Genomic DNA, 72089 nt, shown 5'->3' on the forward strand with positions numbered 1-72089 from the left:
GAGAGAATAGTTGTTCGATACAACATAATAAGATCTTCGGGATGGGCTCCCCACCAGGTGCCGGTAATTGTACGGAGAAAGTTTATTCTTTGTTGACATTTTTTACTCAGATACCTAATATGGGCCCCCCAAGTACATTTGGAGTCGAACCAGACCCCAAGATACTTGAATGACATAGCATGAGTGATCGGTTTACCCAAAAGTTGAAGCTTTGGTTTTGCTGGTCTATGCTTCCTAGAAAAAACCATCATCTCTGTTTTCTCCGTGGAGAATTCGATCCCTAGCCCAATGGCCCAGGTTGAAAAATTGTTCAAAGTATCTTGTAAGGGTCCTTGCAGGTCGGATTCGTTTGATCCTACGACAGACACCACTCCATCATCTGCAAGTTGTCTTAGGCTGCAATTTTGTGTAAGGCAATTGTCGATGTCGCTTACATAGAAGTTGTACAAAAGGGGGCTTAAACATGAGCCCTGGGGGAGGCCCATGTAAGAGACCCGACTTACTGCCGAATCTCCGTGAGAAAAGTTCAAATGTTTCTCACAAAGCAAATTATATAACATATTATTCAATAGAGGCGGCAGACCCCGAGAGTGTAATTTGTCTGACAAAACCTCTATTGAAACAGAATCAAAGGCCCCCTTTATGTCCAAGAATACTGAAGCCATTTGTTTTTTTTCGGCGTAAGCCATTTGAATTTCTGAAGAAAGCAACGCAAGACAATCATTCGTCCCCTTGCCCCTGCGGAACCCATATTGTGTATCTGAGAGTAGGCCATTCGTTTCAACCCATCGATCAAGGCGAAACAAGATCATTTTCTCCAACAATTTCCGTATACAAGACAGCATTGCTATTGGGCGGTACGAATTGAAGTCGGACGCGGGTTTTCCGGGTTTTTGAATAGCTATAACTCGTACTTGTCTCCAATCATCTGGAACAATATTATTCTCCAGAAACCGATTGAATAAATTCAACAAGCGATGTTTCGCCACATCAGGGAGGTTTTTCAGCAAGTTGAACTTAATTCTATCCGATCCCGGAGCAGAATTGTTACATAAAAGCAGAGCAAGAGAGAATTCTACCATCGAAAACTCGGAATCAAGATCGCACCTACCTTGTGGTATATCTCGAACAATTTTTTGCACAGGAGCGGAATCAGGACAAACCTTCCGTGCAAAATTCAAAATCCATCGATGTGAATATTCTTCGCTTTCATTCGTTGAAGAGCGATTTCTCATGTTTCGAGCCACTTTCCATAATTTTTTCATTGACGTTTCTCGTGACAAACCTCCCACGAAATTTCGCCAATAAGCACGTTTTTTCCCTTTGATCAAGTTTTTAAATTGATTTTCAAGGTCCAAATACGTCTGAAAATTTTCAGGGGTTCCACGTTTCCGAAAAGCTTTAAATGCATTCGATTTTTCTACATAAAAGCTTGGAACATATGCTATCCCACCATAGATTGGGAGGCCTTCGACGAATAGTGGAGCCTGGGATGGGTTTCGTTTGAGCGCGAACCGCGCTGTCATAGATCAAACGAGAAAGGAAGTTATACTCCTCCAATGGAGGTAAACCATCTCTGGAATTGATGGCTAGAGCAATCGCGTCCGCATATTTTTTCCAGTCAATGTGTCTTGTGAGGTCATATGCCATGTTTATAGATTCAGAAGAATTCGACCCAATGGTGATGGAAATTTTGATTGGCAAGTGATCACTACCGTTGGGGTCCTGGATTACATTCCACTTGCAATCTAACGATAGTGAATTCGAGCAAAGCGAGAGGTCAAGCGCACTTGGGTTAGCAGGAGGTTTAGCACACGTGTTGTTTCCCCAGTGTTCAAAACGGTCATATTGAAGTTGTTACAAAGGTCATATATCAACAATGAACGATTGTCGTCGTACTGTTCCCCCCAGGCAGTTCCGTGAGAGTTGAAGTCTCCCAAGATTAATCGTGGCTCAGGAAGGAGTGAGCACATGTCAACAAGTTGCTTGCGGCTAACCGCAGCTCTCGGAGGCCAATACAAGCTGACAATACAGAGGTCTTTGCCTCTGATGTTTGCATGACAAGCAACAGCTTCGATCCCTCCAATAGGTGGAAGGTCAATTCGAAAAAATGAGTGGCACTTATTGATCCCCAATAGTACCCCTCCGTATCTGTCATCGCGGTCCAAGCGTATAATATTAAAATCGTGGAAAGAGATATCATCTCGCGAAGAAAGCCAAGTTTCGGACAGAGCAAAAACATCACAATTGAAGTTATGAATTAAAAATTTGAATGTATCCAATTTAGGGATAAGACTACGACTATTCCACTGTAAAACAGTGATATCTCCGACCTCTCTATTTGAATTAGACATCAAGAGAGATAATCATTGCAAGGAGGGGCCATGTTTGCATCAATTGTTGCAAAATTGTCGTTAATACTGGAAGCATTGAAATGACAATGGTTCTGATGGAGTCGGAAACGTTAAAACACTTGAAGATTTGATCCAAAAGGTCAGACAACTTTATAAATCCCGATTGGGAAGTTGAGCTGGACGGAAAAACAGGGACAGTTGGGGTTTTTGATGTCCCCTCGAGTGCTGGGTCGTTCGAAGGTGAACTATTCCCACGGAAGCCAGGAGGAACCTGATTTTGCTTGTCCGCTGCACTCGATTTTTTAGGCAAGCTAACTGGGGGTATCACCGGGGGGACTTGTTCTTGAACTTTGGGAGTGGTCACATTTTTGCGCCGGGGATTCCCTTTGAAAATAAACGGTGTGCCCCCGCTAGCTGTGTCCGCTTCCATTTCATCAACTGGCAACGTGGAAAAGGTATTGTGTGTTGAGATTGGTTGTTGTTGTTGTTGGGCCAGTGGAGAAGCGCCCTTTAAAAATTCTTTTAATTGAAAAAAATAAAAAAAAGGGGTGCCATATGTATACCCACGATAGATACAATACAGTAGCGCGACTTATGAGGAAGGCCTTTCAGCCATCTTGGATTTTGTATGCAAAAATTTTCAATATTTTGCAATATCTTTTTTTTGCTCTTTGTGTGTGGTATTGTTTTGGTGGGAATAAGAGCATTGAAAAGTTGGTTGAAAGGTAAGTCTTTTACGGTTGAAGTTAGGTTTGTAATATACTCTATCTTATATGTTTCAGCTCAAGAGAATAAATCGACTTTGGGTTTCGGTTTTTCGCGCGTTTTGCAGTTAGAGACGTCGGTTAATTATTCGATTGTAAGGTTTCTGGAATTTCAAGTTTTCCTATATCTAATATTCTTTGTTTCTGTGTTCTTGGTTAACACAAACCTAATGCCTGTTTTTGATGGGGCATAAAAAGATGATATAAAAGGATTTCTAGGAACTTCCTGCGATTTGTTTTATCGTCGATATTGTTCAGCTCATATATTATAGAAAAAAACCCGAAGCTGTAACTGTAAAAATAACCATAAGCCACCGATTAATTTATAATTTACAGTTTACAATTCTCCCGCAAGTGCATTTATTTCACAAGTGTGTATATGCGTGACCATTATATTTAGTGAACAACTAAACGAATGTCAAACATTTGTACTTTACTTTTGCACGTATGAATCTAACGACGAGTATATCGACGAATAATATATGAATCCGTTCAATCCGGTGACAAAAGGACTAAAATCAAATAAGAATAGTCCGAAAATGATATTATGCATCATATTTAATAAATATTCCACGCCACTGACATTAATTTATACATTTCATTGAACAATATTCTAAAATAGGAAAAAAAGTCACTTGTCCAAAAAAGTTACTCCTGTACGCGCGTCGGTGTCTCAGACCGAAGGTGGTGAAAAAGTGACATACGTCCCCTTCGTACCAACTTATACGATACGCTAAACGATGATGAACAACGAATGACGAAGCTAGAGAGAATCGCAATGTCGTAGTGTTGATGTTTTCTGAGAAATGAACGAATTATTGATTTCCTGGTCTCTCAGACATATGCGCGAGTATAGGTGTGTTAACCGTCATGGTGTTTCGTCGAAATTCTTCGGATATGCTAAATCATTTACGGTTGAACCATAAAACTGATTCCCTGGTGGTGGAGGAGACTGGGAAGAATAATTTAGGGTCTGCGGGAGTAAAATGCGGACTTAAAGAAGGTGGTCTCAGCTCCCGTTCTAAAATAGTAGTATTCAAATTCAGAGTGCCGAGGAAAATATACCATACTAGTGGTCAATGATTCTATAAATGTACCTCTTTTGAACTAGTAGCTATAAGGACCAAGCAGAAATATTCAAACAAATCAGCTATTTCATTCAACATTCAAAGAACAGGTAATTTTGAACAGAAAAAATTTTATGTTGGTACAATAATTATATTGTGCATCATTCTCATTGTGTACTTTTTTTTCAATCGTCCTCAAAAAATCATGAAATGGTAAATTTATCAATATACTAAAATACCATTTCATTCAAAAACAATTATTCTGCACCATGTTTATTTCAAAATTATATTTAATGTAACTTTTAAAATTATGACATCATACTTTTTTATTACAAATATGTCTGTTTTTTTTTGATTACAAGAAATAAATATTCACTCGGTTAATTGAATACTGAAAAACAATTATTCGAATGAATCGAATATTTTAAAATGACCCCACGATTAATCGACAATTTGCAGTCAAATCCCTTTCCACAGTCCTCTGTATATTTATACCGTTTCCCCTCGCGCACTTATTGACGACACTGTCACACTTTAATCCACACATCTTGATTTATACCCAGGCACCTCGGGTACTCGAATTTGAGTTGTTTCACTTCTATGCTTAAAGCTCTGAGACAAAGCAAGATTTTTGAAATCGGTTTGCGGGGAAATGTCCGCAATAGATCCCTTCATAAGCTGACGTAATATAAAGAAATTCCGAGCATGGGCCAAGAGCTAAGTCCAAAAAAAAACAAAATGGAGTACCGAATTTGTACCGTTCCTCTATGTATGGTTAAAGCTAAAATTATTTATTATGAATTATATTAATTCAGTTTGAATTCCATTTCTTATTAATTTGGTGTGCTTTAGATGTGGTATTGGGCCCAAAGTTTATTCAAATCGAAATCAAATTAATGATTTAATAAATCCGTGACCGGAATAAATCGCCGCAGAAAAAACATGATGGATATACTGCCCATGATTGCATAGGAGACGTAATTGACAACACTATTAGTGTTGGGAAAACGCATTTTTGTTGTTTTTTGACCTACAATCATAACCATGAAACTTCCGATGAAATGATCTGTCCAGTTGAAGGATATTATCGGCAAAAAGAGGGTGATTTTGCGAAATATAACATATTGTTTCCCTTTGGTAAACGCTTGCGTCTATTTATGCGGACAATCAATCGTTTCAATGAACATTTGTCCGCATAGCTAGACGTAATCACCAGGTTGCTCTCTTTGTTAGTATTTACAATTACGATAACAGTCAAAACGTCTCCGTTGGTAGTTTTTAGTTGTTATCGGATAAAATAAAAAAGGTTTGGAAGAAATTTAGTGAAATGTCTGGAAAAGGTGCTCTTGATTTGTTGCGAGTCTATCATAGTACTTTTTTTCTGAAGAATACTCTGGGATATGATAAGAACAGCAGGTTCGTGTTTTTATCAATTAATTTAATTTGTAAAGGCAATCTGCAATGTTGGTAATTTTAGCAACATGATTTACCGATATCACGATCAATCGCATAAAGATTGTGGAGTTCAATGGTTTCTCATATTCATCTATTAGGAAACACTAAGTAATTTGACACTATCGTGACAGACATGTTGGACTCTACAAAGAATGTGATTCAAATGTAGATTTAGATTATAGCACATAATGCTGACAATTGTTGATTTTCGAACGATGTATGAAATCTGTATGAAACTACGTCTGCCATTTTGAAAAAACGTTTCCGAAAAATCACTGTTTGTTATGCGGACAAACAGTGATTTTTCGGAAACGTTTTTTTTTAAAAATGGCTAAAATGTTTTCGAACAAAAATGTTTGTTTGCATGTTGAGCAAACGTATTACATTGTGTAGAATGCGAAACAGCGAAAAAGTCGATTTTGTTCATTTTGTCGTTTACGTCTCCTATACAAACATGGGCGGTATACCGTTCTGAATCATAGTTCGGACGCTTAAGGGGGTAGTACATTATGAACATCATAAAAAGTATGTGATGTTCTCGATTTTTTTCAACGAGTAAATAAATTACTATCATTAATCACAGTTCAGGGCCCAATACCACATCTAAACCACAAATTAATAAGAAATGGAATTCAAACTGAATTAAAATAATTCATAATAAATAATTTTAGCTTTAACCATACATAGAGGAACGGTACAAATTCGGTACTCCATTTTGTTTTTTTTGGACTTAGCTCTTGGCCAATGCTCGGAATTTCTTTATATTACGTCAGCTTATGAAGGGATCTATTGCGGACATTTCCCCGCAAACCGATTTCAAAAATCTTGCTTTGTCTCAGAGCTTTAAGCATAGAAGTGAAACAACTCAAATTCGAGTACCCGAGGTGCCTGGGTATAAATCAAGATGTGTGGATTAAAGTGTGACAGTGTCGTCAATAAGTGCTCCCGTGGCCGAGTGGTTAGCGTCAAACCTAACATGCCGGGGGTTCGGGTTCGATTCCCGTTCTGGTCGGGGAAATTTTTCTTCAAAGAAATTTCCTCTGACTTGCACTGTGGTCACGCGTATTCTAGAGCTTGCCACTCAGAATGCATTCAAGGCGTGTTATTTGGCATAGAAATCTCAACTAAGTACTAATGAAAATGACGCAAGTAATGCTACGTTGAGACGGCGGAGTTCCTCTAGGAACGTTAGTGCCATATCTTCTTCTTATATCACAGTTTTATTAGGTATAGACGAATCTCGCGCCAACTCGACCAGATGTTGGCCTGACCCTCTCAGAACTCAATGAAACTTTCTGGGCGTGAAGACCTTATTAAACAACTTGGCATACTTAGCTTTCCAAAAATTTATCTAGACTAACATTTGGGAAGGGCTAAATATTTTTGATCATTTTTTAAAAACAAAATTTTGCTTACAAAAAAGTGATCTATGGAAGAGTTTAAGGAAAATAATTGAATTTTCAGAAAAAAAATGACAAATATTTTTTGAAATTCTACATGGAAAAATTATATTTTAAAAACTAAAAGTCGATTTTCTCAAATGGTCATCTCAGATTTTGATGTAATGGTAGATAAATTGTAGATAAATATGTGCCCTACAACTCTTCCATACATCGCAATTTGTGCATATTTAAGGCAAACAAGTTTTCCCAACAAAAACTTTTTCAAGAATTTTAGTTTTTAAATTTTCTTTTTTTTTGTACAGCTATAAAAAAAATATCAAAAACAGGTATTAATGGATTGATGGTGACTCTTGGATGCTAAAGAACAGTTTTCAGCGTGTTATTGTGGTCAAATACAACATGTTTCAATTCAGAGAGCAACGACAGCCAATAGCCAAACAATAGCCATCTGCCAAAAATATCTTGATCGGTCGATCAGGTATCGAATAGTTGTTGTAGATTTAGGTATCTATTAAGAGTCACTGTAAGTCACTGTAGATATGATAATAATAAATGTATTGTATGAATAGATACCTAAAGGATGAATAAAATGATTCTGCAGATGTTTGAAAATTATCCGTCTTATCCTAATTTTGTTTAAAGTCAAGATAGCGTATATTCGTATATTCGACAAAGTTTTAGGTCTTGTTAAAATATGAACTTTTGTCGAAGACGTCAACTTTCTATCTTTCATAGTTTTTGGAATATAAGTCATTTTTGTATAAAGTCTCCTGAAAAAAAACAATGTTTTGCTCGTAACATTCTTGTGTGTAAATTCTCACGTTTGACATATTCTTGACATGTTTCTCAAGAGAAAAGTTAGCAGAGCATTTAAAATGCGATAATTTATACATAAAAATGTAACTAATTGAACATTAACATTTTTTTTTCAAAGAAAAACATGAAAAAGTTGTTGTTCGAAAAACTTTTTCCATGTAAATGTGCCCATCGCCCGATGTATGGGAAACTTGTTGGAAATTTTAAGGGCTATTTATATCTATTTTTTTTAGAATTTTTAAAAGCATATGTTTTCGAGAAAAATGAATTTGAATTTTCAAAAAAAAAAAAAAATTTTTTTTAAATGATTGTTTTTTTCAAAAAAATTCTTTGATAATTTCAAATGAAAACCAACATAATTTCCTACATTTCATTCTTTGACTAAAATTTTGTAGGTCTGATAGATTTTTTTTAAATTTTGAGTTTTTTCAATTTCTTTTCGAAAAATCTTAATTTAAAAAATATAAGACCTACAAAATGTTGGTGAGAGAATGAATTGAAGAAATTACTTCATTAAAAAATATCAAACAAATTTTTGGTTTATAAATTTCCTCTTTTGAATTCGTTGAATCATCTTGAAGTAAAGGAAATTGGAATATTAGTTTTGTCTATTTTTCACATCTGTCTTCATTTTAAATTTTGACTTATTTCTCCAACTGCAACGGCAAAATCTCCCAATTCTTCTTCTTTTTCTACTTTTTAACCAAAAGTTATCCTAGAAACTTCTTAGGGAATGCCGTGCCAAACAACTCCATGCAATTCATTTGTTATGAAAATGTGGAGGCGATCTGGCGTAGCGGTAACATCCATACCTCTCACGCTAAAGGTCACGAGTTCAATTCTCACTCCCGACATTCTTCCGAGAAATGGAAGGTAAAAGTGACGAACCAGCCAAATGTGTTGAAAGTCACTATAATACAGAAATAAAAAAAAAAATTGTTATGAAAAAGGACGGAAACAGTGATTTTGTGCTATTCCGAAATATTGGGCCCTATTCCAGAAAACGAGACGAGCAGACGAGCGCTCGTCTCGTTTGTTTTCATATTCCAGAAGCCGAGCTCGACTGGCTCGACGACCGTTTGGCCGCGCTCGTCGATGAATCAGTCGAATCGTCTAGTTTGTTTGATGTGTTTGTTCACCTTGTTGATTGAAAGCATCGGTATTTTTCTGCTCCGCCTTTATCTTCAAAAATTGTTTCACGGCTAAACTAGTATTGCATAAGCAATGTATGTTTTCAACTGCAACCATCAAATTCAATTCAGTAATTGCAAGATTTTACAGATTTTAAAATGGGCCTCTTCCAAACAACACAACCAAATGTAAACATTGACCTCTTATCTTGTCTTGGTCAAAAACTTGTCTTCTCATCTGACATCACTGATCATACCGAGAAAAACTGACTGAAGTCTCTCCAGTCTACCAAATAGAACATTTCAATGAAACTCGTGTACTGCAATGGGATATTTTGTTCGTCTCGACAGTGACTGAAGCCGAGACGAGACGAGGCGAATTGCTCGTCTCGTTTTCTGGAATAGGGCCCATTATTTTACCGAACATAAGACAGCATCATGCCGAAAGATTGAGATTGTACAGAATACAGTTCGGTGCAGTCAATGCACACGTGCAGACCAATTTACATAACTTGGCAATTGATGTTAAGTGATATAGATTGATTTTTGTCCCTTCTGAACATTCAAACTATTTACACAAGTGGCAGATGGGATGTGTAGCTTCTGGACATTCGCGACACTCTCCAGTTACTGTAACCCAGTTTTAGCATCGTTGCAATATATTTTTTTTGCGAAATAACATTTCGACAACTCAGGATGGCGCTCGGAAGATCGTGGCTTCTTGGCTGGTCACCTCTTAAAGGTCAAGTTCGTTGGTTTTATCACATACAAACGAGAGGGGTATACGTGTACAGATTCGAGTGAATTCGAGTGTCCGCGATCGTAGCGTCAGCAGCTGTGCGGTTTTATTACCGCGAAACGCACCGCACTCGGGACGACTAAAGCAGAAGTGCTCAGAGCTCCTCGGCACGACGGGATTAATTGAAGTAATTAATCAGCCATCCAAGCGCTCCTCACAGCAGCATCCGAGAGCTCTGAAGTTTTTTTTGCACAGCTGGGCGCGGATGTTACTCTCGATATTGGGTGGGTAAAAGCTTCAATTTCAACACGAGGGAGGAGAGACAACGAGGTGTGGTGATCTCTCTGTGTCTGTCTCAATGGGTGCTTTCCCGCGTCTTCGTCTGTTCGCTTGATACTGTTCTGCGCGATCATCAACGAACGCGAGTTACACTGTTAATGGAGGTTTTTTTATTACCAAAATACTTCCGTGAAACGGGGATAGGTTCAATTGACAGTGTATTCACTCTCGGCGCGATCGGTCCAACGGCTGCTGTCTGTGGTGCGCGGTCAGTTGACTACCCATATGCGAGCGGATGAAGCTGATTTGAACACGTGCACTTGGTCTTTCTCTCTCTCGCGCCCGGTACTTACATACATGTTGTGTTGCCTCCGGCAATTTGGAACGAGATGATGATGATCGCGCGCAATGGTAGCGGCGGCGGCGACGGCGGAGCAAACGCAGAACGACCATGACGACGATGACGGGAAGAAAAGTGGATTTTATTAAAAGGTTACGCGGATGCGGTTTCTCCGGTTTCCTCTCTGCTCCCTTTAGGCCTTTTCGGACGCATGCTAATATCTCAGCGGAACACAATTATTATAGTTTTTTTCTCAAACAGCTTTTGTTTTATTCATGTATTATGATTATTATTTTATAAGTTATTTATATGGGAACAAATATAATTTGTTCCCATGTCAGTTTGTCTATGTACATAAATAAAGTTTGCGCCTTCTGACTAAAAACTAAAAAACAAACATTATAAGTCATCGTTTTTACAGACGAAAACAACACTTCAGCAAAAAAGATGAAAGTCAATCGAATTACACTGCGTATTCCGCGAGCAAAGAGTCTAGCGTAACTAAATACTAACTTTGTACAACACATCCTTCCCTCCGGAACGCATTTGTCGCTTGTTTTTGACTCCGACTTGAGTTACACCGGGAGGAAGACGTATTTCGATTTATGATTTATTGTTAAAATTAAAATCAGCTTAATGACCGCTAATTAAACTCTTGTTTAAGAAACATATTCTATAGATCACAGAACATTAATATAATTAATATTATCCGATTATACACGACGGCGTGACAGCTGACGACTGGCTAACTCTAACTCCTGGCGACGCGTTACAGGCTAAACCGGATTATGTGTCAAACAGTCGTCTCGTAACTTGGCTGTGCAAATTCCCGGATGTTTTTGTTTTTGTTCAGTTCGTAGCTGAGATCGTCCTGGCTTGCGGACAAGCCAGGCTGCTGCTGCTGTTGGGACAGTAGCTCCCCCCAGAGGGTGTGATGGTTTGATTCACGTTGATTTGTCCTTCGTCTGTAATGGAGAGAAAAAAGAAAAGGGACTGAGATTAGTAGGCTGTTTTCAAAACACGAGAGAAGGGAGCGAAAATAGGGTTGTGTATTGGTTCTCTTGTCAGCTGTCAGAAGTGGATTCGATTGCGACTTGCATAAACGAAAGTAATTGTTTCATTTTTTTGAGCAGTGGCGGTAGGCAAACACGATCATTAAACACCTGGGCAGCTGGGCGGAAAGCAAAACTCCGGCGTTTCAAACCGCAGCGGTCTTTCACTCACTCGCAACTCGTTGGTTGGTCGGTACGAGAGAGTAGAGTTGGTGTAAGAGCTTCAAAACTTTCCAATTTAATTGTGAAAATAAACCAAAACGAATCCAAGACGTTGCGAGGGAGCAGTGGCCCAGGCCCGGTCACCATTGATCAGACATTGATTTGCAACGTTGCTGGCGCGTTGTTGGCATGGTTGGTCATTCCTCCCGCCGCCGGAGTTCTTCAAGTCACGAACTCTAATCAAAGTAGCGTTACTACTGTGGCAGGTCACGACTTTGCTCGACTTAACCCACGGTGGTGAGAAATCGTCGATCGTTGCGCAGCTGGTTGTGTTGACAGTTTCTGAAAACCCACCAAGGTGGAACTGGGAGACGCCATTTGTAATGATCAACTCGGGAGGGAGGATCACATCCATCAGCGCGGGAAGTTCAAATATGTTAATCATTCCCTCGAGTGACTCGAGCGCGATCGTTGGCAGTGAGAGAAAATTTTGCACGTGTTCAGGTCGATCCCGGTCATAAAAAAGTGGGTAGGCGTGGGGAGCTGCGCTGTTTTGATTTCTTTTGTCTCTTCTTCGCTTCGTTCCGTGCGTTCCCCGACGATGAAAGAAAATTTAAGCGCCTTATTAAAATTGCAGATCGTTTCGTCGTGTTTCCGTTGCTTCTCGCTGCTCTGAACCCTGGCGTCGAACGAATTGAGTATCGTTATGACCTACACCCTTCTCCCCACCCGTTCCTTTTTCCCGCCTCCTCGTCGATCCATCCATCGACGGGCTGTTTGTAAGACTAAAAATAGTCATCATTTTCACCGCGCGATAGCTACGCTAGCAGCTAGCGGTTGGTGTGAATATTAATGACAGATCGTTAATTAGCTAGGTGGGGTGCGGTGCGATATGCGACCGACCGGACCGGTTGTCAATGCCGGTAGCGCGCTTGAATTAGGTCAAACACTTGGCGATCGTTCGTTAAACTTTGCGGCGGCGTCGTCTTCGTCGTTAATTAGGAAAATCTTGAGGAGTGTATGGCACGAATTGTCATGATCGCGCGTCGCATGGGGGTGACTGAGGTAACGTAGATAAGCCAACACCAAAAACAAAAAAAAAACACGACATATCTGTCAACATTCGATTCGCTGCAATTGAAAGTGCGCCTGCCTCAGTCGTGACTTTTCCCATCATTCCGCTGACAGCTTACGATCGCGGTTTTTTCACATGAAATCTCGTTCGCGTTTGATTCATGAAAATAAAAATAAAACGGGTATTCTCGGGGCGCGACAAAAGTATCTGGTAATGCTTTTTGAATGCCACAAAACCTTGATGCTGCAGATACCCCAAAACGAGGCAGAGAAGAGCGACGAACGAAAAAAGAGCAAGCACATTACAAAATCTCGGCAATTTATTTAATTTGATCTACTCACACAGCCACATCACAGGGAGGCTGCCCCACTGACAGCTCCACTCCACGCTGGGGAGTGGTGCGGAGTGGTGGTGGTGCGAAAAAGAGCGGCGATCGTTGTTTGTTAGTGCCTTCATTTTAATAACCCGATGCAGGTGTTCATTTTTGTGTTGAAAAATATCGCACACTCGTCGTCGTCATCGTCATCGGACGAGGCCCCGGGGCTGGGGTCGGGGTCGTGGATGGGAACGAAGAACGAAGAGAGGGAACGGCGCCGGATTGTGAGGAATGTAAAGAGGGTGAAAAAAAAGGTTAAAACAATCTTTTTTGTCGCTCTCTCCCTCTCAACAACTCGATCGTTCCTCTCGCCTAGTTGTTTTCTCGTCTCTCTTTCCCATGCCGAACGATCGCGCATTCTTGTTATTGGTCGTTATTAGCACCGCTCATGTGACTGAGGTTTTGGAAATTTCTTCGCGTAGCCAACTTTGACAGCTGAACGGTACTCTCGGTATACAAAGGTGGATGACACTTACCACAATAGAGGTAGGCTCACTGCTACCACTAGAACTGCTAGATCCGTTGGCGGGGTAGACAGGAGAGTTGGTGGCATTGTTGGCGAGAGCATTGTGTGCAGCCAAGATTGTGTTGGGACTTGGTCGCACTCCCAACGGTTGTCGGGGACCCACCGGAGTGGATTCCATCGACGCTTCCACCGAAGATTGGTGACTGGCCAAAGCCTGCACTGGATCGAAGGTATTCACGGCCGGATGCGACTCCAGGGCACTCTGAAGATCACAAATGTAGTCGATCACGTTCTGAATCACTTCCAGCTTCGATATCTTCCGATTTTTGGGCATAAATGGCACAAGATCCTTCAGCTTCGAGAGATACATTTGGATCTCCGCATTTTCACCATCCCGGTGCCGCTGGACGCGGCCATTGGCGATCGCCGGCACTGACGCACCAGTAGCACATACCGCTGTGATGGCTTTCATCTTTTTTGCTCGTTTGACACAAATTTTGACTGATTTTCCTCCGGATGCACTCCGGTCTCAAGTTGAATCCTTAAACTTTTGTTTTCAACTCACAAATCACCGCAAAAAACTATTCACTTCGAGCTTGTTGAGCTTTTTTTGTATTTTCTGAACACACTGATAACAGTTCGACGTCTTTATCGATAGTATCCTTCGAATCGATGCTGCGGTTCACTTTCCAAACACACGAGAGAAAATTATCTTGTTTCCTTCAAACACGAGTAGAAACAGTTGTTAACCACAATGAACCGGGCACCGAAATTAAACACGTGCGACACGCTCAAGCGCTGGTAGAAGAATGATTCGAATTGTGGCTCAGCTCGAAAACGTCAGTTCTCGGCGAGACTCGAGTGCCCCCCGTAGGTAACGCCCACCGACACGAACAGCACCCGAGCGAGTGCCGAGCGCGCACTTCGTGTCATCCCCTCCACTCGCAGAAGGCGCTGCTCGGGTGTGAGTTGCCACGATGCGGAACTTGCATGCAAAAGTGCCTACTTGAATGCGATAGCGACGATGGTTTGTTTGTTTTGATTACGAGTAGTGTCATAAAGTGCAAGTTCGTTGAATCGAATCATGATTGGCCGCTTCCGCAACTCGGTTTTGATGTGCTGTGATTCTGTCATGGTTCTTTTCGCTTCGCAATTGGATTCCTGTTCGATGCTGCTGAAGTTGAATTGAAAATAAGCGTGATGGCTGGATCTATTGATTGGGGGGAAGCCCGTTCGTCAGGTAGTCAATCAACACAATAGATGGCAAGCAACACGCGGAACGCAAAAACAGCTGTAAAAGAGCGTCTTTATTGCCCTCTTCCCTCCGTCCAACAAACCCTAGGACCTTCACAATCCAGCGGTGGTCGCACACCTTTCGGTATTACGGAATTTCCCTCTTATTGTGCTCACACATTCGTGAAAGCAGCTGATGTGATCCGGCTCACTCTCTTATAGGAAACGCATATGCCAACTACGATCGACGATGATGCGGTGAGAACTCCTAGGGTTGCTTTGAATCGGAAGGAAGTCCCCTGGCTGACGTAACTTCCCGAGAAAAGGGGTTCCCTCTTTCTCAAACTTCTAAGCAAGCTGCAAATTTTCCGTTTTTCTACTTGTGCATATGCTCCGGCTGCTGCTGCTGCCGTCTTGAGACGACCCCCGAATTATGCCGCCTAGTGACCCTAGTGCGCGTTTGTTGCGTGTTGCGTATTGCGTCTGCTGCTGCTACTAAAGTTATGCGATGGCAGCCGCGAAGCACCCGGGGAAAATTGAAAGTTAATGAGGGGTAGGTTTCGGAACTCTATTCACACATGATGGGTCGTAGAATGCATGTAACATGTATGTTTTCATCTGCGCCAGCCGCTGCTTTTATCGATCTACAAATGCTGCTGCCACTGGCGCGCTCGATGAGCGCGTTTTTATAGTCAGGCATTTGCACGTGTAGTTTTGGCTGACTCCGAAAGACATCTGCCAAAAAAAAAACGTAACATCATTTACGGCGGAGAAAGAATGTTGGCTTCTTGGCAGGCTTCGCTATGTAGCAGCGGATCTATCGGAGGGTCACCGAGGTCACCAGGGGATGTTTGGATGAAGTTCCCACGAGGTTCCAATAGGAAGCGGGGAGGAAAAGCATTCACAGCTGCGACAGTTGGAGTATGCTAAAATCGGCTAATTAAGGGTCTTTGCTAACTATTGGCGCTGTATTTTGTTAACACGAGGGTTGTACCCGACTTAGGGCCGAAAATATTATGTCTTATATTAAAATACTAATATTAATACAGTGATGGTATAGTACAATTTATATTTGTACGAAATAAATAAAACTTGAATTCAAAACCCACTATTTTCTCTATCGTCAATTTGACTTTATCACTCTTGCAAAAAAAAAAACAATTATGCTTGTTCGCATAATTTGCACAAGTTTGACGAGAGAAGGAAACGATTATTAAATGATATTTCTCTGTTATGATGAGAACTTAACAGCTTCATAGCAGCGGTCGTAGTAGGCGTTTTTGTTTGAAATATTTTGACAGCAATTTGTTTGGAAAACCTGTAGAATTTCTACGGTAAAAAATGATCACGCTGATCCGTTTTGTTTTGAAAAGATTGTGCAGGATGGAAGCCGAGAGAAGAAATTAGACTTTGGCACCCACATCTGGCGTGGTCTGGTACATCGACATCGTCAAAATCTCAACTCTAGCCAAAGTACCATCCGGAGAATCCGTATGCAAGAAGGTTATTGTAATTACCGTGCCTGCGAAGAACCAAGCAGGACGCTGAAGCAACTAAATAATTTCAATTTTGACGTAGGACTACGTCTAACCGGAAGATATAGGGGGTGAAATGGAATTCTAGGCACTGAACAAGTAGGAAAAAATGCAAGATTTGGAACGCTTATAACTCGAGCATTTCTCAATAGATCGCAAAGGTTTTTGCATCAATTGATAGGAAATTTATCTACGCATCTATCATAACGAATAACATTTCATTTTTCTTGAGATAAATAATTGAATAATTGTGAAATATCAAGCATTGTCAAAATGCACTATGTGCCCATTTTTGATTGGTCCATTTTGTGCTCCTCAAATCGTACCGACCAAAACGGGCAACCAGAGCAGCAGCGAAATAGAATGAAGCACGATTGGAAAAGAAAAAGAAAAAAAAGGAACGAAACATTGGTCGCAGTCTCACACATGCGTAATTCTCGAGCCAGCCAGTCAGCTTGAAAATCCCCGCTCCGCTGCCGTAACTATCATTCTCATTCAAACCGTACACCACATCGGTTCGCATCACAACACATCAACAAACCAACACAAACAGCCATGGTTGGATATGGCAAAGGAGGAAAAGTGAAGGGAAAGGCAAAATCCCGCTCGAACCGTGTTGATCTGGAGTTCCGCGCAAGGGTAGCTAGGCCGAGCGCGTTAGTACCAGTGCACCAGTCCACCTAGCCGGCGTTATATAGTTCAACGCTTGGTAGAACGGGAGCAAAAGAGCGACGAGGACCTCCAGGACCGGCATTTATAACCGACTATGAAGAACGGTGGTGGAAGCATCACGGTGTGGGGCTGTTTCTCGTGGGCTGGAGTGGGAAACTTAGCGCAGGTCAACGGTATTATAACTGCCGACGGTTACATCGACATTTTGTGCGAGAACCTGGAAGAATCCATGCTAAAAATGGGACAACACCTTCCAGCAAGATATGAACCAGACGCATACTAGGATGAAAACAGCAGCATTCTTCCGGTCGGACCGGATCAAACCAACGGTGTGGCCACCTCAAAGCACCGACTTAAATCCTCTTTAGAATTTATGGGCGATTTTAAACTACAAGGTGGACAAAACATTACGAACAAGCAAAACTATTTGGCTGAGTTAGAGTAGGTTTGGAACGAGCTGGACCGTCGACACCTCCGGAACATCGTGAAGAGTATGCCAAAGCTTTGTCAATTGGTTATCGAGACTAGAGGGGCTCATATTGACTATTAATTATTGGGTTTTATTTGTTTTTATTATTTTTCTAATAAACCATGAAGTGGATTTCTAGTCATAGCCCATGTCATTTTTTGTTTTTCTGAAAAAAAAACTTGGGTCCATCGCCCAATAGGCTGCGCTTACATGCCACAGTATACCACGAAGACATTCAGTAATGGAAGAGGGAACATTATGGCGTGGGGGTGCTTCTCCTGGTACGGAGTTGACCCTCTGCACTGGATGGATAAGATCATGGATCAGTACCTTGACTCCCAAATCCTAAGGGATGTTATCACAAAATAATTATTAATTGAAAATGATACGTCCGGAATGTTTTAAAAGCCGCTAAAATGGAGAGATAGTTTCATAATATCGCTGTATCATTGGAATAATTCGTTCACTATTGGGCAACTAAAACTAAGAATTATTGAACCGTCGTCGTCAATTGCAGCGTATATGCATCACATTTGAAATAATCTTAGATCCAATCCGACGGAATTCGGGGAGCTTGGTTATACTCGGAGAAATTACCTTGATGATATGAGATTCCTTAACAATCAACAACATAGTCGATTGCTCTCGCAAATTGGGGCTGTTTACATTTTCACCGATTGTTTTCGGCAGCATCAACCGCCAATTTTAGAATTTTGGGTTCTACAGTCTTTTTAAAGGTTAATAGTTTCAACCGAAAAAAGACTGTAGAACCCAAAAATCTAAAATTGACGAATTTCATGCCAGCTCGACTGGCCGTTGGCAGCACCATCTCAAATAGTAGTGAAACGTTGTGGGTGTAAAGACATGGGTCATTTAAGCAACTTTGCATACATACTTGAAATATTCGAAAAATAATTAAACAAATTTTTGGAAAAAGCCAAAATATAAATTTTTACAAAAATTTATAACTTTAAAACTATGATACCTACAAAATTTATGGCAAAGGATGAAATGTAGGAATTTGTTTAAATTTTTACGAAAGAATACCAAAATTTTATTGGAAAAAAATTTCGCTGAAAAAAAAGTTATTTTAAAAATTAAAATTAATTTTTCTCAAAAACGTATTTTTTTAAATTCCCAAAAATATATATATATATATGAATAGCTCTTAAAGTTTTCAACAAGTCGTCCATACATCGGAAGATGGGCACTTTTACAGGGAAAAAGTTTTTCTAACAACAACTTTTTTATATTTTCTTGGAAACAAATACAACTAATCTTAATTTTGTTTAAAGTCAATATAGTGTATTCGACAAAGTTTTAGATCTTGTTAAAATATAAACTTTTGTCGAAGACATCAACTTTCTATCTTTTATAGTTTTTGGAATATATGTAATTTTTGTATGAAGAATTCTGACAAAAAGATAATGTTTTGCTCGTAACATTTTTGTATGTAAATTCTCACGTTTAACATGTTTCCGAATAGAGAAAATTTAGCAGAGCATGTGAATTGCGATAATTTATGCATAAAACTGTTACGAATTAAACATTAATAGTATTTTTTCAAAGAAAAAAATGAAAAAGTTGTTGTTTCAAAAACTTTTTCCATATAAATGTGCCCATCGCCCGATGTATGGAAAACTTGTTGGAAATTCTTAGGACTATTTATATCTATTTTCTCAGAATTTTAAAAGCATATGTTTTCAAGAAAAATGAATTTTAATTTTCAAAAAAAATTTTTCTCAATTAAATTTTTTTCCAAAAAAAATTCTTTGATAATTTTGAATGCAAACCTAAGTAATTTCCTACATTTCGTTTTATACTTTCAAAATTTTGAAAGAAATAGACATAAAAAGCCCTTAAAATTTCCAACAAATTAAAATTTCCAACAACGATAGGCACATTCAGGCACATTCACATGGAAAAAGTTTTTCGAACAACAACTTTTTCATGTTTTTCTTTGAAAAAATGCTAATCATGTTCAATTCATAACATTTTTTTGTATAAGTTATCACATTTTAAATGCTCTGCTAACTTTTCTCTATTTAGAAACATGTCAAGAACATGTCAAACGTAAGAATTTACACCCAAAAATGTTACGAGCCAAACATTATTTTTTTCAGGAGTCTTCATACAAAAATGACATATATTGCAAAAACGATAAAAGGTAGAAAGTTGATGTCTTCAACAAAAGTTTATATTTTAACAAGATCTAAAACTTTGTCGAATACACTATATCGTCGTCTCGACATTAAACAAAATTAAGATGAGTTGTATTTTTTTCAAAGAAAACATGAAATAGTTGTTGTTCAAAAAACTTTTTTCATGTAAAAGTGCCCATCTTCCAATGCGTGGACGACTTGTTGGAAATGTTGGAAATTGTAAGGGCTATTCATATGTATATTTTTGGGAATTTAAAAAAAATACGTTTTTGAGAAAAATGAATTTTAATTTTTGAAACAACTGTTTTGTCAGCAAAATTTTTTTGGTAATTTTTTGTGAAAATTTTAACAATTCCCTACATTTTATCCTTTGACATAAATTTTGTAGGTATCATAGTTTTTAAGTTTTTAAGTTTTAAGTTTAAGTTTTTGTAAAAAAATAAGAAAAGAAAATGGCATTTTCCAAAAAGTAGTTTAATTGTTTTTCGAATATTTCAAGTATGCAAAGTTGCTTAAATGACCCACGTCTTTACACCCACAACGTTTCACTACTATCTGAGATGGTGCTGCCAACTCCTAAGACGAGTTGACATGAAATTCGTCTATTGTGTATTTGTATCCTTAGTAATTCGCGCAGTAAGGAGTAGGGAATCATATTGACATTTACTTGTAAGGTTATCTCAAACTTTACATATTTTTATATTCGATATCTGGGAATCAGTCAATGTTGACGTTTTGCTGATGTGTCTGGTTCAGGTTTATCTATCAGATCCCATGCTGAAATTTATCTTCGTTACACCTTAGAACTGTGGGAAAAATACACTTACTCGACATGAGGTTATCGATCTGAGCTATCATTCTAGACCGAAGATTTGACCATTTCTAATATTTTGTTTGCTTTCCGATTTCTCCTCTGACAATCAAATTTGGTCTTATCGGTAATTGCAAACAAACTTTGTGCCCTTTGTTTGTTCCCCCTGTTTGTGAGCTTGAATACTTGTTGTTTTGACAAATAAGTTTATATTTGGTTTACTTCCCATCCTAAATAATTGTTTGTTATTTTTGAATTTTTGATGAACAGTTTATGATAGCTTTGAACACGATTTGTTTTTGGTGAGTTGGACAGTAACAGACAGTAACAGAATATTACGCGACTATTAAAATGTAAAAAAAAACTAATTTTCAGAAACAGGTATACGTTTATTACTTATTTTTATTTTTATTCGCTCATGAGTATACAAAATATAAATATTTGATCAATCCGAGTGGTTATTTATCTCGGGTTTGTTCTGAAATTTAATACGCCGTCGATGAGAACCAACTCAATTCAAATTTCAGACAAGATTTGCTTGTTTATGAACTATGGAAAAACGTATTTTTCGTGTTAAGTAATCTTTTCAAATAAAGTTTGACTCAAATGTTTAAGGCATGTTAGTAGCATTGTGTGATTCTATAATAAGTTTGCTTTGTATATATTGTAGCTGAACACTAACAAGACAGATTTGAAGAAAGATATAAGGCCTGATTCTCGCATACACTTCGAATACACTTCACGGTGGAAACGGAATGAAACATATCCACGATGACAATGGTACGGTGTCGACATCTGGGTACGAGATTAGTTTCCCACTAAACTTATCATTATAATATTGAATTATCTTCAGATGAAATTTTTATTTGAGATCACATGAAAAAAACAAAATTTTCCACTCACATTGAATACCAGTTTGATGCGAAGAAGTTAATTTTCATTAATGATTTTTTATTTGAAAAGCGCTCATTCTGCCTGAAAACTCATTATTATCTAACTAACTCGTAAAACGTAAAACGTAGTTCAATGGGCGTGCCGTTTATTTCGTTTCCACCGTGAAGTGTATTCGAGAATCAGGCCCATAGTGATTTTTATTCTCAAAACCATGGAACTATCCCAATCAGACCAACACTAGGTTACATGATCACCCGGCCGCCCGGCTGTCCCACAACGAAGCCATTATCAGATTTTTGTTCAACGTAACCAACAATGTGTGGTGACGAAACTGTCGCGCAAGCAACGCCAGCAGCAACTCTCTGGAAAATCCCCACATAAGGGAATCACGACTTTAACCGGCGTAAATGTTTCGAACACTTGTGTCCACAACAGCGATCGTATAACACCCGGGGCCGGGTCTTCTGTGCCAACGCACTTGCACACGTGAGCAACTCCTAGGCGGCGAGAAACCAGATTCACGCACAAGACGCACAAGTGTTCAAAACTAACCGAACAACGAAGCAGGCGATGTAAACAAGAAGAAATGTCATGTTTCGTGTGTGAGCGACGTTTCTGATTTTTGATCGCAGTTTAGGCAGTTTACAGATTCGGCGATTTTTTACTTTTGTTGGAGTAGCATGAATCGCGTATCATAATTAATTCCATATACCAAAAACGGATTAAACGTCAGCCCATTGTCCTTTCACCTTTGCTTACAACACTCCTCCGAAGTTTAACTTCTTGCTGCCGCTGCCGTCGCATCTTTGGGTCCATATCGAATTCTAGGAAAAGAACCCACACGCATGTTTGCGCTGCCCATAGCATACTATACAAAGATAAACCAAACGAAGGAAAAAAATAAGATGCGGAAGGGTCTCTTATTGCATGTTTCTCTTCGAGTTGGATTTTCGTTGAACACTTGTGCCCAGCGAACGAATGTGGGAATCACCGCGAGGTCCGTTTCTCTCGGGCTATGCGACCCAAGTGGATTTGTGCTGTGTGCCTTGTGAAGGTGTGGGAGGTGAAATTTTCTTCCCATCGCCGTTTGATCTTTTCATGGTGCTTCTCGTGTGCAGCTGAGCCTCGTCGCTACATGGGAGATGTGTTTTTGCCCTTCTATTCTTTACCTTTGCTTGATCTTCGAACAGTTTTAGTCTTCAGGTGGGAATGATTTTCAGGTTCTCGTTTCTTCGTTGGCGTCTTCGTTTGGTTTTCTCCGGTAAATTCCTGTTAGATCATGAAAGAATAGGTTACGACAGAAACCATAAAAATAACACGTCCGGTAGGGCCGTTAGAAGGATTAGATGCTGTGAAGGATTTCTTGTTCCAGGAATTTCGGAATGGTTCAAAATTTACAACTGCCCGGTTGCACCTCAGTTCTTCAATGAAAACGAATCTTTGCACAACATATTAACAATCAAGAAATTATCATACTTCATCTTAGATCCACGTGCAATACAACTTGCACCCTGATCGTGGCTCGCTGGAATGTGGGTATTTGCTCTTCTCACGCTTTTCCTACCACCTCCCAGCGCATTCCACTGTCACGAAACCAACGCTTCTGACCACACACAAATGTTCATATCTCGTTCCATTATGGGCGTAAATAAGACTTAACATTTTACTGACCTGCCGTAACCACGAGCGCTGACTTGACGATACGAATGAGCCCCGGCGCGGTTCAATATACATAATGGACGTGACAAACATTAACATATTTATATTTACCCAGTGCATCGTAGGCTGCGTTGAGATGCGTCGATATCTGAGCGTTCCAGGCTTAGAGGAAGCTTATCGCTAACTGCTCATATACACCGGCCGTCAGATTTAAACGAATGAATCTCAAATATTTATGTTAAGTTATTCTACTTTGTTGAAGTCAAGAAAGAAAGTGTGTATTTTAACTTAACTGAGATAATTCGTTATTGAATGATTTTGTAATAGATTCAAAAGGTTTCGACTCCAGAAAACAGCAAAGATTTTTAACATGAATCCGATTTGCTCATCAGATGAGCTTAGAATTCAGACTCTCTCGGGAATTTTTTCATTTGCATCATTTACCATTCCTTCTGACAAGAACTCCGAGTACTACACATCAGGTTGATCAAAGAGAACACTCAACACTATCTTGACTTTGGATCGACGATTGACTATTTTCCGGTTTTAGCTCAGTTGAAAGCCTCTATTTCGGTACTTGTGGACCTCATTTCAACATGTCTTCAGCGATCTTTACGCGATAGAGTTTAGAAGAAGAAAATCCAAACAATTGTGAAACATGCATATGTGTATGTATGTGGAATATGTGATTCGCAAGACACATAATTTTAAATGGTTGTATTTTTTTAGTCTTATGGCAGTTCATTAGAAAATAATTTGTTCGCATTTAATGGCTCTATTTCGAGGCTCAAGATAGTAATAGATCGCACTGTAGGTGAACATCCCAAAATTGAAATCCTAGATCGTATCAAGAGCAATGAGGTACATGTCGAGGTGAGGCAGTTGGCGAAGTACATCTGTATTGGCAAGCAAAATATCGTGTCGTAATTATTTGCATTCAATATGGAATGTATATGGAAGAAACAAAACAATGTTCAATGTACTCACGGTTGAAGGATAATTTGAGCCAAAATTCTCATGAAATCATCCAAATGTTTGTTTTTTAACAGATGACAAATGTATTGTGGCTTTTTTCGATTATTTATGTGGTAAAAGGATCCAGATAGCAGTCGTATGCTTAGTTCTCGAAAGCAGTAACATTTTCGGTGAAATTTCGATTAACTGGCGATTATTCTCTCACAACATACACACCGACACTGAGAAGCCTCGAAACATCAACTTCGTAACGTAACGTTAAAATGAAATTTCGTTTGTTTCTATGAGCGTGGAGGAGTGAAAATGGCACATGGAAATATCACTTTTATCCGTCTTTTTCGACGTGATTTGCCAAATATTCACTGCACGCTATCACATTAGCCTTATATTCAGCGGGAACTCTGAAAAAAATGTTCGTTTTTAATTAATAAATCACTTCCTGAAAATAGTGTTTTCACATGGATGCGGTGGGCAATCCAAAATAAACAGAACAACTGACGTCACTATTTGAGAAATAGTTATGGCAGCGCATGCTATGTCGCTCGAAACTCTACCATCTTCATCAACTTTTTTCCAGGACATTGTATCAAGAGAATCTATCTACCTCAATGATGATTATTCTATGTAATCAGTATCCAGAAGCTAAAACAGCAATACCCAACGTGCGGCCCGGCGGGCTATTCTCGTTGGACAGTCTGGTGTCTGGTGTATTTTAATTTATTTTGTACTAGCTCACCCGGCGAACTTCGTCCCACCAACAATTGATATTGTCATTGAAATAGTTTCGAACACTCAAGTCCACACAGAAATTATTTTTGTGTACGTAATCTATATTCGTGGTATGTAATTTCTTTTTAGGCATATAAACCTAACGCAGACTAAGACGCATCAATCCTGATACTGACTGTTACATCCGTTTCTCCGTTCTTGAGTTAATTCGTGAGGAACGGACACCAAATAATTATTCATTTATATAGATGTGAACAAAACCTTAGGAATCATTAAATCGTAGGACTTCTGACGTAGGACTACGTTTTGACATAGTACTATGTTTTTGATTTCTATATAGGGTGGTCATTCTCCGAAAAATTTAACGATTCATTAAGAGATTTCAAACACATATTACTCAAAATTGGCATTGCGACATATTATGTGTAATATACTATTAGATATTCCTCTCCTTCTCGTTCTTTGCGAGCTATCGGTTCCCTTCCATTAGAACAAGTTGAATTGTAATACATATTAGATGTAAGGATAGTTTCTGAAAATTGAGTGTGAAATGTGAGTGTGAATGAAAATGTGAGTAAAAGTGTGAACATTGTTACAATCTCCTTACATCCCATCCTTTTCCTAACGAAAGTGTGTCACCCTTCTAAACTCGAGTCGACCGCGAGTAATCGGTTTCCTAGTTTATTAACCATAGAATTAAGGAAACATGTTAATATATTCTAGTTAAAATATAGTTAAGAGTTTGGCCCCTTTAAACTTATGTTACTGAGCCTGTAACAATAAACGATTTAATAAAAAAAATACCATTAGACAGGAAATTTATTCAGCAATTTTTTGCTTGAAACACGAATAGAAAATATAGTAAAAAAGTTAAACAATTTGACGATTGAAATGGGTATGTTTTTTCGATTGCACTAACCACTCGCTTTCTTCCCCAACGACCAATCTTTTTGCCTGCGCTAGCTCACAATGTGAGTCGATGCGTATTACGAGCTATTCTCCATTTTTCGGACAAACAGGCTTTTTTTAATAAAAATCAATGGAGGGATGATCTTGGAAGATAGTTTCACCTTACTATCCCCAAAATTGAATCAATTCGGGCTCAATTCACGTCTTCATCATGTAGATCTTGCTATTAACAATTTATGTAATTGTTGTCCAGGATGTCATAATATCGAGCATGTTGTTTCGTTATGTAAAAATGTAGTTAATAAATTAAACTGGCTGCTGATTTGGAAGTTCAAAAGGGTATATTCATGCATATCAGATTATGATAGCTTGAGTAGCCGCGATCTTAATATTATATTCCCTACATACGTCTTCCTTAGAAGACTTAGACTTTTAGTAGAAATATCACTAAAATGCATCATTGTTTCAACTAATGCGTTTTACTACGAAGTGTACAGTCTACCCAAGCTCGACCTCAAGTTCAACATGAAGTAAAAAAAATATTCTTTCAAATTTTTCGAATTTCTTTCAAAAATCGCGAAATGCGTTTCCAAATGCACAGTGAAAGTAGAAACATATAATCATGATTAATCAACAAGCTTTAAAGTAATAGCAAAATAAGGAGTGAGTGATTTATAATTTTCATAAATATTAGGCTGTCAAAAAAGTCCTGCGGTATTTTTTTTGAATTTTCATTTGTTCATAAAATTAGTTACAATCATCATCATCATTTTTAAGTCAAATATGCGCCGTTTTGTTCGATGACTTGTTCCCAACGAGATGCTAACTTCATAATACCCCTGTTATAGAAGCTCGCTTCCTTATTGGCAAAAAAACTCGGATAGCCAATTTTCACAGGGCTCTTTTGTGGCTAACTTCTGACTACCTAGCTCGTCCGCCATGGACAAAAACAGGTGGTAGTCACTTGGTGCAAGGTCCGGACTATACGGCGGATGCAAAAGAACCTCCCATCCGAGCTCCCGGAGCTTCTGGCGCGTCACCAAAGAAGTGTGTGGCCTGACGTTGTCCTGATGGAAGACAATGCGGCCTCTGTTTATCAAAGATGACCTCTTCTTCGTGAGTGCTACCTTCAAGCGGTCCAGTTGTTGGCAGTACAGGTCCGAATTGAGCGTTTGGCCATAGGGAAGCAGCTCATAATAGATTATTCCTTGACAATCCCACCAAACACACAGCAGAACCTTCCTGGCCGTTAATGAGGGCTTGGCCGGCGTCTGAGCCGCTTCAGCGGGCTTCGACCACGACCGTTTGCGCTTCACGTTGTCATAAGTGACCCACTTTTCATCGCCAGTCACCATCCACTTCAGAAACGGGTCGATTTTGTTGTGATTCAGTAGCGATTCACATGCGTCGATACGGTCAAAGATGTTTTTTTGCGTCAACTGGTGTGGCACCCATACATCGAGCTTCTTTGTGAATCCAAGCTTCTTCAAATGGTTAATAACGGTTTGATGACTTATCCCCAGCTCTTGGCCGATGCTACGGCTGCTACTATGCCGGTCTTTCTCGGCTAATTCAGCGATTTTTTCGCAATTTTCGACGACAGGCCTTTCGGAGCGTGGCGCATCTTTGACGACCTCTACACCAGAACGAAAACGTTGAAACCATCGTTGTGCGGTGGAAATGGAAACTGTATCGGGTCCATAAACTGCACAAATTTTATTGGCAGCTTGAGATGCATTTTTGCCTTTGTCATAGTAGTACTGTAAAATATGTCGGATTTTCTCTTTATTTTGCTCCATATTTGCGACACTATAACTCACGTACGACTTAACCAAACAAAACACTGTCAAGGACTATATTATATTAAAAGTACCTTTCCAACAAGTTATAGTATGACTCGATACAATTAATACAACTAGAACTACGCGCTTACAACGACACCTCGCGGAAATACCGCAGGACTTTTTTGACAGCCTAATATATATGCACATGGATCGATGCATTTTTCGATACTGTATATTCTATTTTTTGGTTTTAATGATGGCTTGCAGAGTCGAAGAATTAACCGCAGTCATTAAAATGAAGTAGCTTGTCTGTTCAGAATTCTACCTCAGTGTTCCTCACGTAATCTTACGTCAGCTATGCGATCTAGGACGCAACTTTCCAAACTTTTTTTTTATTGATTTAGTAAGTATAACCAAGTATGGAAAAGTTCATTCGCTCATTTCTCCACAACTAATTATAAATCACTCTTGGAAATCTGCTTGGAATAATCATGGGGAAAAGAATGCAGCAAGCAATCGTGAGATTGCACGATTAGTCATTTTTCACTCCCCGACCATCTTCAATCGGGACTGAGAGTGAACATAACAACAAAGAGTGGAAAATAACATTCAATGAATGAATACACCTTTGGAAGGATCGCACGAAACAAAGTAACGAGTGAGTCAAAATAGACTGAATCTGCTTGTATGTATGATTTTATCTTCCCTTGTACTCTTTTCCTTTTCAGCATTCAAGTGCACATGAATCCACCTTCCCGCTCACCAATAACATGCGTTCATATGGTCTTTTGCGTTGGCTTAGATCGTTTCATACTAGAAACAAAAAAATGTTGTGGCAATAGTGCACCGGAAACAACTCGATTTCAACTATCTACCTATATTTTACTGCCGCGATCGAGGCTCAATGATTGCTTTTTGAGTGAAAAACAAGATGTGGGTTATATCTGTGACATAACCGCAAGGTAGACGTAGGACTACCGTTGGCTGGGTCATTTATTTGAAACTACATCTGAATCAATTCACAATGAATGAATGAATGAATATTTTGAAAGATTGCTGAAAGTTTTTCTTATTAGTGTGTGGGTGTAACGAGTCGCTTATAAGTATAGAATTGTTATTAACAAAAAAATCAACTCTTTCGAACTTGTTGGTGGCCCCGAAACGAACCGATAGAATTTGAGTGGCCTTGTAAAAGCAACTGAAGATGTTTGATACATGATTCATGTTTGTTTTCGTGAGAATAACACGAGATTTTTCATGATCACTCCATGCGCAGAATACAAACTGAAGGCGTAAAAACGAAATAAAGTCTATCCTTGCAGAACCTTGCATAAAATTCATTTCGTTTTATCGTGATGTGCCAATTTTTCATGACTGCTCCATGAGGAAGCAGAACAGAAACTGATGCTATTGGATTGCATCACGGGAACACCAAGTCGAATGCGTAAATGGGTGCGAATATTCCTTCACTCGGACGCATTCACACGCAAACAATTTTACATGACTGTTCCATGCTAAAGCAGAACAGAAACTGATGCGAGTAAAAGTACTCACGCCTTGCATGTGTCCACTATGGTTTCCCAAACACTAATGCAAGCGAACAAAAGAAATCACAGCTTGACTGTATTCGCTATGACGGTTTCTCCAGGTGCCTAGATTATGCGTCCGTGTTCGGGAATATATTGCGATCACCAATCATGATCAATGAGCTAGATTGTTATGATTTCAATAGCTTGCTTTCAAAGCAATTTTTAAGCTATTGAAGCGATTTTTTGGACCAATAAGCGACAATCATATAACTCGTTGACATTTTATCACTTGGATGAAGTGATTATTATACTACTCCATTCAGCCGATAAAGAGGTATTAGCGTTGAAAACCTTGCAGTCCAGCGTCACTCTCTCGTTTTCGAAACATTGAACTTACACCCCGGTACAGAAATGAAAGAAGTAGCCCTACGTCAAAACGAATGATTTTACAGAAACACTCGCTGGCGCAAGCAAAAGTTTCCAGTTTGATTCTATCACCATCTAACGTCATCCCGAGAGGCAAAAGAGATGATGCAAAATTTTCTGAGAATATATGAGCGGAATCGAGACAGTATTTTTCCGTTTAACTCGAGAATGAACTTTGCGAAGATGATAGGTGAATGTTTTTTGTCTCAAATAAAGTGGGGCATAAACGGAGAATAGAAGGGTGAGTTTTATCGGTGGATGAGTGTTGTTGAACGAATTTCGATGCGATTTTGCCCATACCTGAGTATAATCGAACCTTGTACATTATTTTCATGGCAACAATTTCATTCAACGCAGGACAATATTTATAAATTAAAAAGCAAACATAGTACAATACATATGGACAAAACATTGAATACTCACCACATTATGACGAAAAGTCCATCAGAAGAACCACCGATTAATTCTCAAGCAATGCTAGCTTGAACTGACGTACGGAAGAAAAACAAAAGAGAGATATTAACTAGACGAGTAGAAAAGTTATTTCGTAATTTCGTTAAGCAATTTAATTCTAGTCTTGCATTCAGATATGCCAACCTCCCTGATTTTTCAGGATTTCCCAGGCTTTTTAGCACGCTCCCTGATATCCTGACGAATACTCAATTTATCCTGATTTCTCTGAAATGATCCTGATTTTTGTACTCATTGTATTATTCGTAATAAATATACTGGTTTCCATACCAAAGTTCTCCGGTTCGCACTTGTATATATCATACATTAAGTTAAATTCTCTAGACGAAAATCTGTAATTAACTTTTTTTTTATCTCTCCCCTCAATTGTTTCGTGGTTTTCCAAAATTACTAAAGAGAAAAATTTTGAATCCACAGTCAATATAAAAAGATTTTACGAGTATATATAATATGTTCATCTGATTCAAATTAGAATCCAATTTAATGATGAGACTATTGTAAATATATCTATAACAGTACTAAATATCATAAAATTTAGCAAAAACTCAAGTCTTCCACTGCTGATATGCTTTCCTCATTTGTCGAGTAAAGATGCATTCCAAAGCATGGATGATGAATTCAATGAAAATTGTAATATTGATTTCTCTGCACTGTTTTTCGGAAAAAAATATAAACGATCAAAAAGTCAGGTGAAACACTAGCATTTCCGCTTATGCGAGGATTTATACTATGCTCATTGATTCTTTTACATATCCGGTCTTCGCCCGAGGAAAGATGTACTCTGTTTCTGGTGAGATTTGGAATGGGTTCTGTCTTATGAGCTACTACCAAGCAACCTGTTTCTCATATGTATGACTCGCAGCAGTCTTCGACGAGGAAGCAAACATATTCTGGGAGGATAGAATCAAGGTGCTATACTATAGGTGGACCGCAATGTCAAAATTGCTGTTCGGTCATTGCTCGTGAAAAAACAAATTTGTTTACAAAACATATCATATCTTTTGGTGACAAATGCATTCGTCGGCAAAATAGCTGCTCGCGCTTTACTGTAGGTAGGTAATTTTCTGGATTTTTTCGTATAACAATTTCTCATAATTGCTTCTACTTTTTCAGATATCTACAATCAGCGGTCGAATTAAAAACAGTGCAGAAGGATGTTTTGAGTATGTTTTAGCTTCTAGCCGCGCAATCAATGCTTTTTTTCCAAGCAAGATGTACTTTTGTTTGGATCCTATCGGCGGGGAAAAAAGTACTTACGGCGACGGTGACAAGAAATAGCGCTGATTGCGAGATTACCAGATCCAGAAGATCCGGAAGGGCTGTTACAAGTAATTGGTTTTGCTAGAGCAAAAGGAGGTTGACAATGATTGCAACAGGTTCGTGTTTATTTTTCAAATTAGTGGACTTTTGTGTTGCTAATATATTACAGGTGAAATAAACTGTTGGAATCACGACTATCGATCACGCCAGAAGATCCGGAAAGAGTTGTTGAAAGTAATTGGTTTTGCTCAAATGCTAGAGCACAAGGAGGTTGACGATGATTGCAACAGGTTCGTGTTTACTTTTTGAATTAATTTTACTTTTGTGTTGCTAATATTCCATATATTACAGGAAAATAATCAGTAGCAGCTGGTATGGCTTCTTCACATGGTTGTTTCCGCATCCTTTTTCTGCACAATAATACGGCATCTGAAGAAAATAAGATATTCACAATATAATTTTGGCATGATAGAGAACCGCGAGATGAACGATTATCTGTGGAGGAGTTGGACAACAGATTTCTTAGACTTATAGCCCTTTAATCACACTCACAAGCTCTTCAAATCCTCACTGTCCCCCAAAACTATTGAATAATATGTAATATAAATACCTTATTGCAGCTCTAGTACACTATTTTTCACGAATATATATTTGCTTATTTCTTTCTTCAGTTGTTTTCCTCAGCGAGTTGATATGAAACCATAACGACACAACCAAACAAAAAGTAAACAATGCAGAAAGCTACGTCTCGCAACTCGTCTCACGTATTGTCATGAAAGTGTCAAGAACGAAACACCTATAGTTTAGCATCTTGGATAGAATATTGAAGCTTTGTGAAAGGTGGTGAAATATTGTGAAACAGAACTATGAATATAAAATTAAATTATAATGCTTTGATTGAAAATGATGTTTTTGTTTTCCCAAAAATCGACATTAACTTTTCGGACAACCCAATATAGACTATCCTAATTTATCCTGATTTTTATTTTCATTTTCCCTGATTTTTTAAAATTATAGTTGGCAACCCTGCTTGCATCAGTCAACAACAACAGCCACACATAAAGGTTTTATCCGATGCAAAATCCGAAAGCGAAATCGTATCTGAGGATCGATTGGTTGTTGCGAATGAAAGATCTCACACCACAATGCAACTTTTTTAACCGTTTTAGTGCGGAGCAAATTTTGTGAGCATATGCCGAAGTGGGGATGAGTTTAGGTATATTTGGACTGATGGATGGATGCAAAAATAATCGAAAAATGGATGAGCGATAAGCGATAAAATCTAGATTTTTTTCAATTTGTACCCCCCAATATGTTCCCGAAAGACTAAATCCTACGCTCCCCGCAATTATGGAATACAACAAACGGTTAATGTTTCCTCGAAATCTTGTTCTCAAATCTAACGTGCGGCCCGACGAAAATATACACTACGTTGGGTACCAAATCGTCAGGTTTGCAGTGTTTGTGTATGATTGAATCACATGGAAGCATATTGAATAAAATATTTCCCTATTCTAACGTCAACACTGTGGCCGTGCTCTGGACATCAACCCTATATTTTTTTTTATTTATATACATATTATATAATTATTTACCATTTTTAGTGCCAACAAAAGAAATTGCTTTTTGGTGTAGTACAAATTAATCTCCAGAACATCTTAATCTCTGGGATTCCTTAATATCTACAGGTATTAATGCAGTTATCCAGAAAACTTTATCCACTTAGCAGCGATATGTCAACACGTGCGTAAGCATATGAAACTGACAAACATCACGTTCGTTACACAACCCCGCCCCTCCCTATGCTTTTAAAACTTGTCAAGACCTGTCCACAAGTGAGGATTTGTTATCTACTCTTCCTGTGTGCACCTTGTACAAAATAAATAGCACCCAACTAATTATGTCGTAAAGATGCAATTCTCTTCCATTACACCATCCATCAAAATTCATCACGTCCATAGCGAAATGCACACACACTCGGACCACGCTGAAGAAGGTGCATCACGTTCCACGCCATGGGAGGCTGGCTACAGAAACACTACATAAACGAGAAATACAAAGAAGTTTTGGAAAAAAATCAACCTGCGCGTAGGCTTAGATCCATTCGTCGCTTAATTACAGGGAAGTCCAGGTTGTTTTTTTCAATTTGCGATCGGCCCGGATTCATGCACGGAGGTCCGTCGCTTCGGGTCAAACTCGAAAGATTTATGATGATCGTTTTACGGGTTGTTTGATCATCTCCTCACCTCTGGAAGGGATCACATCGGATGTGGGAGGAGGGATCCTCACGGGACCTGTGCAGGGGCAGGAAAAAACAAACTAGCCAAGACGTGCTGAAAGCGATGTTTGTCTGTCGTCTTCTAAGCTAGTCCCTGGTCTCACGGTGTATGGCTTCGAAGGGCCACAACGGGGCGGTTCAATCGTTCAATTAGGCATAGGCACAGGCGAAATGTGATCTTTTCCTCTTTCGTTGGTCACATATTTCAAGCATTCAACACGACTCTTCGTAATGTTAGCTAAATAACAACCTGTTGCTGGTATTTGCCCGGTTTCTCTTTCCGTTGCCGGGGCAAAAGCATACATGGTGCAGGTCTTAGTGCTGCGGCTGCAACTTTGGCTCGATCGTCGATTCATTAATATTGGCTATGTGAAGCGACAGTCACCGCCACCACCTCCATCACCATTGCCCGCCTTCTTGGAATCTCATTGCGGCTTCCTGGATTGTGAACGTAATGAATAAGTGGAAAGAATCAACTTTGTAGTGTGCTTGAGTTGCATTTTACAGAGTGGATTGTTCGTTGTATAACAGAGCATCAATATCGATTGATTATTAACAATATTTCACCTGGTATATCGATTCCCTCCCTCCATTCATAAATGCATTGGCGGAATGTTACGATCCTATCGAAGTTGTTTCAAGTTGTGCGAATGTTGGACAGGGCAATCGAATCTGGCACCACTGACGGTTGAGATCGCGGTGGCAATCGGCGAACAGCGAAGTCGTGATATATCTTGACAAACACTGTAAATTATTGCAATCTGATAAAAATGATCACTGCATAGCTTTCGTTCTACTGGCGCACACGAAGGCACCTCTCGTGCCCTGTTTATTGGTGACTGGTGAACAAATAACTTCTCGCTTTCAAATTGAACCCTTGTGGCCTAACTTTCGATGTGTTTGTTTTACGATCAGTCACACGGGCAGCCTAGCTATGCATGCACTCGGGCAGATCAAGCCTCAGATATGTGTATCGATTGGAATCTGCATGGGCTGGGTTAGCGGTCATTGATATGGGATGAAATATTACAGTGCTGAATCAGCGCTGAAAAAGAGGTTGCGACAATGTTGTTCGAACGTCATTTCCATCTGTTTCTGCCCATTTTTCTTGCTGGATAAGTCAGTTTAACCTACATATCGATACATTGTCAATAAAACACGAAATCGGTCAACCTCTTGAGGAAATGCGCGTCGAATTTCGGTCAGTTTTGTTGATTTTGTTCCCAGCCGAAAGGTACACATCCCATATCTTTGCGTCGTTCGTTGACCCGACTTGGACTTGGTGTCCAGCCATATGTCATGTTTCCGTCGACCACCGCAAACATCGGACCGAGTTCGAGTGTCCACAAGATTTGACCGGCAAAAAAAGCAAACAAATTAATCGTCGCCCGATAAAATATAGATTTTCTCCATCAGTTCGCCGCACCTTTCCCACCTAAATACAGAAGCCGAAAAGTGATCAAATTGATTAATTTACAGCTGCGTGTAGCCTTCTTTTTTTTCTCTTTCGCACAGTAAGCCATGATTTTTCGCGTCCTACAGCTGTGTGCGATTGAAAACAATTTGATCGGAAAGCAGGCCGCACCACACCAACCCAAGTTTGGCGTGTCGAGAGTGGAGTGGGAAAATCGTTCAACATATGTTCAATTGCTGTTAAATGTAGCTATAAATTTAATTAAGCCACTGTTGTACGCACGCGTTTCGCCATGGTCTCGGGAGTAGAGGAGAAAATGCTTGCCATAGTTTGTCCCGGCTTGTTCAACTGTCCAGCCGACAAACACCGGATTCCAGAGATACGGATTGAGATGCTCGTTAAGAGAACGGACGCCCGTTTAGTTAGCCATCCATAAACGAATCAAGGTGTCAGCTGTGGAATTCTGGCCAGCATCGTGGAGTGTAACTGATTCAGGAAACAGGTGAGTGATTCCTGGATGTTGACGATGTGACAATGTGATTCCTATTCCGAAACCCGATCGGCAATTGGATTTCACAGTTCGATCGAGTTCGAACATTTTGCATTCTACTGCCCACCCGTTCGTCTCAAATCTAAATAGACGGTGAATTTCGAATTTCGAACTTTCATCGCAGCAGTCAGACAACTGTAAAACCAGAACAAAAACAAAAACAAGAAGTGGGTTATATCTGTGATATAACCGCAAGGTAGACGTAGGACTACCGTTGGCCCGGTAGCCATTTATTTGAAATTACATCTGAATCAATTCTTCATGAATGAATGAATGAATATTTTGAAAGATTGCTGAAAGTTTTCTTATTAGTGTGTGGGTGGATGAGTATAAGTATGGAATTGTTATTAACATAAAATTCAACTCTTTCGAACATGGTGGCCCCGAAATGAACCGATAGAATTTGAGTGGCCCTTCAAAAGCAACTGAAGATGTTTGATACATTATTCATGTTTGTTTTCGTGAGAATAACACGAGATTTTTCATGATCACTCCATGCGCAGAATAGAAACTGAAGGCGCCATTTCACGGTGAGAACGAAATAAAGTCTATCCTTGCATAACGTTGCAAAAAATTCATTTCGTTTTTATCGTGATGTGGCAATTTTTCATGACTGTTCCATGCGGAAGCAGAACAGAAACTGATGCTATTGGATTGCATCACGGGAACACCAAGTCGAATGCGTAAATGGGTGCGAATATTCCTTCGCTCATACGTATTCACAAGTAAACAATTTTTCATGACTGTTCCATGCGAAAACAGAACAGAAACTGATACGAGTAAAGGTACTCACGCCTTACATGTGTCCACTATGGTTTCCCAAACACTAATGCAAGCGAGCAAAAGAAATCAAAGCTTGCATGTATTCGTTATGACGGTTTCTCCAGGTGCATAGATTTTGCGTCCGTGTTCGGGAACACATTGCGATCACCAATCATCATCAATGAGCTGATTTCAATAGCTTGCTATCAAAACAAATTTTAAGCCATTGAAACTATTTTTTGACCAATAAGCGACAATCATATAACTCGTTGATATTTATCTTTCGGATGAAGTGATTATTATACCACTCCATTCAGCCGGTAAAGAGGTATTAACGTTTAAAACCTTGCAGTCCAGCGTCACTCTTTCGTTTTCGAAACCTTGAACTTACACCCCGGTACAGAAATGATAGACGTAGTCCTACGTCAAAACGTCAAATGGAAAAAGGTTGTAGTTTTTACAAAAAAAAAAATACTTCGCATTTGAATACATTTTAATTGAAAACCTTTTTAAATTCTAAAGATTTCGATTTATAATATTCTTATTGACTTTCAGAGCGGTAAGCGGTCGCAGGAGGTTACGGATACAGCACTAGACAAAATTTTAGTTCGCAGGTCGCAGCACTAGACAAATGAAACATGACCGATTAACTTCAATTAGCTGATAGAGCCACCGTAGACTGCAGACTTTTCATCGGCCGATATTTTGATCGGATTGGGTTGCTAAAGGGTGTACCGTTTCAAATCTGTACAAACAAATTTTGCGTAAACATAGTTTGATGTTTATTGTTTTTACATGTTTGTTGATTTTATCAGGTGCACAAATAATGTTAAAATGGCGACGAAAGAACAGTGCGTGCGCGAGAAAGTTTTGTTCGAGCACTTCTAGTATAAGGAGCTGTCGCATCGTGCAATCGGAAAAAAGTTGGGAATCGCAAATTCCACGATGTCTGGTATCATAAAAGGTTCGAAGAACATCTGACGACTGTTGATCGGAAACGAATAATCGGGAAAAAGAACCGTCAGGTCAACGAGAACGATCACAAATGCTTGGTTGGGGTCTTCAAACAGAAACCGATCGCCTCAATTCGAGATGTGACTAAAAATTGCATGTGAGCAAGACTTTCTAGCAGAATACCAAAACTCGAGCTGGATTACGTACGTTTAAGGTTAAGAAGTCCCCATTCGTGACGAGAAACAGATTACAGATTACATGAAACCTGTGTGTGACTGCCAAGGATGAGTTGGATGTTCCCGAGAACCTCCAGACACAGAAGATGTCGAAGTTCTTATTTTGGCAAGCGATTTGTAGTTGCGGAAAGTGAAGTACACCTTTCGTTACCGCAAGCAATATGAATGGACAGGTGTATTTGGAAGAGTGTCTCGAAAAGCTGCTTATCCCTCTACTGAAGGCTCACGACGGTCCGACGATCCTCTGGCCGGATTTGGAATCATGCCACTTCACGAGTGGTAAAGGCCACTTCACGAGAAAGGTAAAAGGCGAATATTTCGATTTCGTCCCGAAAGATATGAACCCTCCAAACATTCCGGAACTGCACCCAATAGAAAAATACTGGGCCATTATGAAAGGGCACCTTCTAAATCGACCAAAAGTCGTGAAGAATGTAAAAGAAATGTGTTTAGAAACCATCGATTCTGATGTCGTGCAGAACCTTATGGCTGGGATAAGGGCCAAGGTTCGCGCAGTCGGATATAAAAGCGAAATAAATTGAATGAATGATGCCAAGACTAAATTTAATTGTTTCTTTTTACTCCTTGAAAACTTGGTGATAATCGGATAAAAACTCGAATTTTGAGAATGAATTTTGTGTGTGTGTATGTGTGTGTGTGTGTGTATTTTGAACGGTAGACCCTTTAGTGCGCACACCGAGCCATCCATACAGTCGGGCTGGTGAAGAGGGTTTCGTAAAATGAATACACCCAATGTTTGGATAGTACAAAATAAGTGCAAAAATGTTGGCTTCTGTTATAGCGCGTGTGGCAACCCTCGGCTGAGACGACGAACCTCATATCTATATCCCTAACCTGACCAGTCCAACAAAATTGTTGCCCCTCTAACCTAGAGTAAACCGCGAGTAATCGTTCGAAACCTATTAAACATAGATTTAAGTTGAAATTCTGTATAAACAAATCTTGAATTAGCGGCTCCGCAAAGCTTATGCGATTAAGCCTCACAAATAAATGAATTGGAAAAAGGATGTTTGCTTTATTATTTTTATGAACAGAAAAGGTTTTCATTCATAACTAAATTATTAAAAAAATAATTCAACAAATTAAATTATATTGAATCAAAATGATATGAAATGATTAAACTACAATTATCCTCCTAAATACATTTTTCTATTCATTTTTTTATAAATCTTAATCTAAAAATAGTCTGAATCAATTGATGAATTGAATTAATTGATTTCGTTTCTTGCTTGCAATATTTTTAATTATTTTAATTAAATTTTTTTATTTCTTTGTCGTGCTTAATTAATTCATGGTGCTTTCGATTTTAAGTTTTTTGACGTGAGACTACGTCTAATAGGAATATATAGGGGTAAAATGAAAACCTGAACACAGAACATGTAGGAAAAAATTAAAGATATCAGATGCTCATAACTCGAGCATTTCATAAGCATAAGATCGGAAATATATTTGAATCAAATGATAGGGAATATTTCTATGCATCCATCACAATGAATAAAATGTTATTTTTCATGCAATAAACAATTGAATAATTATGAAATATCAAGCGTTATCTAAACGTCCTAACTGCTACGTTTTGATTGGCCCGATTTGTGTTCCCTAACACGAACTTCTAAACGACCGTGCCTGAGGAAATCGGCATTGAAAATACATGCAAGTCGGGTAATTTTTTTCCCACCGTGTTTCCCTAACACAGACTTCAAAACCAAGGTGTCAATTCTCATAAATTGCTGTAATAACTTTTGTTTTAGTTCTCTATTCTGCGCTCTTAGTGGTTTTAGCACACCTAGACACACACATGCATATAAAAGTAAGGGTTACCCCTGACTCACCGGAGCCGTCACGGCAGTTCTCGACCTCGGCGGATGAGTTGGTGGACGTACACCACAACCCCGTTGATTCTGCAGATTTCTGCACCGCCAACCCATCCCTCATGTATCCATATGTGCGTGTAAGCCGTTTCCTGTATGCGTTCCCTGTATTCCCTGTATGCATCCCCTGTCCATCGCGCAATTCCGCAATACACCTTTTCTAGCGTAACCACCACACAATGCCCACGCGTGGGAATTGCTAACTTAAATTTTCTCGATTAAAACTTTGCGAAAAGCTTTTTCCAATCGCGAAGCTCGAACGCAATCGCCCCTCTTCTTTTTTTTCTAATGACAGATCTCCCATTCTATCATTCGGTGATTTTGCTATGTACAGGAGTGTGCTACATGGGTACCATAATTTTATAGTAAACATATTCTAGTACAACCTAGCGCCCGAAACGCAACACTGCTTCATAGAATCGATGAAAAGCGTTCGTTCGTTCTTTTATGTGGAGCTCTAATAAATTTTGCAATGGCCTTTTTATTCTCCTGGTATGAGAGGGTTTGCCTGAAGTTCGGTCGCCACATTCTGAATAGTTTTATCTGGATTAATAATAGATTGCTGTCCCGGCAAGTTTTTATCACTCTGAAATCCTCAGGAAGAGTTTCCTGGAATCCCGTCGACTGCAGCAGCAAATTCAGTCAATTCGATTGCGGTTATTGGATGTAGCTTATTCTTTCCTTCACCTGTAGAGGTACTCCGCTTCATTGCAAGCATGCTTGCATCTCAAGGCAAATTCCTAGAAAAACATAACCATTATAATTTAAAAAAATTGGATTTGTGTTAGGAGAAACCTTTTTCCAACCAGAACCATCCCGGAATGGTGGCTCTAAGCTGTTTAGTTCTTCAGCCGTCAAATTCCAAAATGGTGCAGAATTGCACTTTACAAATCCTTTCGCAGATCCCGGTTCCTCTTCTGACAACTCCACTATTCTGAAGAATTGTTGTTTAGTTGTAATTTTAAGATGAATTGAATACATTTTAGCTTTCACGTTCAAACAATTACAAATGTTTAAGTGGACGCGATCTGCCGTAGTGATAACATCCGTACCTCTCAAGCTGAAAGTTATAATTTCAATTTTCACTCCCGGCATTTTTCCAAAAAAATGGAGATAGCGTGATAGACTAGCCAAAATTGTTGAAATTCACAATAATATAGAAAAAATCAAATACAAATTTTAATTGTGCTTGCTCCTAAATAAAGATGCTCCAGATGAATGAAAAAAAGAAAGAAATATAAATGTTTCAAATTGCTATGAATGATTTGTATACAGGTAAATCTGTTTTTGTGCGGTTACTTTTTGGGCGATTTCTCATTTGTGTGACTGTTTAGATGCGATTTTATTATTTGTGCGATTGGTTTGTGTGATTCAAGACCCGATATCATAATGAAATCGCAAAAAAAGAGTCACACAAACGAGGAATGACGCAAAAAGGGACCGCACAAAAACAGGTTTACCTGTATATCATTCTTTTGGGTCACTGCATTTTACTGATCTCTGTGGAACCAGAGATGAAAGGGGACTACATTATGTTCTCTTTTTAGCATTCGAGAGGTTTATTCCTCTGATGTGGGTGTCATCTCAAGGATTAACCGAAATATTATCCAACAGCAATAATAAAAATAGCTCTTCAATGGTTCATTTATTCTACAATATCACATCTATACATTAATCTATACATTAACGGAGAAATTTATAATGATAAAAAAATTAAATGGCAAATTACTTCAGCCAACAGAACAACTCGTTCATGAAATAAGTGCCATCGATGAGTCGCTAGCGGAATATCGGAAACCATTGAGCATCGATACAAATTGGGAATTTTTTGTTTATAGAAGAAGTCTTTAAAACGAAAAATTCACAATTTTTAATCATTTTTGTTTCCGTTTTGGAAATCCAAATAGAAATATTCAGCTGAGCATTACAGAGCCTGGAACAAACCAAAGTCAAAATTGATTCAAATGGAACCATGATAACCTATGATTTAAAAGAAACGTGTAATTGAGAAGTCAAGGATCAATGACGCCATTTCGAAATAGAGAATTTCACGACGACCCGTTCAGCAAACGATTGGGTGAACACAAACAACATAAATCAGCGAAGTAGCGAGATATGAGCCAGTCGCAAACCATTCGATGTACAAACATTATGGATGAAGCTAGCTAACATCTTAGGCCAAGATGAAATTATATTTTGGTTTTAAGTTATCTCGAATGAAGGAGAACAAGCTACGAGAAACTTTTAGTTTTCTAATCCGAAAAAAACATACTCTATATCACTTATGCAATGTATCATAAAATTATTACGTTCAAAACCAATACCCGTGTCCTATTTAAAGGTTTCCTCTGCTTTCCGTTTTTTATGCTTCAACACTTTCCAGGAAAACCAAACCTTCGCACTTTTAGGAGAAAATTAAATGAAATCGAAAACGATTGACGAATGCGTTGTTTCCGTTTTGGCCTTTGTCAGAGTAATTGTAATCACCTCCAGAGATGCCAGATGATCTTCTTAAGAGTTTTTTTTATGGGTTGGTTCAACTCTCTACGTTAACGACGTTGTTTTCTTTGGAGATTACTTTTGATTATTACGTTAACAAGAGTAGTTAGATATTAGTACACCTCGACATTTCGGATTTTCTTCGCAGACTCTTAAGAAGATCATCTGGCATCTCTGGAGGTGATTACAATTACTCTGACAAAGGCCAAAACGGAAACAACGCAATACCACATCCCTGCAGAATGGAACTGAAAATATCAGTATGCTACAGAACATAGTTTGCGACGAAAATTAAATATCAGAAAACAAACATGTCAGCAAATTTGGCATCCTTGCATTGATGAAAAACAAGAAGTGGATTATATCTGCGATATGACCGCAAGATGGAATGAGTAGAAAAGCACTCACAGCTTGCACGAATCCTCTGATGATTTCCAAATGCTTTGATTTTACGTCCATGTTTGGGAACACATATTCCATATTCCAAAAATGCAAGTAACTAAAGGAAGCACTCAGCTTGCACGTATCTGCTACGACAGTTTCCCCAGGTGCTTTGATTTTACGTCACATTCCGATCACCACCAAAGGCAGCATCGTCAATGAGTTAGATTGTTATGATTCCAATAACTTGCTTTCAAAGCAATTTTTGGCCAATTGAAACAGGTTTTTGGATCAATAATTAACGAGCATATAACACGTGGACATTTTATCTTTCGAATGAAGTGGTTATGACAACCTTTCGTTAGTTGGTTAGGAGGTATTCACGCCCAAAATCTTGTTGCTCCGGCATCCTGCGTCAAAACAAACTTCGAAATAATTCGATGTCGAACGGATTGATCGTCGAATGTTCGGTTTCGGAATATGGGTGAATATATGTTGACAAGAGCACCGGCTGACTAAATTGGCTCACCATCCACTACCATTTTACATATAGGCACTGGTATAAGGTAATTGTAGCAAACGAAGGCATTCCCGGCTACCGGGGAGTTGTTGTATAAATATTTTTAGTGTATAAGTTTTATCAAATTCCTAGTCTTCACGTCTTCCTAGTCTCACGTTCCAGTTTCAATTCTGGCATAAACACCAAATAATAATTAACAGAAATGTATACAATTGCAATGAAGCAAGTTTCCTCAAACTGTACAGGACCCTACCTCCTCACTAATTCCATCTAAACAGCCGCCTGCGGAAGCTTAATTTACCGTGCAATCAATTGTGTTCTCTAATCCTCTTCCTGAAGAACAATCATTCATTGCTTACATACACTCATCTGCATATGGAAGATGCCAAAAAATCCGAATTAACAGCAATCGACACCTGCATCACAGTTGGAAGCATCCTTCTTGAAGCAACAATAGTATCGACAATTTGCCTGTCTGCACAAATCTCATAAGCCCCCATTGTTTTATTTCGGGTCAACAAAGGGCTTCAATGACCGCTCCATGAACAGTTGGTCGTTGGTTTTTCCGGATTTTCTGGTTTTTGTCCGATGAGTGAAAGCCTTTGAGCGACCCACAGCAGATAAACACGTGTTACTGTCGGTAATAGGAACGGGTAAAGATTTTAATCAGTCTCATCGAAGGCTTTGATAATCAGCTCCAATCTTGTCACGGGCGCTGTCAACTGACGTTTTTGAAAGAACCAAAACGAATCGAAATTAATTATTAATGAAGCTTGGAGAAAGTAAGCGAAGCTTTGAAAGCAATCTCTTCGTCGGGTGGTCAACTCAACTGATGATTCTGAGTCGACAATTTTGCTTGGAAAGGAAGAAGACTGACAAAATGATTTTTGGGTATCTTTCTCGTTTTGAGATGTTATTTCTACAGCCTCAGCACCCAGCTGCGCGCGATGTCAGATTGGCGCGTCTTAGTGCCAATCAACCGCAAAGGCAACATTACACGCTGGAAACGCAGAATCAAAATGCATTTCCGTTGAATTTATTATTATTGCACGAATACAAATAGGTGTCTCTCCCGGAGGGAGTGTTTTGAGGTCTTGTGGGGCAAAAGTGAAAGCATGCCGCAACGCCGCTCACAGTAATAACCACTGAGAGAGCTGTCGCGCAATTACTAATTATACTTACGCGCAATTTCAAGCCCGCAAATGTCACCCCCCAAGGGAACAACTGGGCTGGGATTTGAGATCTGTCGGTCGTCACGGTAATGGGTATAATTAGTGGGGCTTCCTGTTAAGCCGTCATTACGGCCAACGTCAACCTCAGCTTATGTTAAAGATTGATTATAATTACCGTGCAGAATAATTTGCGCTCTAACCACCTGCGCACAGAAAGTTTACCTACGCTTTGTAATTATGTTGATATGTTCGCATTTCACATCCGCGGGTAAAATCCCGCTACTTTTGCTTAGGAAATTCCATCAAAACACAATTAACGTGAGTAGTATCGTCTTTTTCGACGTAGCTATCGATAACTACCAGTTTTTCATGTAATATACATACAATAGGCCATATGAATGAAAACTAAATTCAGCTTTGCCTTAATTGAATCGAGCAGTCGAGCAGTAAGTTTGAGTTTTTACTACATTTGGTATGAATAAAAGTAACAACTAAGTATTTACTTTTGGAAAATGGAAGTTCAGGTGATTTCGTATGAATAAAACAGCATTTATCAATTATCCACTTCGTTATTATCAAGTGCGCTCATGAGCATACTTTGGGTATGAAAACACTTTCATTTGTTTTGATGTTGTATCCGATTTTTGTTTAATGCTGCTATCTTGCGCTTCAAGTTGAACAAGTTAACATGTACCATGACGCGTCAAACATTCCGTTACCACTACTTTGTGGCATCGGGTCGGAATTCGCGAGAAATCGAATGATCAAGCCCACAAACTGCAATCTACTTATGACCTGTTAATCGATTTCTCGACTGACACTTTGACTGTAAATTTAAGATTACAAATTAGCATTTTTAGTAACAATTTAAAACTCAACTTACCATTGTTTACCAGAATAGATGCTTGAAGTATCTCGATGTTTATTTAGTCAAAAATCATCGTCAGAACACTCTCTATCCAAAAAACGAAAGGATCACAACACGGGCTAGCAAAGTGAAGTTTTGAAAAACATACAATATGCTAAAACATGCTATATTCTCCGGAAACCGCAAACGTTGGAAAATATCTTAGTCCGAAGTGTAGCAAGATTGTTCGAGAAAACAGCTTGCAAGACATAAAGCATCAAGATTAGGCGAAATCAGATTCGGAAGCAAAAACTGAACACTGAAAGCTCGAAGCTGAATTCATATTTTATAATAATAAAAAAATATAAATAAAAAAGTTTCTATAGTCAAATTCGAAAAAATAAAACCATATGTCAAAACCCGATTACTAGCGGCAATGCGTTACAGAACACAAACGACACATACATTCTGTAAAATATATACCAGGAATTTGTGGGTAAGAAAATGTCCACGCTTGTCCACGGAAATGGGGGGGAGGGGTTATAGACTGAGTCCACGTGGACAGGCAGAATATTTTTTTTACAAGACAATCACATATACATTCAAAATTGAATTTATACATATTCAAGAATTTCAAACTCTCCGTATTATATTTTATATTTATCGGATGAGGCCGCCTGAGAGTGCTGCCAGTCAAACGTTCATTTTTTGACGTAGGACTACGTCTTTCATTTCTGTACCGGTGTAAAAGTTGCCCAATACGCAAACTCGGTTGAGCGAAGGAATCAACCTTTCTGAGTCTGGATTGGCAATTTACAAAGTTGAAGTAGAAGAAAAGCGTCACGAGAAATAACCTATTCCTGGAATAAACTGAATTGTCTGCCTTCGCACTAATTCCCTACGGAACGAGCCACGAACGGAAGCTAATCAGACTTATTCCTTTCAATAAATTGAACTGACTGCCTTCGCACTAATTCCGTACGGAACGAGCAACGAACGGGAGCTGATCAAAATATCGAACATCAACTAAGCGGGAGGATCAACGAGTACAAGATCTTCACGAACTCCGAGCGCAAATTATACAACTATTGCTGCGAACGTTGGAAGACTTGAATCTGAAGAACTCTCGTCAGTCGATTCAATGGAGGTGGTTTCGGACTACTTAATCGTAAGACACGATTCCAAAGACTACTTGCTTTATTCAGAGAACCTTGGGTTTTTATACAATTTTAGTTTATCCTAAATCTACCCTAAATTTAAGTCTAACGTGCGAAAGAAAGAGAAGACTATAAACGTCCTTGCTTCTTTTCATACAAGTCCTTTACCTATCGCTATCTGTATTTCAAAACATACGATATCCATAACTGCATTCTAAGAGCAACGGAGCCTAACGCGATAAGAAATGTGTGCGATTGTTTTCGGTTCCTTTCCTTTCTACTAGGTTTTATTGCACCAGGTTTTATTGCACCCGCTCCCGATAGGATTGTTATTTTAGGATCTTACACACGGTTCGCTCTTATCGTATAGTGTTTTTCTTCTGTCCTTCTTTCGATCGTTTACGATATTGAAATTAAATTGCTAAATTCTTTCGATTTCTTACATTTCCCCTTCCGTAAATCTACCTGCTCGAATTTACACTTCAAAGAATTAGCAATTGTATAAGTATTCAGTTGTTTTTTTTTTTTTTATAAATTTTTGTTAGCTATTATCTAATTCACTTTTAATTATTTTAATTCACTAATTCACATTATTTATACTCTTGGTAAAATTCGTCCACAAATGGGTTGTGTTGTCGTATCTTCCATAGGTATTGCCGTCTCCCTAGTCGTAGCAATATTGATGTCATCAGATGGTTCAGTCTTCCTTGAATTGATTGATGTTTCACGTAAATGTTGTACTGCATTCCGGTGAGAAAGAAACGTTGTGAGTGAATCCCAGCAAGATGCCATCAATTGCCAGCCGAATCCATATATGTCGTATAGAATTCTGCCGTGCATGATTGTATCGACGATAAACTTTATCATCCTGCCCATCATATATAGACCAATCGCCGTTGATGTGATGTTTCCGAGCCATGTAGACCAAGACATAAGCCGCATCCAATACCTTGTTATTGCATCGTCGATTACATCTCCAGATACTAAGGCTCCGAAGTTGAATCCTTGATCATTGGGTCGTTGTCCAATCAGCACCTTGTGTATTACATTCGTTGCCACTCTACGATCTCCTTGTTCATAAATCATATCCCTCATCTTTTTAAGATTGTCTGCATCATAGACACCACTTTGCATTAGATTTGGAAGAGGTGTGTAGGACCATGTTGTAACTATGTCCGACACTAATTTCTCTGGTGGAGTTGTTTCACGTAATCGTCCATCAGTTGTATACCATTTTCCTCCGAACATGAATTTTGCTGGTATTAAAGGTGTGCAATCTATTTCAATCCCGCGGTTCTGGAGTATTCTTGTCACAGGTGCCAAAAACATCGACCTGTTGTTAAATTCAACTGGAATTTCTTGGAAGCATCGCGCTTCGGATCTTGGCGTAACAAATACTGGTTTGCATTCAATAACATGAAGCACTTCCCCAGCAACAACTGCTGTATATCCTGACCTCTTCATTATGCTCGATACAAACTCCGTTGGATTGATTCTTGCTAATGTCAATTTAGTTTCCAGTAGAGCCTTATCTAGTTTGCACATCTCTGTCATAACCGAATTGTATACGTCGTCTAATTTCTGACCAATGTAGTTTTCGACGAATGTTATTTTCGAATTGAAGTAAGTAAATAGATCATTATTTGAACCTGACGTAGGTTTTCTAACAAATGGCGATCTCATGTTGGATAACTCCAAAACTAATATTCTGGGATGGTCTGTTTTAAACCCAACGTGTCCACATATATATGTCCTTGCTGTAGTTTTTATCGAAAATAAATGTCGTTCCGATATTGTGCTGTACACTACAACCTCTCCAATGGTTTTCATTTGGTTATTCGTTGTTTTGTTGACAACTCCTTCAAAAATAACTTCAAACTCGCTTTCTTCACATCTACGGTTCATGTCGATGTCCCAAGTTAGATAGCCTTCTTCAGCGTCCAAACAACGTCCATGTGTGTATGTACACGTTAAACCTCCTTTCAACATTATCTGGCTACTTTCAATGTCTACAGAGGCGACATAATCTTGAAGTGTAATCGTATATTCATAATATACTAAGGCGTTTGTCCACGTGTATAACGGCGTTTTGTACACTCCTCCACTGCAGGAACTGCCAGTTATTGATCCTACCACCAATACTTGACCTCTATTTGTGCTGTTGAGATTCAATTCCTGAATAACAGTGTTATCGGCTAGTGTAACTGCTCCACTATAGTGAGCTTTTCGACATTCCTCGGATGAAAACTCCTTCACGATGTAGGCAAAGCCGTGTTGATAATCAGAAGTGTGGGAGTGCATACCACAGTGTCGAATCGACCTCTTGATGATGACTTTACATTGAAATACCTTTGTTTGAATTTTCGAATTTCTTTGTAACATTTGTATCCGAAGTTCCGTTGTTGTCAGGTTAGTTGTTGGCGGTAAGCAAGATGCCACATCCAACAAAGAATATGAAGTCATATTTACATCTGCATTGGCACAGTCGTATGCGATCAATCCATGAGATGTTGAGCCTAGTACACTGCATCCCACGAATAACATTGCAGCAATCAACAGTTGCATGAGCGTTAACCGGTTAACTGTATCTGATTTCCATCTTATTTTCCTTCTAGATTCGCCTTTTTGAGAGTAATCCGATTGTACCAAAACTTTTGAAGTTTCCGCTGTTAATACAGTTGTAGTACAAGGATTGATTCGTCGTTTCTTTTTCTTCGGCTCAAATTTCTCACAATTCACACTGCTGTTTCTTTCAATAACTTGATGGAGTGCGGTAAATGAGGTGTTCATTTTGTTTACTTCTTTAGACGTTATGTCTTTCAGAGCGGCATCCTTGCGTATATTCAATACTGCTAGCTTATGTGCTGCTCGTTTAAAGGTCCCTTTGGGTGTTTTAACGAACGCTGTACGTACTTGGCCGTCTTTTCCTTTTATAACTCCAGTTACTCGTCCTCTCAACCATAGGCCCCAACGTATAGTACTGTCTGTTATCAATACTATGTCGTCTATTTCAATGGGCTGAACTTTATGCGTCCATTTTTGTCGCGATATTAATGTTGGTATATATTGTTTCTTGAATCGATCCCAAAACTGTTGACTGTAGTGGTTCACTAGTTCCCATTGAACTCGAGTGAGGTTGTTGCTGTCCAAATTTGAGGTGGAACGTATTCACCTGCCCGTCCAATTAGGAAATGGAACGGTGTTAGAGCCTCTTCCACATCATTATTGCACGGTATGTGTGTTAGTGGGCGACAGTTTAAGATAAACTCTACTTGTATTAGAGCTGCTCGTAACGTTTCAGGATAAGGTGTCCGACTACAACCTATCATATAATATAAATTGTCTTTAATAGTTCTGATGAGTCGCTCCCAAACTCCTCCAAAGTGCGGTGATGCTGGTGGGTTAAAGGTCCATTCTATCTTCAGTTTTACAGCTTCAGATTTCGACATCCTTTCGTCGATTTCGTGGATTAGTTTGTTTAGTTGTTTTTCAGCTCCAACAAAATTTGTGCCATTATCGCTGTATACATGTTTGATCTTTCCACGGCGGTTTTGAAAGTTTTTAAAACACATTAGGAAGTGATCTGTATCTAACTTCTCAGCCATTTCAATATGCACGGCTCTCGTAGTCATGCATGTAAAGAGCACGCCCCATCTTTTCTCTATTGATCGTCTTACCAATACTTCAAAAGGACCGAAGTAGTCCACTCCAGTATTCGTGAATGGATGAGCATACAAATCTACTCTAGCTGCCGGTAATGGTGCCATTTGAGGTGGCAAAGGTTTAGCTTTCATTATAATGCATTTAGAGCAGTCCGTTTTTATTTTGTTGAGAACTGTACGCATGTGTGGTATATAATACCGTAATTGTAATGCTCCAAGTACTACGTTATCCGAACGATGAAAGTATTTTTGATGATATTCAGCAACGATCAAACGTGTTCCATGGTCTTCAGCAGGTAAAATCACAGGATGTATTGTATTCATTTGCAATTTAGTTGCATTTTCGAGACGACCTCCAACTCTCATTACGTTATATTCATCTAGTATTGGAGTAACCGCTGATAACTGTTTATTTCTAATATCAACATAACCGTTTAATTCAATGTCATGAATTTCCTTAGCGAAATGTGTCATTTGTATTTTACGAAACACAACTCTTTCTGCAATTTTTCGATCCTCATATGTTATATTGCGATTAAAATTAGATTGTATATTCAATCGTTGGTTTTTCTTGTATTGCAGCCAATCAACATATTTTTTCACAACACATACATGGTGTATCAACACATTCCAACTGGAGTATCGTTTGATTCCGATGAATATAGAACTTGTTTGGTGCAATCCCACTACTTGTCTCAACTCTTCCGTTGACTCCTTAATCTTCCTGTTAGGATATTCGATCACTGGCTTCTTAAGGAATTGAGGTCCTTTTGTCCATATAGATTGCCCTTTGAAATCTTTTGTAGCTTCGTCGGCGGGATTTAATTCAGACGGTATATAACGCCATTGCTGTATATTGGTTGTATCTAAAACCTCAGCAACTCGATGAGTGACGAATATTTTATATCTTCTATTCTTCGGTTGTAACCATGACAAAACATTTTCCGAGTCTGTCCAGTAGGTAATACTATCTATTTTAATTCGTTGCTCGTTCTGAATGGTATTTGTCAATCTGGTTCCTAGTAAGGCTGCTTGTAGTTCCATTTTTGGAATAGACAACTGATGAATAGGTCCGACTTTTGCCTTTGCTGCCAATAATCGTATATAAACCGAGCCGTTTGCAATACAACGTAAGTATATAACTGCAGCGTATGCTCGTTCAGATGCATCTACGAATGTATGTAGCTCCAATTTTCCTGCTCCATCCGGTATTATACACCTGGGTATTTTTACGTTAGAGGCTTGTTGAATTTTCGCAAGCCAATTTTGCCACTGTTTGCTCAAATGTTTGGGTACTTCATCATCCCAGTCTAACTCGTCTTTGTGCAGCTCTTGAAGCAAAATCTTTCCCATTATCGTATAATTTGATATCAATCCTAATGGATCATACAAACTCATAACAAATGCTAATACCTCTCTTTTCGTGGGTAATCGTAGCGTTTGTCTTACTTCATTGCTCAGCTTCTTCAACGATAATCGATACCCGATCAAATCCAGTTTCGTGTTCCAATAGACACCAAGAACTTTTTCAGCACATGAATCCTTATCCTCTATTAGCTTAATGTCGGTAGATTGGATCCGATCGCTGGATAAATTGCTCAGTAATTCCTTACTGTTCGATATAAAGTTTCGAATGAAGAATCCGCCATGTTGGTGTATATCGATGACGTCTTTGGTAATAGCGGTTGCCTCTCGAATGTTTGTAAAACTATCCAGATAGTCATCCACATAGTGTTGTTTTTCAATTGCCAGGGCTGCTTTCGGTTTCGATTCCATAAATGCTGCAGCGTTTTTATTTTTCACTGCTTGCGCGCATGATGGTGAACATGTCGATCCAAAAATCATTACCTCCATAATGTATACATCAGGTTCTCGATTGTTTTCACAATCTCGCCATAAAAATCGTTGAGCATGCTGATCCTCCGGTTTTATTTTGACTTGGTGGAACATCTCTTGAATATCTCCACAAACTGCAATACGTCCCTCTCTGAATCGCAGCAATACTCCAACGAGTGATGTAGTAGCATCAGGTCCAGACAAAAGATTAGAGTTAAACGATACGCCATTTATTTTTGAAGCTGCATCAAATACCAATCTTGGTTTTGGAGGTATTTTATTCTGGTTGTGAACTATAAAATGCGGGAGATAGTATGTTCTCGGAACCGCGTTAATTAGCTCTGAATGTGCTAGTTTTCTAGCATATCCCTTTTTCACATAATCAGCGAAGGTATTGATAGCCCAATCCTTCAATTTTTCATCTTGTTTCAATTTATTCTCCATAATCACCAATCTCCGTAAGGCTGTATGATAGCTGTCCGGAAATTGTACATCTTTGGTTTTCCATAGCAGACCGACCTCGTAACGGTTGTCTTTTAGCTTGATGGTGTTGTCGAGAATCTGTTGTGCTCTTTCTTCCTCTGGTGATCTTGGCAGTTTTTCCACTAATTTCACTCCAAAATCGTCGATTGAGAAGTATCGCTGCATCATTTTGCTCATCTCCTGTTCTTCCTGGATGACCATTGTATAATCTTGACGGTTTATGTTATACTCCTTTCCGTATATCACCCATCCGAGTCGCGTTTTTACTGCCATAGGACCATTTCCTTTTACCGTTTTGATGGCACTCAGTAATTCGCTGTTGTCCAATCCAATTAACAATGTAGGCTGAGCTTCCTTATAATCTTGAAGCGGAATGTCCTTCAAGTAGGGATAATTCTTGGCAATTTGTTCCATGTCAACTGTTTGGATAGGAAGATTTAGATCATGCATAGTCCGGGCCATCACTGGTTTTCCTATGCCCTTTATCCAGAATTTTACCCTCTTGCTTGAGCAGGATTTTAAACAATCCTGTGTCCATTTTAATGTAAGCGGGTCAACTTTTCCTTCCAACTCTAACATGTTAGCCATTCTCTCGTCCAATAGTGTTACTGATGATCCTGTGTCCAGGAAGGCGTAGGTGTCTATCATTCTTTCGCCGTTTTGGACTGTTATAGGAACTATTTGATAGTAAAGGTGTTCCTTGCGTTGTCGATGAATATTCGTGGTTTCTTCGGGACCTCGTCGTACGTCAGCAGCCGTATCCTGATTTCTTTTATACTCCGATCTTTGATGAAGTAAGCGATTGTGCTCCTTGTTGCACCCATCGATTCCACATATTCCTTTCATGCTACAATTTCTCATAATGTGGTCATTGGAGTTTAGGCACTTGAAACAAATTCCTTTTTTAGCCAAAAACTCTCTACGTTCCAATGTTTTCATTTGTTTGAAATTCTTACATTGGAATAGCCTATGACTGGCTGAACAAAGTGCACATTTCATAGTTTGATGAACATTAACTCGAGGTTTCCTTTCCGTAGTCGACACACTGTTATTAGACTTTTGCATCATACGGGCTATTCTTGAATGTGGCAATAACCACTTATTCAAATCGTTGAGTGTTGGGATCGAAGTGTTGCTTTGGATCACTTCAACCCATTTCACTTGTATCGTGTATGGCAGCTTCTCTATGATTTCCTCTATTAAACGATGATCACGTAGATATTCCTTTTGGCCCAGCGCCTCCATATTCACCACCATGTTATCTAGTGCGTCTGATATATCCGGAACTACGGTTCGGCTGTCCTTTTTGATACGTCTCAGGTCGTTCAGAAGTTCTTTATATACAAGATCCTTCCTTCCAAAGCATTCTTCCAGCTTTTCGATTATTTTCGGAACATTCTCTGAGTTAATCATCAATTGTTGGACGGTTTTATACGCGTCCCCTTTCAGAACTTGTTCCAGGCGGTTGAGGTTCTCTAAATTTGAGAAACCTCCCTCTGCCGTTGTATCATGGAATGTTTTCTTAAATTTTGGCCAATCCTTTGATGCGCCAGAAAATCTGGGTAGGGTCGTCAATGATTGCCTCTTTAAATATATAGTCCAGTCACTAGACATACTCACTGTTTGGGTAAATGATCGATCCGTGGGCTGATTTGTTACTTGGCCCGAGGATGACGTTGAGCATTGGCCTTTCATAGTCGCCATTAATTTGTCCATTGCATCCAGTTGTTGTTTTATCTGCTCATCTTTCTTCCGAGCAGATATTTCCAATGATGCTAATCTTTGTTGGATCTGCACGCATTTCGGGCAGATCCATTTTTCTTCCGCTGTCGGCGCGACCGTTAAGTTAACACAACCGATGTGGAACCATCGGTCACAATCGTCGCATTCAACCATATCCTGTTTATGGTCTGGTTCCGAGCACAAACGGCAATTTCCGTTTTGATTTTCCACGAAACGTATCATGGTGTTGCTTTCAAGATACTCAGCCGTTGAAATAATGTATAATTCTCAGGATCCGTTTCCAGTTGTTTGTAATTACACTTTGCTCACTTTTCAAGGCGTTGAGCCTTTTTAAGCTTTCTTAAGCTTGAGAGATTTATTTTCTCGCTTTCAGGTTAGCACACTTTCAGAAAGCTTTTTAAACTTTTAGTCCTGTTGGAATTCTTTATCCAACTTATTCACTTCAAGGTGATTTGCACTTTCACAAGGCCTTTTAAACTTTTAGTCCTGTTGGATTTGTTTATCCAACTTGCTCACTCTTATGGCGTTGAGCACGCGCATAAGCTTCTATTAAGCTTTTAATCCTGTTGGGTTCTCTATCCAACTGGCCCTTTGCTCATTCTTATGGCGATGAGCACGCACTTATGAGTTCGTTGGTAATGAAAGGCTCCTCCTCTCTGGAGCCACCAAATGTAAAAGTTGCCCAATACGCAAACTCGGTTGAGCGAAGGAATCAACCTTTCTGAGTCTGGATTGGCAATTTACAAAGTTGAAGTAGAAGAAAAGCGTCACGAGAAATAACCTATTCCTGGAATAAACTGAATTGTCTGCCTTCGCACTAATTCCCTACGGAACGAGCCACGAACGGAAGCTAATCAGACTTATTCCTTTCAATAAATTGAACTGACTGCCTTCGCACTAATTCCGTACGGAACGAGCAACGAACGGGAGCTGATCAAAATATCGAACATCAACTAAGCGGGAGGATCAACGAGTACAAGATCTTCACGAACTCCGAGCGCAAATTATACAACTATTGCTGCGAACGTTGGAAGACTTGAATCTGAAGAACTCTCGTCAGTCGATTCAATGGAGGTGGTTTCGGACTACTTAATCGTAAGACACGATTCCAAAGACTACTTGCTTTATTCAGAGAACCTTGGGTTTTTATACAATTTTAGTTTATCCTAAATCTACCCTAAATTTAAGTCTAACGTGCGAAAGAAAGAGAAGACTATAAACGTCCTTGCTTCTTTTCATACAAGTCCTTTACCTATCGCTATCTGTATTTCAAAACATACGATATCCATAACTGCATTCTAAGAGCAACGGAGCCTAACGCGATAAGAAATGTGTGCGATTGTTTTCGGTTCCTTTCCTTTCTACTAGGTTTTATTGCACCAGGTTTTATTGCACCCGCTCCCGATAGGATTGTTATTTTAGGATCTTACACACGGTTCGCTCTTATCGTATAGTGTTTTTCTTCTGTCCTTCTTTCGATCGTTTACGATATTGAAATTAAATTGCTAAATTCTTTCGATTTCTTACAACCGGGGTGTAAGTTCAAAGTTTCGAAAACGAGAGAGTGACGCTGGACTGCAAGGTTTTGAACGTTAAATCCTTTTTTCCGACTGAATGGACTGGTATGATAATCATTCCATTCGAAAGATAAAATGTCCACGATGTATATAATTGTTAATTATTGACCCAAAAACTTGTTTCAATAGCTTTAAAATTGCTTTGAAAACAGGCTATTGAAATCATAACAATCTAGCTCATTGATGATGATTGCTTTTGTGATGATCGGAATGTGTCTCCGAATACGGACGCAAAATCAAAGCAACTGGAGAAACTGTCATCGCAAATACATGCAGGCTGTGATTTCTTTTACTCGCTTGCAAATGCGCTCGAGCAAAGGAAGATTTGCGCATTAGATTCCCGTGATGCAATTGAGACCAAGAGCATCAGTTCCTATTTTTCCTCTGCGTACAGAGGCCGTGCCGTGCTAAACAAAAATGGCACAGAAATGGGGTGCGGACATCCTGAAAGTATGGATTATGGACATTTTGTATAATATTTTCACTCATTGTTCAAATTCGACCATATGCGTAGAAGGATTCTTTCAATAACATACGATTGTAGACTGATAAGTAACGCACATACACGCATGTGAAAAAGGAACAAAAGAAAATAGCAAGGCGGGGCAAAAAAATAAAATTTTACAACTATGTGTAATGCTTAACGGTGAATAACGGTGAATACTATTCACTATTCACTATTCACCGTTAAGCATTACACATTTCTCCCAACGTGTTAAATTTTCTTTCATACCGTCACTGAAAAAATCTTCCGACTTTTCTCGAATCTAGAACGCAATAGGTCTCTCTTGTGTAGAGGAAAAAGAAAATCGCAATGAGCAAGGTCGAGAGAATACGGTGGATTGGAGGAACTGATTCAAACTTCAGATTTTTTTTTTGCACACGAAGGGAGTTGACGAGCGTTGCCGTGTTGCATATTCATTGGCGCTTGGTATTTTCGAAAAAGAATCGATTCATCTTTTGAGCGTTATTATTTTTTTACGGCTCAATGAAGTGGTATGATAATCAATTTATACGAAAGATAGAATGTCTTAAGCGGACCTTATACGGTCAATATTATTGACAATATGATGACATTTGAGAGCATAATGACAGCTGGACACAACCGACGACGCAGAAATCCGGATTTTCTGATTTACGATCATCAATATCATGACATTTCATCTAGATCCATGATGTTGACGTTTCACCTCACGAATTTTGAGACTGAGTTGCCAGATTTGTAAGCGTGCCTGCAAATTCAAAGACATTTCATTTTTGTTAGTCTTTTTGCGATGGCAATTGAATTGTATAAACTTCAGAAATTCTAGGAAGCATGAATGAAAGCATTTGGTTGGGAAAACTGATACTTTTAATAGCAAAATACGGTACTTTATTGAGAGAGTGGATGAAACGTAACAGCGTTTTAGAAGTTTTTTAATGATCTGGGCTCGGTCATATTTTTTTTTGCGCTAGCAAACCGGGCGGCATTTTAGTTTAAGTTGTGTGTTTCTTCGTATTCCGCTATCAAATTTGGAGAATGAGAAGATCTGGGGAAATCCTAGGCAGAAACGTGCGTGTAGGGTGAATATTTATTTATTTATTTATTATTCACCATCTTCGACAACGTCGTACAGACTATTTACTTATATAATAAATTAATTTAAATTTCTTATTCTAACACTAAATACATTTTTGGTCGAAGTAAAATCAAACTCCTCATAAACATCATTAAACGATCGCAAACACAAACAAAAACAATTATTAAAACCATAGATCGTTCTGTGGAAAGGTATTAGAAACAATGGAGAATTCCGAAATCGGCGAGGAGGAATATTCCACGGAACCTGCTGTAGCAGTTCGGGGCAATCCACGTTGTCTGTTATGAGGTCGAAGATGAAAAGTCGCTGTAGTTTCTTACGCCTGTCAGATAGGGTTTCCAAATTGATCAGCTTGCAGCGGTCAGGATAGCTGGGAAGGTTGACTGGGTCATTCCATGGGAGCTGACGCAAGGCAAACCGCATGAAACTTCTCTGAATCCGCTCTATTGCAAGCATTTGCGTAACTTGGAATGGAGACCAAACCGGAGAAGCATATTCCAAAATGCTGCGAACCAATGAGCAGTACAGCGTTTGGAGGCAATACACATCGGTGAAACCTGAGGCATGACGACGACTAAAACCAAGTACAGTGTATGCTTTAGCGGTTGCGATACTTATGTGCTCGTTAAACTTCAATTTAGAGTCGATCGTTACTCCCAGATTACAAATCGAATTCACACGTTCCAGAGAATCCAAATGATGACTAATGAAGTTTTTGCAGCGAGTGTATGACTGTTTACGCGCATATCGTTGTCAATATGATCTATAAATTATATATGTGGGGCTCAAAAAGAAAGGGGTGTAAGTGACTTGATTGATTTTCCCACCATCAACCTTTTCTTTCGTGAATAGCTCAGCTGCAAAAACGTTCCAATTTGAGTTAGCTACAGAACCGATTATTGAGGATCTGACCAATCGTTCCTAAGTTACATTAAGACAGACCATTTTGCTTCAAGTAATTAAATAACGCTAAGTAGGAATTTTCATTCAAATCTGAGCAATTCAATATTGCTTTAGAGCCTCCTAATCTGATGGAGAATAGTTTGGATCCAAAACTCGAATGTCGCAACTAGTCATCGCGGATACTTTCGTACTCCCAGGTTGATGGCGGTATTGACCGTGTAAGGTGGCAAAATATTGATTGAGGTTAGGTCGGATGTCAAAAGCCTGGCTGTCACGATATTGAAGACACTTATTGTCAAGAATTTTGATCGTGTAAGGTGTCCATTACTACTTATTGAATGCTAAGACAACGATAGTCCTACGTCCACCTTGCGGTTATATCACAGATATAACCCACTTCTAGTTTTTTTTCGCATATCATTGATCTTCTTCAGTGAAATCTGTATTATAAAAATATATCACGTAAACTGTGAATGGCCAAGCTATTTCCTATGATCGAACTTTCAGAAAACAGTTGCAAATTAATATATTGCAACACACTGCATTTAAGGGGGTATTGTAGTCTAGAAATTTAAAAAAAACTCGAAACTTTTCTTCTTCATATTCCTGTAGTTTAGACACTCAAGAATATACCCTAGTAACTTTTCGAAAATCCCATTATTTACCGAGTTATAGCCGTTTTAGTGATGCGGTATCTAATGTATTACGGCCATGACAACATCAAACGCACACGGGGATCGGTCTCATCGGTCCAAGTGACGATGAGCGGGGGCTAGGCTCGACCAGACCTCACCGCACTGCAACCTCCGAAACGTTCGACCGACTCACCCGTATACGTGTGGAGCAGCGATAACGTTGGGGGCTCGCTGACCACCGGCGTTTTCTCCGAGGTACCTCTTCCGTCGTTTGAATCCAGCGAGGAGGGTGAAGGTCGCCCGGCTTGTGCGGTTCCTAGGACGTGCAACTTCTTCTTCCCTTATTGTCACTCGCACTTCACTCAAAAAGTACAACTTTAATTTTGTCGATTTTTCGGTATAATTTCTTCGACGGTCCGTGAGTTAAGACCGATTCGAGCCTTCCAAATCTTCCTTTACGGCTCGAATCCCTCTTTTACCTCTCTCCTCCTTCCTATCTCTCTATCCGCTTTCTCTCTCTCTCTCTCTCCATATGAATCTTAAGCTCCTTTTATCGTCCTTTAGGACTAAAGATCTCTCTGTCGATTGTGAGGAATCATTGTTAAGGATTGTTAATTTTTTTACAAAGATTCTTTTCTTTGAATTCGCGATGCAGCATGCAATGCCTTACATGTAGGTAGGAAGTCATGGGATGTGAGTAAGTGTTAGTAAGATTAAGGGATTTGAACTCACTCTTCCATTCTTACCATAGATTCAATGGTTCGTTTTTTTGTGGCGGTTTATTTTTATTTTTAAACCGTAACAGGCTTCCTAGCACGCCTTGATCCGGAACAGGTAATTTTCGATGACTTTTTTGCACATATGGGGCGGTATCTCGGTCATAACTTCACGAATGTTGTCTTTCAAATGTTCAAGGGTTTGCGGAGAGTTGGCATCGACACGGTCTTTCGCATAACCCCACAAAAAAAAGTCTAGCGGGTTCAAATCGCATGATCTGGACGGCCAATTGGCATCACCAAAACGCGAAATTATGCGTCTCTCAAAAAGACGGGTGGGTAATGTCGGGGACATAACCGGAGTGACGTAGGACTATGCAAAGGGGACAGCTTTTGTTAAATATATATTTTAAATATATTGTTTTATTTTCTTCACCTACGTGAATACCTACCTATCTACCTGAAAAATGGATTAGTTTACGGTTTACTCTTTATGAATATGTTAATGGTTCTGAAAAGAACCTTTGGTGTTGTGTTTTTGTTATCACTCGATATTCCCATCTTGTTCGGCTAGACCTTCCTGTTTAGCGATTTGTTGTCACTCGCCACAGCTTTCACAGTTGGAAAATTTCTTCCCATCCAGCTTGTGACATATTTTACAGTAAATTACATTCAATGGCACGTCGCATTACCACCACTCAGTGCCGGATTGGAGGTAATTTTAACCTGTAATTGAACATTTGCGATGACAGTGGTACAGTGTCGACTTTCAATGTGGGATCATAATTTGGATCTCTATGTTTACAAAAATGTCCAACTAAATAAGTCACATTACATGTCCGTCCAATTAGCTAAATGTCGAACTAATTGTAAATTACTGTACTTTCAATCTGGAAATGATTTAAGAATTGGTGAAAATTGAATAATCAGGAAAGTCCCCAACTATCAATAAGCTCAGAACAACTGCCAAATTCACATACTCATCAAATCCTGGCAAACAAATTATGAAAACATCAATTTGTGTTTTATTATTATTTTGGATAATGTTTTAGAAAGCATTGAACTTTATTTCCTAAACTCTTTTTTGGAAGGTTTAATGGCCCTGAAAAGTGCCTTGTTTTATGGAATGGTTCCAATTTAGAAAACTATGTACTCGTGGTTTTGAAAAAAACCATTTTGAACGCCCTCGATGCCGCCTTGTTCTGGATTTGCCACCAAAGCAATTTGTATAAAGAACAAACTTTTTTCTTCTGCTACCTGATGCCGTTTTGCGATTGCGTTTGCCACTCGCCATTCGCTGCAACTGCCTGTTGTCTTGATGTCCGCCGAACCGAATGTGTTATGTTCCGAATGCAGGTTTTCTTATCGTCGCGAGCAGCTTTGCCAGCCAACTCGATCACTCCGGCGGCCGAAACTATATAACGCCGGCTAGGTGGACTGGTACACAGGTACTAACGCGCTCGACCTAGCTACCTTTTCCGGTGCAATTGGCGGATACACCTACGGGAAATTGCAGACCACCACGGTTCGAGCGGGATTTTGCCTTTCCCTTCACTTTTCCTTCTTTGCCATATCCAACCATGGCTGCTTGTGTTGGTTTGTTGATGTGAGGTGATGCGAAACGATGTGGTGTACGGTTCGGATGAGAATGATCGTTACGGCAGCGGAGAGGGGATTTTTAAGCTGACTGGCTGGCTCGAGAATTACGCATGTGTGAGACTGCGACCAATGTTTCCCTCATTTTTTTCTTTTTCCTTTCCAATCGTGCTTCATTCTATTTCGCTGCTGCTCTGGTTGCCCGTTTTGGTCGGTACGATTTGAGGAGCACAAAATGGACCAATCAAAAATGGGCACATAGTGTATTTGGACAATGCTTGATATTTCACAATTATTCAATTATTTATCTCAAGAAAAATGAAATGTAATTCGTTATGATAGATGCGTAGATATATTTCCTATCAATTGATGCAAAAACCTTTGCGATCTATTGAGAAATGCTCGAGTTATAAGCGTTCCAAATCTTGCATTTTTTCCTACTTGTTCAGTGCCTAGATTTCCATTTCACCCCCTATATCTTCCGGTTAGACGTAGTCCTACGTCAAAATTTCGTTCGCAATATGGCCATGTTCGGTCGTGTTGTGTGGCACGTGGCACCGTCCTGCTGAAACCACATGTCATCCGTATCCATATCTTCAATTTGTGGCAAAAAAAATCAGTTAACATGCGGTCATAGCGCTCACCATTCACAGTTACCGTCTCACCATCCTCATTTTCAAGGAAATACGGCCCGATGACTCTACCAGACCTTAATGCGCACCAAACAGTGACTTTTGGCGGATGCAATGGTCTCTCGACAATCACGTGTGGATTTTCTGAGCCCCATATACGGAAATTTTGGGTGTTCACATAGCCACCGAGCTCGAAATGTGCCTCATCGCTGAAGAAAATTTGATGCGAAAATTCAGCATTTTGCTGCTGTTGTTCGTTCACCCAATCGACGTATGCCCGACGCATTCCATGGTCACCACGCTCTAATTTTTGTACCAGTTGGACTTTATATGGATGTAGGTGCAAGTCCAAATGCAAAATTCGCCACAATGATGTGTTTGACAAGCCCAATTGCTGAGCACGCCGTGGAATCGAAACATTCGGGTCATCCTCCACACTGGCAGCAACAGCAGCAATATTTCCGGCCGAACGCACATTACGATGATGCACAGGTTTCACAATATCCGCTACGGATTCAGTTTGTTCGAATTTACGCACTACATTAGCGATTGTGTGCTCTGTGGGCCGTCCATGACCGGTTTTTCATCCTTTTTATAGTATAATTTAACAAAATTAAATTAGCGCAGGGTTGTATACTTTCAGAAGCCCGAAATGGAAAACCCTGTATATGCGATAGATGATGTTATGTTTTGTAAATGCTTGTGGTACAATAGTTTGTTTTCGAAGAATAGCAGCATTGAAGGGAATTGGAAAACCACCGTAGGTAACTTTTAACGACAAAAAAATCAGGACCACACGGCTAACGTAAAGAAGAAAACATAGAATAAAAAAGTCTGGTGCATACGAATATACACACAGATGTGAAATGAAATTGATAGCAAGAATTTTTATGTTATCCGGATGGTCAATATTTACCAGTTTTCGCATGCAGTATGGCGTTTCAACAATCGATGCAAAATGAATACGATACAGTAATCTTCCGAATATACAAATTTCAGTTTTTGCGGAATGTTTCTATTTTAAAATACAGTTATTCACGAAAAGAAATGGAGTTCTAATGTAAATCCGAAAGAACATTTCACACAATCAATTAACGTTACGTTTCAGATTGTATCCATTACTTCTCCCAACAAAAAGTTTTTAACCTGTTTTTAACCCTAATATACTCGCGCAAATGATCTCCCAGACCGACAATCAATAATTTTGTTTTGAGGAGGATGAATTAAATGACTAGGTGATGGCGAAGAACACATGTTTTCTGGAGTTTCTTCATTCAATTATATCTTTTCCTTTAAATGAATACCAATATGGCCTTAAAATAAACAATAGCAATATAGCAGAGACACGTACAGTCTGTGATGAGTTGTGTTCATAGTACACGCGGAATGCTGGACAGAGTTGTTGGCTTTGTTTTACAGTTTAACTAGTTTTATTTTGTCTCGATTTTCGAGCTTTATCAGATCAAACATCAAAGATTCTTTTGATGAATTCTTAGTTGAACTGAATGCAAAGGCGTCTTGTCTTCCTTCATCGAAATGTTGTTTATTTGTACATTGTACATTGATTCAATGCGATGAGATATTCCTAAAAGTCGTCCAACGTCAATTTCTTCAGCAAAACAGTGAGGGGAAAAAGTTTGCATTGTACACACACAAGCATAAAAATCTTGCAATACGGTGTAACTTTAACACATTTTTGCACCAGCAGTTCGCACGTATAAACAAGATACATTTCATAACAATGGCGGAAAGTTTTATGGTAAGAGATCTTCTGCGTTATTTTGTTCTATTTTATTCAATTTTCAGAATAACGAATATGATATTTGAAGGAAATAGAAAATCCGCGACTACAGGGTCAAGAATTTCTTAATTCTCTAGTAGTTCATAAGGTGTATTCGTTTTTAAGAAATAAATATAAAAGATATAGGAAGGATATAAAGGAAAAATAAACGATAAATGAATCTAGAATGTAAATATTTTCGACCAAAATGTTTTCATACTGGACATACAAGAGAAAATACATCTGGAAGAAATGCACTCCAAAAATGCTCAAAATGGCCCGAAAGATGCTTCGGGAGGGAAATTGAAAGCGTCGGAATGTGGCGAACCTCGGTATTTCTGCAGAAAATCTGAGGAAGAGGTTCATGTTAGTAAGTAAGTCTATGAGACCGGATATCCGTCAGCCAAATATTTGGCTCATTATTTGCGAATACGAAACTGGGAGAAACTGCATGTGTTTATCAAGCAAATAAAGAATTACATTTTAGGAATCAATAAACACATTTTTACATAAAAATAAAGAACTATGTTTAAATTTCTCGCGAAGAATAAATATTAAGAATATTTATTTTGAATAATTTGTTAATATACTTTATAAATATGATTATTTGAACAAATTTGTACGAAGCTAGATAGAGGAGAGGGCTGGAAAAGTGGTAGGTCAATACAACTAGTATCGATTATCCGCAGTAGATTTATATACGTTGGAAATTGAATGCATCTATTTAATATTTAAACATACCTAATATGATAATTTAATGAAACATGGATGTAGCTAGGATGAGCAGGGTCTGTTTAGTATGTTTTAATTTGGTTATCCATAGTGCATCATATATAATATGATCTTTCGAATAATCATGGATGAAGTAAGGAAAAGGAAAGGTTGGGGTAGGAGTGTTGAGATTGTTGCAAAGAATACAAAATAAGTGATAAATCTTTGAATCCGCTTGGATAGTTCTTTGATTTATTAGATTCTCAAAAGATGTCTATTTAGCATCTTCATATGTTACGATATTATCGCAGAATAGATTTAATTTTTTTTTCTTGCAAATTATTATTTATTTCGGTTTAAAAACAAATTCATGAGTAACTATGTGCATTAGAGAGCCAGTGAGAATGGTCATCTCAAATTCACGAATGGGACTTATGAAAAATATTGACCTGAACCCGAAAAATATTGATTACCTCGAAAAAATACACTATGCAACATTTTAGCTCATTCAGACTTCACTTACTATTGTCCTAAAGACGCCAAAGACGTCTTCCGAAAATTGGCTCCTAGATGACCCGCTTTTGCTTGTATTTGGACTTGATCATTTGAATAATATTTTGGTTCATGAACTGTAACAAGGCAATGAATTTTTTTTTTCGAATTTCAAAACATTACTCCTCCCCCATGGGGCGCTAGTCAATTTGTGGCTAAGATACTGCATTATACAAATAAGTCAGTGCAAATCATAGTTATTTTACGTTTACCGAGAGATTTCCTTTTAATTTTTTTATGATTCGATTATCCGTAAAATTCAATCATACGGAGTGAAAATAAAATCAACATTCCGTTTCATCTCTAGTCGAAAGTGAGCAGTCTGAGAAACTGATCATCCATTGCAGACCATTGGACAAAACGATTTCGTCATCAAAGTCCAGCTTGGATACAACCATGTTACAAAACTAGAGGGACGAGATCTAGCTTCATGAGGATGCATCGTATGTCTTTTCGAAATTTACAACAAATCAGTCTAGCCAGCAAGTAATCAACTACCCATCCGCTCTTAGATGATGCCTACACACGCTACTAATGATCTTTTCACATGCTACTAATGTAATTTTTTATACAACTTAACTCAAAAGTTTATTTCAATAAGTGCGATCTTTTGCCCAATAGGCTGCGAACTTGTGCCTCCACTATTGGACAAAAGTCCGCATTTGACAATTTGTATTATAATAAATATTGGACAAGCAAAACTCGAAGTATTTATAGATTGCGTTTCAAAGGTTATATATAGTTACTATTTGGTAAGCAAACTGAACCCCATTTGCTTTTCTTTTAAAAGTTATCAGACGACAACTGTTAGGTGCGCACCTGCAAGCATTAGCACATCGAAAAGTTATATTTTCATCGCATCGCATTTTTGCCTTGCGATTCAATTCTTTTCTGAGAGCGACACCACTCTATCACAAAGCGATTCGATCCAAAGTTCCGATGCTAAGCACCCAATCGGATTAGGAAACGAAAGTAAAGCGACGGCAGAAACTAATGAACGAATCATAAAATGAAACAAGAGAGCATCGATGAACACGCGCACAGATACCAAGCGATGACTCTCACGTTGTATTCATTCAGTGTTTTCGTTGGCACGCCAGTTTTCTGTTTCATGAGTGATTTAAAACATATTATTGTGTGCGTTGAATGAATCAAATAAGAGAATGTAACGAGCACTCGTTGATACGATTGGAACCATCCTTGCACACAACTACTGTAAGTCAGGTTATAAAAATATATAATAAATACGAAAGGTTGATGATTTACTTTGGGTTTCCAAAGAAAGTTCTAGTGCCGACCTTGCGATCCCACGCTCGATTAGAAATAGCGATTTTGTGAAGATCCATTTGACTGAGATTGGAAAACTGTATCTTTACTATGTCAACTTACAGATTAACAGGATTTTCATGATTTTATAATTCAAAGTGTATTAACCCTTTGCGGTAGTATGTCTGCTCTCAGCCATCACAGCAAGGAATCTTACTAAATTCTTTATCCAACCATATGTAATAGTTTACACTTTCTCTAAACGAATTTTAATGTCTAGTGAATTTGTTCACGAATTAATACGTCTATGGATATAAGATAACTGAACTCGATGTAAAAAACAGATTGTTAGCGTGGAAAGATAAGAGGCTCTTTTTCGAGGGAAAATAATTCAGACCGCAAAGGGTGAACCGTTCTCTGAACGTTTGTCTATCGAAAGGAAACCAAGAATTGACAAAAAAAATAAATGTGCTGATCGTTCTACGGACAGGAAGCAGAATGAGACGCTAGAGAGCAGACTTGTAAATTGTCGACATTTTGGGTGACCTTGCGCGTTACGGCTCAATATGTACTGTGGACGTGACCACGAATACATTTATTCGGCTCGAACAGTCACATCAGAAATAAATGTACAGTCGCGAACACGACAGTCAGTTGAATGTTTAAATGTTCTCTCTTTCTATCGAACTTCACAGAAGAGCGGTAAAAATATACTATTTCCATTCTCTCATTCGTAGTCAGAACTATCCTCCCGCTCATTTGATTTTAGCTTGAATGTCATTCGATTGCCAATGATTAGAATAATTTGTCATTCTCTATTCTGCTTCCGAGCATGGAACAAGATTAGAGACGAACATGTTAATAGGGTAGGGCGGGGCTAGTTGGACATTTTTGAATAAATTTGGTTATTATTTAATAGTACGAAGTTTTGCGTTTTGGTTATAACTGGAGAATCATTTCAACTAACTCCACACACGGGGTAAGTTTGTCAATATGTAAGGCATGTATGTCATATAATAGGCATGTTCTTTTTGGTCAAATAATAAGCGTTTTTCCATTAGAGGTTTCCTTCATTATTAATTAATTAATTAAATCAAAAACAAATATCATGTTGTCAAATAAAAAGAAGGGTGCGTAATGTCGGGGACATAACCGGAGAGACCAAAGGGTGTCCATTATTCGAATATCACGCAGCACAGATCCCAGAATGATCAACTTTTCATGTATAAAAAAATAAGGAAAAAAATCAAAGGATAAAATATAACCTCAGCACTCAGTAAACACTCAAATGTATAGATTCAAATACGAAATAATCAAAATTTGTCGTGTGAATGTCGTGCGGTGCAAATGTTGCAGGGGTTATTGTTCAGCCGGCAACACATACTTGATGGCAAGCATATCGTAATAGGAATTTACCGTATCGTGATATAATTGGGCTTTGCACTCCTCATGAATAACTGTGTTCTACTAGTCAATCCCTTTCATTTGATACCCATATTGATGGTGCTTTGAGAAAATATGAATCCGCCATTTTGTAGCGGTCGTCATCTTGGATTTTCAAGATCCTGAAATATGCAGTTTTATAATGACTGCAGAGATAAAGGTGTGTTCCAAATTTCAGATCAACCGTTCAACAGGAGAGGGGTCAAATTTCAATTAATGTGGTACAGCGCCACAGACAAACATGTTACATACAAACATACAAATATGTCACAGCTAAATAAAACCGTTTAAAAACTCCAGCATTCTATCAAATCGAGCGCGATTAGCCACTCATTCACCCGGAGCGACGCTTCCACCGCTTTCAACACACTTCGATAGGCTCTCCTGCTCCACGTCCCATTGAAACTCCTGTCTCTTACTCTTGCGGAATCGCACCGCATACATCAATTTCAAGATAGCGTCTTTCCTGCTTGGCGTCCGATGACAGAATGTGGCCAAGCCCCACCATTGTCGCTTTATATAGCCATATAGTTATTATTCATAATCTCTTTTTTGTCTCCCTCCTTCACCTTATTCATACTTTTCTCCCGTACCCGTGGATGCTTGTAATGAATAGCTGTTTGCTGCGGGAGCGCAGACAAAATGTATGGGAAAGTAGGGAATTCTTTCTTCCAATTTTTCATCAATTTGAACTTTATATGAGCTGAAAAAGCGTAATGTGTAGCAAATAAACAATTGTTGAGAATATTTCCTATCAATATGTGTATTTGGAACCAGAATCCATTCATTAATTGAGGAGGTATTAGCGTTCAAAAACTGAACACTTTTTCACATCGAAATATTGATATGGGCCCCTATATTGAAAGGTTAGACGTAGTCCTACGTCAGAAAAAAAACAAATTGATGAAAATTTCAAATTCTCATCTTTTTTCTCTCTGAGAACAACATAAAAGTCTTCAAAAGTCTGACTCGGCTTAGAATAGTAGCTTCCGGCTTTTTTATCGATAGCGTGAAATTCCGTTGTTGGAAATTAGCCAGGCAATGTTTTCCAACTATTTCGTCTCTCTTCCATGGAGCTGGCATCAGAATCCGGAACTTTGCAGCGCAAGTAACAGCTTGCCTTTGTTTTGATAGTTATTTCGTTCGTCCCAAAGTATATTGAAATAACCTCCAGGTATGCTATATTAGTCGATGTATTGTTGTGAGTTCTGATATTCAATGTTAGCATTTATTATATTTAATGAATATTTTATAGCAAAGTATACTAATATGATAATTATATTGCAAGTGGTCTGTGCGGTGGTTGGCATCAGTTTGTCTAGTTTCAAACACACAGGGTTCAGCATAAAAAAATGCGTTCTATACTTGTTTATAGCTTGCGGCATACCTGAAAATTTTATATGCGTTGATCTCAAACTAGCAGTTTCTACAACGATGCTATTCATATGCCCAACTCTGCATAGTCATAGTCAACTGAGGATAGTCAGCTGACTATCTGACTGACTATATCCATAGTCAGTTAGTAATGACCTTTGGCTTCTTCATGCAGTTTCTCCGCCAAAACGACAGAACATTTCATTCTTCCCAGTCAAATTGTCCTCATTGCATTTTGAAGTGACTTCCCCCAAAACGAATTCGTTCCTCTCTTTCTCTCTCCCATGTACATGTGCATGCATCGATGTGTGAGTTCAACGTGGTTTGACGTACGCTACAGGTGAGCTAGATTTTTTTTTGTATCGTACACGAAAATTACTCACACGTATAAAATAACGTGCAGTGTGTGTGCGCTATTTTGCACGCCTAATACTAACTAATACTAACGCGAGGACCTTTATAGCATACTTGATAAATGTCTAAGTTCGTTGGTTTCAGTTCACGATGGGTAGACAATGAACCGTCCATTGATGAGGTAATTTTTTTTTGCATCAGAAATCATGTTTTCGTTCTATTTATATATAAATATTATACTTTATATATAATAATATTGCGTACGTGGGTATGAATTAGTGTCAGGGGGAAATGGGAGTGTGGATTGAAATCAGTTGAATGAAGAGGCAGATTTGTATTCATTAGACGAGTTCACCAGTCATCCTCGCTAGTTAACGCTAGTCAATTCATTTTCTAGTCAAGCCACTTCTTGTTGTGGGCCAATGCCGAAGCAGTTCTAGTCGAAGCGAAGCTACTGAGAGTAGAGTCGGTCCTCATTTTTCACCTTCGAAGATATATTTCTTTATCTCATGTTAAAGTGTAGTTCTTTTTGAATGAATCTACCAGCTGAACTCCCAGTAATTCTAAATCAGCTGCTAATAATAAGTGGTCATAAATATTACCCGTCATTGCTGTACAGGAAGCCCCACCACTGCTCTCTATCACCGAAGAGCGATCGCAGAATTAGCGAGGAGTGACATTTCCGTGGTCGCCTTTGGTTTCTTCACTGCTTGCGCTAGTTGTTCGATAGCATTTCTCATCTACCTCTCCGATTGTCCACACGACCGAAGCCTTCACCTCCCGAAGCCCGTAGGTAGAGGTATGCATTACCAATTGAATTCATGTTAATGCTTCTAAATGGTTTCTTGCCAACCAGCAACGGCAAAATAATACGAGCCAGCAATTTTCTGTTTCAGCTGCAGAACTGAAACCGTAACAATCGAAACCGACCGTTAGAGGAGACTCTCGCGCTCATGAGATGGCGTTAAATTTGGACCATTAGGAGACCGAACCCTCGGGCAGTTCCCCGTCGCCACAACGTCGCCAGCGAAGGAGGAAGAAAATCCTAACAAGATCGTGTTTGTTTTTAAACAAATTTCTCCCACCAGAAAAGAAATATAAATTGCCTGTGCAATGGGCTTGGAAGGTTTGATATACTAAGGCCTCTCGCTTGCTTGCGATCTCAGGCTTCCGCTCTCACTCTAGCCTCAGCAGTGGCAGCACTTGTTTCCCAGCATCCCATGCTGTGCTCTGCTGTTGCCACTGCCGCTGCCGCTGCTGCTCTCTGGCCGTTCCTGTGTGTGGCGTTGGACGACAAGAGACACAGAAACTGTCGCTTGTAGTAAATGGTTGAGATATGTCAAGACATGGGTTTTGTGTAATTAGATATCACAAGTGGGTCTGTGGCTGTTGAAATGAAGTATTAGAAAGAAAAAAAGGCAGGAGAAAAGCGGCCAACAGCGGGGGCGTTTTGGGTTGTGAGAGAAGATTAACACTTGAATGAAGAATTGGAAACGTTCTTTCGGGTTAAAGGCTGATTTGACCAGTCTCCACAACCCGGTAGATTTTTTCCGTGAAAAATATCATAATATTATAATCAATGGAAGCTAAGAAATGAGCATAATAAACTATTAGTCATGCTTGTTCGCTATTTGCAGTCAATTTTTCACGGAGTTAGGAGCCGTGGGCACAGCTACCGGCAGTGCCACCGACATGGTGATAATTAGCGAAAATTAATCCGAGACCATTTTTATTACTTATGCAAAAGACAGTCCGCCTCTGTTTGTATGTACGACTGTAGTTTATATTATTTTTTTTCTCCTCTAACTTGCGGGTGTCCCAAGCCAAAGCGAACTCTTGCTGAGATAGTTGTGTCCCCTTGCAGAGCGCAATGGCACTGGTATGGGATGATAAGCACACTTGGTGTGGCTTTGTAACGACTGATGTGTGCTACTGGGAGGTAATTGAACACAGTTATTCTTCTCTCTGAGGAATAATTATCTTCAATTGAGATGAATATATGAAATGGCAATGCATTTGGGCGACCTCTTGCTGTCTGCTGGTTAGCTAGGAAATGCGATGCAATTTAGATCATGAATTTACTATTTCTTCAAAGCGAATGCCGATCTCATTCAAATTTTGCTTTACCCCAATTGCAGGTACTTTCGCACACTTAAGAGTGTAGCTTCAATTTTTTTCCAATATATCTTGATCAGGTATAGCCGAGCCAAAATTTATATCCGCCCGAACTTCTTAAAGAATGTCTAATCATTACTTGTTAGATGCACTAACCCGCTGACCCGGCAAACTTCGTCCCGCCCAAAATATATTTTGCGTTATCACATCCACGTTTTCTTACTAAGCGCACGTTCATGGGTCCAATCGCAGAACTGTTCATTGATTGATCGTCCAATGTACCCTTTAAAATAATTTTTTACTATAAAATTTCAGTGCTTCTACCAAAACTCGACATTTCAATATCAGATTATCTTCAGACACAATTCTCGTGCAAGATTTTTCATCCACTTGCAAATAAAGGGTGTGTCACATCAAATTGCATCACGGAAAAAACGCTGTAGAAATTCGCCCAGTAGACCGATCCTTTTGAAAATTTTAGACAGTAAAATAAAAACTATTAAACAACTTTTGGCATTTTCTTTTTATTCATACTTCGAACCCAAGCCCGTATGCTCGAACCTTCCTCTTTACCTCGTCCATAAGGTTCTGTACAACGTCAGGTTGTAGTTTTTTGACGTAGGACTACGTCTAACCGGAAGATATAGGGGGTGAAATGGAAATCTAGGCACTGAACAAGTAGGAAAAAATGCAAGATTTGGAACGCTTATAACTCGTGCATTTCTCAATAGATCGCAAAGGTTTTTGCATCAATTGATAGGAAATATAACTACGCATCTATCATAACGAATAACATTTCATTTTTCATGAGATAAATAATTGAATAATTGTGAAATATCAAGCATTGCCCAAATGCACTATGTGCCCATTTTTGATTGGTCCATTCTGTGCTCCTCAAATCGTACCGACCAAAACGGGCAACCAGAGCAGCAGCGAAATAGAATGAAGCACGATTGGAAAGGAAAAAGAAAAAAAATGAACGAAACATTGGTCGCAGTCTCACACATGCGTAATTCTCGAGCCAGCCAGTCAGCTTAAAAATCCCCGCTCCGCTGCCGTAACGATCATTCTCATTCAAACCGTACACTACATCGGTTCGCATCACAACACATCAACAAATCAACCCAAGCAGCCATGTCTGGACATGGTAAAGGAGGAAAAGTGAAGGGAAAGGCAAAATCCCGCTCGAACCGTGTTGATCTGGAGTTCCCCGCAAGGGTAGCTAGGCCGAGCGCGTTAGTACCAGTGCACCAGTCCACCTAGTCGGCGTTATATAGTTTCGGCCGCCGAAGTGATCGAGTTAGCTGGCGAAAATGCTCGCGACGATAAGAAAACCCGCATTCGGAACAGAACACATTCGGTTCGGTGGACATCAAGACAACAGGCAGTTGCAGCGAGTGGCGAGTGGCAAACGCAATCGCAAAACGGCATCAGGTAGCAGAAGAAAAATGTTTGTTCTTTATACAAACTGCT

At 39.1% G+C, this 72089-nt stretch overlaps 2 protein-coding genes and 1 long non-coding RNA gene across 4 annotated transcripts; 1 reads left to right on the forward strand and 2 right to left on the reverse strand.

Annotated features, from left to right (window-relative positions):
• Positions 1 to 10984: 10984 nt before the first annotated feature.
• LOC129770603 (protein extra-macrochaetae) lies at positions 10985 to 14297 on the reverse strand. The gene is made up of 2 exons (XM_055773547.1): positions 13489 to 14297; positions 10985 to 11312 (listed from the first exon to the last, which is right to left on the reverse strand). The coding sequence occupies exons 1-2, from the start codon at positions 13948 to 13950 to the stop codon at positions 11292 to 11294; spliced, it is 483 nt and encodes a 160-aa protein (XP_055629522.1). The 5' UTR covers positions 13951 to 14297; the 3' UTR covers positions 10985 to 11291.
• Positions 14298 to 30937: 16640 nt separating this feature from the next.
• LOC129769469 (uncharacterized) lies at positions 30938 to 31817 on the forward strand. 2 transcript variants are annotated; one of them, XR_008741887.1, is made up of 4 exons: positions 30938 to 31112; positions 31166 to 31286; positions 31348 to 31593; positions 31668 to 31817. It is a non-coding gene; the product is annotated as an uncharacterized LOC129769469 (long non-coding RNA). The 2 variants fall into 2 exon arrangements; XR_008741886.1 differs by having other exon boundaries at positions 31348 to 31817.
• Positions 31818 to 43401: 11584 nt separating this feature from the next.
• On the reverse strand, positions 43402 to 53604 carry LOC129767155 (uncharacterized). The gene is made up of 2 exons (XM_055767776.1): positions 50770 to 53604; positions 43402 to 43482 (listed from the first exon to the last, which is right to left on the reverse strand). Exons 1-2 carry the CDS (start codon positions 53602 to 53604, stop codon positions 43402 to 43404), a joined length of 2916 nt encoding a protein of 971 aa, XP_055623751.1.
• Between the last annotated feature and the right edge of the window lie 18485 nt (positions 53605 to 72089).

Source organism: Toxorhynchites rutilus, chromosome 2 (assembly GCF_029784135.1).
Source record: "Toxorhynchites rutilus septentrionalis strain SRP chromosome 2, ASM2978413v1, whole genome shotgun sequence".
In the NCBI taxonomy this organism is placed as follows: domain Eukaryota; kingdom Metazoa; phylum Arthropoda; class Insecta; order Diptera; family Culicidae; genus Toxorhynchites; species Toxorhynchites rutilus.

Coding starts and splice junctions, on each gene's coding strand:
- LOC129770603 (XM_055773547.1), bottom strand. CDS start 13,950: ATGAAAGCCATCACAGCGGTATGTGCTACTGGTGCGTCAGTGCCGGCG. Junction 11,313..13,488: donor GTGAGCCTACCTCTATTGTG/GTAAGTGTCATC, acceptor TCTCCATTACAG/ACGAAGGACAAATCAACGTG.
- LOC129767155 (XM_055767776.1), bottom strand. CDS start 53,604: ATGATACGTTTCGTGGAAAATCAAAACGGAAATTGCCGTTTGTGCTCG. Junction 43,483..50,769: donor TGAAGAAGCTGAGCAATGAA/GTAAGACAAACG, acceptor CTGCGTTTCCAG/CGTGTAATGTTGCCTTTGCG.